The sequence below is a fragment of the Bidens hawaiensis genome, unplaced genomic scaffold (assembly GCF_021521415.1).
Source record: "Bidens hawaiensis isolate Kalapana, Puna unplaced genomic scaffold, B.hawaiensis_p1.1 tig00006076_1, whole genome shotgun sequence".
Lineage (NCBI taxonomy): Eukaryota > Viridiplantae > Streptophyta > Magnoliopsida > Asterales > Asteraceae > Bidens > Bidens hawaiensis.
The window spans coordinates 868,088-940,176 of NW_027491402.1; the positions used below are offsets into that span (position 1 = coordinate 868,088).

The following is a 72,089-nucleotide window of genomic DNA, read 5'->3' on the forward strand; positions in this document are numbered from 1 at the left end:
TTAGTTCACATCCTCTGACGGTAAAACTCCGTTTGTTGATTTTGAGGGTGTGACATTATGTTGGAGCAATGAATTCTTATACTGCACATCTACTACACAATAATATTAAAACACCATTGTTAGTATAAAAGTTATATATATATATATATATATATATATATATATATATATATATATAGCTGATAATTCTTAATATACACAAGATGATCAACTTACAATACCCCCATCTAAATATAAAAATAATAATAAGCTTAAGCTTAGTGACAACGGATATGTGTTGAAGTGAAGACAACTACGGTTGGTGGTGGTGGCCGACGGTCAAGACAGTTGGAGTTTGAAGCAAATCGAAGAGCCATATTCGAGATGCCGATAACGAAAACAGCCAAGAAATTGAAAGTTCGTTTGGTACTGTCAGTTTTCTCAAGTAAGCACTGTAACTGATTCAAGATGTCCATAACGACAACAGCCAATAAATTGAAAGTTTGTTTCGCAATGTCAGTTTTCCCAAATAAGCCCTGCAACTGAACGCCTTTTGCCAAATTTCGAATAATAATATATTATTCATAAATAAATAATATTAATAATAGTCATAAATAACATTAAAAAAAAAAGAAAAAAAAGAGGGACATAATAAGACAAACTGGTGAGGTTTTCTAGAAAACCCCTAATAGGCCGCGTATAGCTTGATACGCGACGTATTACTCGGTTTTTTTAGCAATTTAGGGTGTGGCTGTAGAAAACCCTTATTAAAATCTAAGATCCCTATATATATATATATATATATATATATATATATATATATATATATATATCAAAAGTTGCATGAGTAATGCTACTATTATGGGCGTCTACTTATTAATGTTTGGGTTTAGCGTTGGTACCTTAACGAGGCTAACCGACACCAACCAAATTCGTGTCATTTTAATTATAAGTTGTACGCATGCCGATATCGTTTTGAACGATTACAGATTTATTCGGTTGATTTAGTGGCAGTGTCGTAATAAAGTTAACCGATACGACTGGTTCGCGCCGTTACGCCTCTATGGTGTGGTGTGATGGGTTGTTACCTAGTTAATAAATGACATTAATTTTGCTTCACCTGATTGTAATCTTTTTTTTTTCTCTTTTTCCTTTTTTTTTTCTTTTCTTCCAAAGGCATCCATGCCCGGTCCGGTTTGCCTACTCTTATTCTTTCGTGAAAGAGCAACTAAGGCCGGTATCCCAATAAATTTAAACCGTACAAGAAACATTCATAGCAATGTTACGTTTCCAAGCACATTTATATAAACTTAAAAGTATATTAATTCTGACATAATAAATTATGTAACGTATCAATTTAGGTACATACAAGTCCCACACGCCAATATATACATCCACATCACTTTAACAACCAACTCTCAAATTCTATAAATTTGCTTCCACACCACCATCATAAATTCATACATCTCGTAATTTTCGTTCACCTGATAAAAAACATGTCTTTACGATCTAGACCACCCACTGCCACCGTGGCCACAGTTGCTAGAACTGCGGCCATGGATGACAGCGCCATCCTAGAACCACCACCATCGCGTCCACAATTGCCATCATCACTCTCACAAACCCTAACAACCACAGCCAACCTAGCCAAACTCCTCCCAACCGGCACCCTCTTGGTCTTCCAAGTCCTCACACCAATCTTCACCAACAATGGTTCATGCGACCCCACCACCCGGTCACTAACCGTGATCCTACTCGTCCTCTTAGTCGTCTCATGCTTTCTCGCTTGCTTTACCGACAGTTTTACATCAAACGACGGTCAAATTTACTACGGGTTCGCAACTTTTCAAGGCATGTGGCGCTTTGATTACACCAATCCTAAATCCGTGCCTGATTTGAGTAAGTATCGGTTGAGGTTCATTGATTTGGTGCATGCGATGCTTTCGGTTATGGTTTTTAGTGCGGTGGCGTTGAGGGGAATGTGGTGAGTTGCTTTTACCCAAGCCCCGGGCATGAGACTCAGGAGGTTCTGGATACTGTACCGATCGGTGTGGGTATCATTTCGAGTGCGTTGTTTGTTGCTCTTCCGACTAGAAGGCATGGGATTGGTTATCCTGTTACTACCGATAATAACCCTTCATGATGCCAAGTGAAATAAAATGCATGTATATCAGTATATGATAATATAAGTATTTTGGAAATCGATTTAATTTGTTTTCAGTATTGGGCATTCATGAAAAAAAAAAGAGTTTCACAAATTTAATTATTGATATGTGACTTTTGTGCAACACTTGCAAAACACAAATTTAATTTGCTGTTACCTAAACTCAAGTAGAGAAATGATACAAAATTTGTGGCAGTTTTATCTGGTTAAAGTAAAAAAATAAGAAATGATTTAAACGTAAAGAGAAGAAATATATCGAAAGAAGAAACCAACGCTTGGAAGCAAAGTAACCGTGAAAAGATTTTCCTTTTTAATACTGTCACGAAAAGAAACACAAGAACTACTGGTTGTGACTTCTGAGTTTGAGACGAGTCGTTTTTTCCACATCAAAAGTATCTAGTCATCGTTGGTGTTAAAAAAGTATTTGTAAAAGTAGGCGTATTTTAATTACAAAAGTTGAGCACGGTGTATTACACAAGTCACTCATGAAACTACATTATTTAATAAATAATCGATATATAATGAACCTATCAAACGCTATTAATACATGGTTGTTGCACTAGTAACATTAATTCTAGGCTTGGATCAAGGTTGCATGGTGGTGGTTATATGAGTGATGAAGATGAAAACAAGTTAACCCGGATGGGGTTTCATAGATAAAAGAAGAGGTAAAGGGCTATCAGATTTGAATTGTGGCAGATTAAACGGTGTTCATTTAGCGATTCAGGATCCAAGAAAGAATGGGCGATTGATGTAGGTGATGATGATGGTTGATGCATGAGAGGGGAGGTTGGCAATGGTGGCTGGTAATCGGAAGTTAACCAGTAACTAAAAGGATAGACCAACGATGGATAATATATAGAGGAGATAAATCAAATAAGGGTTTGATGATAAAAGGGTTTCACAAATAATGAGATGTTATAAGTCATTTAAGGTGTGACATTCGTCACTTTTCAATTCGTATTTGTATTTGTTTACCTGATCCGGATTGTAGTTCGAATCTTCAATCATTAATCAAAGTTTGCATTTTAAGTATTTGTTTGGTCAATATTTGATTTATATTGTGGTGTTGTTACACACCCCAGCCTAAGGCGGAAATACCATGGTGCGAATCGTGGTTCACAGCTCACAAGGTACTATCATACAATATGAAATATGACAATATCTAATTAATTAATTTATTTATTTCAAAATTCAAATAAAGTGCACAAGTCTCAAGATATGACAATAACAATTTCAAACTAATAAATAATCCCAAACTAAATGATAGAGCAAATATTTTTATTTTATTTTTCTAAGGTCTTTCTATGCGTTCTTCACTTAGCTTCAAATCAATCGGTAGCCTGCATATGCGTAGAAAAAATAAATAAAGATTTGTCAACAACACATTTTGAGTGAGATGATAACCAGTTTTCATGATATTATATATATATATATATAGGGGATGGTTCAGGAGAGAAATGAAATTACTGTGAGAAATGAATATGGACCACTAATTTTAATTTAGGATTTAAATGTTTAAAGATAAATAAGGAAAGTATTAATGCATGCTCTCTCTTCAATTAATATAACTAATAAATATAATAGTTATCTATTTAATTAATATAATTAATCAAATTATTATAATTGGAAAATATTAAGAATTCATTTATTTTTATAACTTATTTTTTCTCTCTTGAATTTTTATCCTACACAAGTACAATTTATTCATACATTAAAATTTCTTTTTATCCAAAACCAATTTCATCCAACTCAATATATTAATATCTATCAACACGTATTTACATTGTGATGAATAGTAGAAAAAACTATCTTACATGTGTTTACATTAAATATCAACAAAAAAAATACACAACCTACATAAAAACATATAACCTACACTTGTTCTAAGAATAAGAAAACATACAGCCTACATACGAAAAACATATAACCGACACACAAAATTCAGCATCAATAAACTACACACGTACACGAAAACGTATAACCTACACACGAAAAACATATAACCTACACTCGAAAATTTTATCCTACACATTCAAATACAACTTATTCATACATTAAAATATTTTTTCTCTATCCAAAACCAATTTCTTCCAACTCAATATATCAATATCCATCAACATGTAGGTACATTGTGATGAATAATACAAAAACTATCTTACATATGTTAACATTAAATGTCAATAAAAAAAATACAACCTACACAAAAACATGTAACATACACTTGTTCTAAGAATAAGAAAACATATTACCTACACATGAAAAACATATAACCTACACACGTAAAGGATGTGTGTATCTTTTTCTAGTTTATATAATTTTTGATGTCGAATTACATATGTAAGTTGTATACTTTTTTGTATGTTGTACGTTTTTATTACTCAAAACAAGTGTAGGTTATATAATTTTGTGTATGTTATATATTTATTGTTTATATTTAATGAACACATTTGTATGATATTTTTTTATTATTATTTATAACAATAATTTTTCTAAGTATTATGTTTTGATATTTATTAATCAGAGAGGATTTATTTTTGTTATATTAGTTGTATTAATTGAAAAGAGAGAGATTTATTATGGTTATATTAGTTGTATTAATTGAAAATAGAGAATGCATTTATTGTTGCATTTATATTTTTTTCATTTATTTTTAGACACTTAAAACATAAAATAAAACTAGTGGTCTATATTTATTTCTCACATTTCTCACAGTAATTTCATTTCTCTCCTGAACTTAAGCCTATATATATATATATAGAAGGAGTTCTCTCTTGATCCTCTTCCTATATATATATATAAAGGAAGATGATATATATAGGAAGAGGATCAAGGGAGAACTCCTTCTTAAGAGAGAACTAGAGAACTAATAAAGAAATATTTTTAATTTAATTAAAAAAATATTTTTAAATTTCCATTTTTGCCATTATTCTTATATTTTGTTACCATTCACTCGAAAATTATAAAAAAAATTAAAAAAATAATAAAAAAAACTCGTAGTGCACATATGCAATAAATCGACTTTTTTTATTGCATATGTGCACCAGTGTGTATTTTGATATATGCAATAATGTTGAATAACATATATGCAATTTTTTGTATTGTATTAGTGCAATAGTGTTATATTATACACAAAAATACCAAAAAAACAATATAGTGCATATATTGATACTAACTAGCATACAAATGTGAGTGTTGGTTGACCATCGCCTTTCGAAAGGGCTTTAGCTACTAACTAGCATATAAATGTGATTGTTGGTTGACGTTCACCATGCGACGGGCTTTGGCTACTAAGACGACGTATGATCATACTTTAATGTGATTATGATGGACCTCTCCGAACGCGATAAAGTAAACAGTTAAACAAGTAGCAGTTAGCATTTAATTGAAATACACACAATACTTGCGTTTGCGAGTTTGTGTATATATATGATATAAAAATATGAATTAGATAGGCATATGTCTCCAAAACGTTTGAAAACAGTAAAAAAGGGGGAATGATATCTCACTTTATTGCTTAGGCGAGCGCGCGAGAAATACGAATAAAAACACAATTAAACGAACGAATCGTCCTTTAACGTGCTGACTGAGATAAACTGAACAGACCTGGAACTTAGAGATAATAAAACCATGATTAAAATCGAGAAAAGAGCCGCTAGAATCGATCCAAACGGATGTCTAGAACTCCGGTTATGAGATAATTAATGTTTAAGGGAGCTAGTATTGACCAGAATCCGAACATTGAGTCGGAATTCAGGTTTTCGTCAGTAGCATTAAAATCTCGAAACAAAAATAAAAGTCTTCTAGACCGAAAGTCGGTTCCGATCAGAAGTATGAGATATTGATTAGTCAAAGTTGTTGACCCGTCAATACCCCTCAATCTCAAAAATTGATTGAGGGTTATCGACAAGTGAGTTATAATGAACAAATCATTAGTTGATAACTTACCTGGATAATGCTTGAGTTGACTGGAACTCGGAGTTAAAGGTCAGAACAACATTAAAGTCAAACTATGGTTTACAATCTTGGAGTAAATAAGTCAAAACGAGAGAGAATTTAAGGGTATAGGAAAGGTGACGGCTTGAATGTCTATGTTTCAGTAACCTCCAGGGTTTGGAGTTATGATACGCTTATATAGTTAGTATATCAACTTGTAGAACAAGAAACCGACTCGTTTTGGTAAACGAATAACTTATTAATGACGAAATCGAGCTTTATAATCTTCGATATATCGATATAAATTCAGAGAATGAACCTAGACATTATTCCCTAGTAGATTAATTAACTTGTTGCTCAATAATCGTGATTTAGGGTCGTTTAGGGAAAGATTTAGCATTAAACGAAGATCTAACTCAAATTTGGCTGGTCTGGCAGTTCTTCGAACCGAACGAAGGACTAGCCCTTCCTCCTTCGCGCCGCGTGAAGGAGGCTTCCACTAGATTTCCATTTTTGATAGTTTTAGTCCCTGTAGTTCTAAAAATGCATTTTTAAGCCATATTAAGCGATTTTAAGAGTTTCTAAGGGCTATTTTACACAAATGAAAGTTAGGGAACTATAAACTAAGATAACCAAAAATTAATTTACTAATAATTGCATAACTTTATTGATAAGAAAGATCCGAATACATTCCTGAATTGGGTAAACAAATACGAATACGAATACGAAAAATCCGAAATGTTACAGTCTCCCCTACTTTAGGGGATTTTGTACCGAAATTAAGGAAAAAGTAAAACATAATCGTGTTATAAATAATTAATCTTAAGGAAAATATTTTTAACTAAAATATAAAATTTTACCATATCATAGAACTTCTAATAGCCGGAGCAATGCTCCAAATGAAAATCTGATACGGACACTTATATACAGGATGTACCAACGGTGTATCAACCATGTCCTTATCATCTTTACATTTGTACCGTTACCGAAAGCTACTATTGGTTCTAGATTATGACACACAATTGTACGTATTATGATTTCCATGCGAGGACTTGGATAATTATGTTCCAGACATAATTACTTCTATCGTAGGATAGTCCGCATAATCCATCCCATCGTGTAACGTTGCAAAACAAAATTTTGAGAGGAAACAAAAAGTTTTGATAAATTTAGATACAAATCCAAAAGATAATCAATATAGGAAACATTTCTGAAAATGAATGTTCAAGTTGATTAATAAAACATTGAAATTTCTAAAACATCTTTTGTTTATAAAAGTAAAATCTTGAAAATTAAAAGAATATGGGTTTCTTGAAGCAGATGTTGAAATTGACATGATGAACGAGTATAAGAGAATAGGATAGGGTTGCAATAGCATAAGCAATTAACCTTGATAAATAAGACAAACTTTATTCATGTGATAAAACACGCAAAAAGTAAATAATCCAAATTGAAATGATCCAATACCACAATTAAGTAAAGATTCGATACAATGCATAACTAGACAAGATAACTTATGATAGAAATAACGAAAGTAACAATAGTCTTCAGAGTCTTTGAGAAGCTTTAGTTAACGTTGACTTGTTTCACTTAAGTTGGAGTACTTGAAGGAGTTGGATCCATAAGAACTTGAGCAGTCGAGGTAAACTGATTTGGAATAACTTGAATAGGTTGAGCTTGAACGGATGGCAAGAGTGGGGTTTGCTTGGAGTAAGTTTGGTAAACTTGAGCTTGCGGGTACGAGATTTGATAGGCTTGGGTTAAGTCAGAATGATCTTGATTGACTGGAGAAGCTTAAAGAGTATAGGGTTGATAGGTTTGGACTTGATGAGCATTGGTAGTGTAGTAGGGTGCAGGTATAGCTTGGTGAGCATGGATGAGTTGAGGACACACATTGCGGAGATGATTAGGGTCTCCAGAATTGTAGCAAGCACGGTTAGTAGCGGGTCTAGAAGCAGGCGGCACAGACTGTTGTTGGATGTCTTGCGCTCCAGGCGGCGCACGAAAAACATTAGCAAGGTGGCCGTAACAATTGCATTGGGTGCAAAGACGGCACAGGGATTGAGCCAGATGACGATAGTTGCAAGTGGAGCATAATACGTTTGGACCAGCATAAGGTTTCTTGTTCGGGACAGTTTGGTTTTGTTGAGGTGGATGGTTGGTTTAGTTAACGGCATAGTTTTGGTGATTCGACTTACGTTTGTGGTGAGAAGTGTTGCCATTGTGCGGAGTAGGTTTGGGTTCGGCCTTAGCATCTGTTGAGGATTCATCTTCGGTTATATTAGAGGTAGGTTTAGAGTCCTTTCGAGGGAGGGTTCCATCCCTAACATTGTCATCGGAAAGTGAGGTAGCAAGAGCAATAGCTTCCTCGATATAGAGAGGGTCTCGACTAACCATAGCATCACGGAAAATTGTTGGCAACGAGCCTTTGCAGTTCATGGTTAGGGAAAAATTCTTTCTTCATAGCTTCTTTGAGTTCATCCCAAGTCATAGTCATAGCAATCTCAGTTCTTGAAGGACTTTGAAAGTGTTCCACCAAGTGAGAGCTCGCTAGTCCTAGACGCTCGAGGCAAATTTAATCCGTTTCTCATCCAGACATTCGCAATGGATGAATATGTTTCCATTCTCTCGAACCATTGGAGAAGTTTTGTGGCGTTCTCTTCTCCAAGGTACGGGGGCGGTTTAGCACTAGTGAAGTTCTTGTACTGAAAGTTGCTCGGGGCAGCTGAAGTTGCAGAACCATTCGAGTTGAGGCTCTGGATCTGGGTCACAATAGTAGGCATAGTAGCAGCAAACTCCTTAGTGATTCTAGCAGCCAGACGGTGATCATGAGAAGTAGATGCACCACGTTGATTACGATGGTGATTTCATAGCGAAGATATTCTATGAGGACCAAAGATGAAATTTCATGAGATGATAGGTAAGTTGTGTAAATGAGTCAATGTGAGATAATAGCGAAGTGGATTTAAATAGAATTGTGCTAGTGATTTATCATGACTTGAGAGGATAAGTTGTGATTTAAAATAATGTGAATAATTTTGAGATATTTAATTAATTAGACAATGTTTATTCTAAAAGTAAAAATCCAAAAATGAAATGTCATTGGGTTGGGCTTTCCATGGACTTTCCATGGTAGCTTAAGAACCCAAATTAAATTACGAAGCATATCCAATGAGTCAGCCTCCCATGAGCTTTCCATGACAATCTGAATGGCCCAACTAAATAACGCAACATGAATTGTGAATTGGGCCTCCCATGAGCGTTCCATGGCATTTTTATGGCCCAATTAAAATAACGAGTTACAAAGCAATTGAGTTGGTAAGCCCATGAGCGTTACATGGCATTTTAACTGACCCAACTAAATAACGAATTATCAAATCAATGGAGTTGGTCGGCCCAAGAGCGTTACATGGAATTTTAACTGACCCAACTAAATATCGAATTAACGGATCCAAATATGAGCAGTTGGAGTATCTCGTGAACCACCACAGGTGATACGTTCCAACCAAAAATCAAATCGAAAATGAGTTGCGAAATGGATAGTTGGAGTGTCCATGGATTTTCACCCAACTACGCATTTTAAATAAATAAAAATAAAATATTGGAAAATTTCCCCAAATTTAGCCACGAACCACCGTGAATTCGGTTTTTATAAGAGGAATGTAAGCGACCGGTCACGTTAACCACCTAAAGTTTTAGTCGTTTGACATTTGTTCTGCTTTGGCCTATAGAATCGAGTACTGTGGTCATGTTATCCTCCAGGTAAGGAATAACGTCTTACCTTGGGTTCTCGGAACCGTTTTGCCAAGACCCGACTCACAGTTCTCTCCCCTTTACGGTTACTACAAGAACATGTCATACTCCCATGCTTTAAGGCGCTAGAGTAAAAACAAGAAACAAGGAATTCTTAAGGAGTTTCCCAAAATAAAAAAAATCTACTAGAAAATAAATTAAAGTAAGCTGTAAACACATAATAATAAGCACATAAGGCAATCAAGTAGGCACGTATAGGGTCCTAAGCATATTTCTAGGACATTTCTAACCACCTATCTTATAACCTTCGGCTCTGATACCAATCTGTCACACCCCAACATAAGGTGGAAATTCCGGGGTGCGAACCGTGGTTCACAGCTCACAAGGTACTATCATACAATATGAAATATGACAATATCTAATTAATTTATTTAATTCAAAATTAAAATAAAGTTCACAAGTTTCAAGATATGACAATAACAATTCCAAACTAATAAATAATTCCAAACTAAATGATAGAGCAAATATTCTTTGTTTTATTTTTCTAAGGTCTTTCTATGCGTTCTACACTTAGCTTCAAATAAATTGATAACCTGCATATGTGTAAAAGTAAACAGAGATTTGTCAACAAGACATATTGAGTGAGATATTTACCAGTTTTCATGATTATATATATATATAATAAATGATAAATGCACAAACAAAATAATGCGAATAATAATCAATAAAACCATGAGAAAATAATGTGTCAGTTGATAGTTGCCTAGTGAATCGGGCATTGGCTACTGTGAATAGCATACAAATGTGAGTGTCGGTTGACCATCGCCATGCGAACGGGCTTTGACTACTAAGACTAGCATATAAATGTGATTGTCGGTTGACCATCTCCATGCGAGCAGGCTCTAGCTACTACGACGGCGTATGATCATACTTTAATGTGATTATGATGGATCTCTCCTAATGCGATAAAGTAAACAGTTAAACAAGTAGTAGTTAGCATTTAATTGAAATACACACAATACTTACGTTTGCGAGTTTCTGAATATATATGATATAAAAAATATGAATTAGATATGCATATGTCCCCAAAACGTTTGAAAATAGTAAAATAAAAGGGAATGATATCTCACCTTATTGCTTAGGCGAGCGCGAGAGAAAAACGAATAAAAACACAATTAAACGAACGAATCGTCCTTTAACCTGTTGACTGAGATAAACCAAACAGACCTGAAACTAAGATATAATAAAACTATGATTAAAACCGAGAAAAGAGCCACTAGAATCGATCCAAACGGATGCCTAGAACTCTGTTTATGAGATAATTACGTTTAAGCGAGCTGATACTGACTAGAGTCTGAAAAACGAGTCAGAAGTTGGGTTTGGGTCAGTAGCCTTAAAACTTTGAAAGAAAAATATGAAATGACATTTAATGATGATGCATATGACACTCAGGATCTCTAGATGTTACAGCTTGAAAGTCAATGTGCGGAATCCATCGAGAATGAACACAACAAGTAAACGTTAATCATGTATTTCATTGATAACTTGAAAGATACAAGATATGACACTTTGACTACTTTCCCTCTCTACTCTCTCACTCTAACATCTGCCCAAAATCTGCATAATTACGCATAAGTCCACTATTTATAGGACTCAACATGAAAGACCACAAACCACGTATATGTTATACGGCGTATAAGATATACGCCGCATAACTTATGCGGTAATTGTGACTTATGCGCTATTCAACATTCACTTTACACATTTGACCCTTTTAGTCCTATACAATCGTATCTAATACATCTAAGACCCTAGCAATAGACATTATGCTCTAACAAACTCCCCCTTGGATGTTGCTAGGTCTTCGATCTTCAATCTTTCATTCCAAACACTTTTTCTCGATATTCCCTCCTCATATCCTCCCATGAACGCTTAGTTGAGGACTTTTGATTAGTAGGAATTGATATTCCAACACCCTTGTATTGAAATTTCTTCAACGATGCAATCCGAATATTCTCTTTAATTTCCTCCTCTCTTTCTTTCTCTTTCCGTGCTTCCTCTTCACCAAACTCAAACCACTTGCTCTTCCAAACTTCTCCAGAGTGAATTTTATACTTATAACAGATCTTGATCACTTTCTGGTATTGCATAGCCGACACATGATGTTTAGCACGAGAAACTTGAATCTTGCACTTATGCAGCGTCTCTATGTCCTTCTCTGAACAGTTAACCAACCACATAGGATCCATCACATCTATAACATCCCATACTCCGTCTCGGTTTAACACAATTTGAGCTTCTCCCCGGTTTTCATCATAGTACCACCAACGAAAATATACATGAAAGTCTTGCTCCATTGGGTACATAGGAATCACCTTTAGCTGTTCTGGTTATTTATACCTCCACATATTCACAAAGTCATCCGTTTTAGGATCTTTCTTCACTCTCGATACATGGACATATGGAGTTTGAGGAGTCCAGATTCGAAATCTGCATTTAGCTTGACGTTTAATAAAGTCCCAGATCTCCTTCATCGGTCTACGTTTAGGACAATTTAATAACTCCTTTTCAACTATATCCGTCACATCCATCCACAATACAGACTTCAATTCACATAAGATCTCAAAATATTGCACTCCAAAGATTCTTCTAACAACAATCTTTCTAATCTTTGGAAGATATGCAATACTGACAACCTTTCCAAGCTTAGCTTCTTTTCCCTTCTTGTAATACTTGATAGGGTTCAAGTATATACGTTTCGGTTCAATCCTTTTTCTTTCAAACCAGTCCTCCTGTTCTTTACTATTTACCTCAGCTTCTTCAGAAGATTTACCTTTATCAGACAGTACAGGATTTCCTTAATCATCAAATTCTTGACTAATCATATCAATTTCCTCATCGAATTCTTCATCAAACTCAAGAAACACATGATCAATAGCATTTACATACGTCACAGGCTCCCTGTCCAATTCCTCCTCTTCAATATGCTCATTAACAAGAAAATTCTCACTAATCGAACCCATATCCTTTTCAAAATCAAACATAAACTCATCTTCAGTAATGTTTAGCATCTAGCCAAATCAGCACATGTTACTTCAATTTCACCTTCCTCTAACTCCTCTCAAGTAGATGTAAATCTCACAGGAGGCTTGAAAGTTAAAGGATCAACATCAAGTATCTCGAGCTCTTCAACATTACCACCAGCTTGATTTTGTTCTTGAATAGGTTCTACTTCAATTACTGGTTCAACAATAGATTCAGCATCAGCACTTGTACCAGACCCAACCAACACACCTAACCCACCACCATTACTTGGATCATCATGATCATGATCATCATCATGAGATGGAGAATCTCTATAATCTAATAATTCTTCATCTTCTTTCTCATCCTCTGGCTCTATAGGCTCTGCAACAGCTGGTATAATATGTTCTGTTACTTGCTCCACCCTCGTCTCAACAACCGGCTCAATAATGACAGGCTCCAATATAGGCTCAACAATTTTTTCTGGTTCATGTGCAAATAAAGAAGATGATCCTCCAACTTCAGGTATATCAACATTTATTTTTGTCTCATCAACTTTCCCTTTGCCCTTTGAATCCACACGATCTTGATCGTATTGCATTTTAAATTCGATCTCATCCATCAACGCTTCACCACTATATACCTTTGTAAACACAGTGTCATCCGACTTTTCAACCTCACTTCTTAAATCAATACCCAGTTTTGCTTCCAACACAGCAAAATATTTCATATGAAGATTTAACAAATCAGCTTGTTGTTTCTGCCTTACTTCACCATCCTCAATAATTATCCTTTGTTCAGCATTCTCTTTTCTTAGTCTTTCATTCTCAATCACCATGCTATCAATATTAATCCCTTGTTCAGTAATAGTATCCTTTAAAGAATCATGATCTCTGAATGTGGGAAAATCTCCAAAATAACTTGCATCAAGAGATGGTAAACTAAAATCAGGAACTTTTTCAGCTGGTTTTGGTGAAACATGTGGAGCTTGAGCTTGTGGAGATGGTTCCACAACTGGTGTCTTCAAAACATTGTCATCTCTACTCAAATCAACAACTAGTTCGTCCACAACAAACTCTGGATTGATAGGAGTCACGATAACCTCTGGTTCTTCACTATCAGGTTCATCGATTAGTTTTAACTTTGGTGATGCCACTCTTTTTGATTTCTTCTTAATTTGAACTTTCTTCGGCTTAGTCTTTTCAACAGCAACTTTGGGAACATACGACTCATCTTATTCATCTGTAGACTTGCGTTTCTTCGAACTCTCAGCCCGTTTCTCAAACTTAGCCATGGGATTGGCTAATCTCATCCTTCGACCTTCCAAATCCGATTCAGTTGTATAAGTCTAACACAACGTGTTTTATGCATGTCCCAATCGATATAAACATGATCATATTCTGCCTCAGCCGCCTGATAGCAAGAAACCTATTCTAGGTTATGTGTGTGTGAAGAAACCAATGATTGCTCCGAAAAATGTTAAAATCTTAAAAAGAAATGAGTCAGTTAAAATTGATGTTGAAAAGGTTGTTACAACTGAAGTTCCAAAATCAAAATCAATTCAAACATTGTTTTATAACAAAAGACAAGCCACAGGTCAAAAGTGGGTGGTAAAAACTGTTGTTAAACCATCAGAGGTTGTTGAAAAAGTGACAATTGAATATTAGTCACAAGTGACTAGTGATGATTCAATAACTGGTGATTCAGATTATGATGATGTTAGGTTTTTATACAAGAACTTCATACAACGCAAGACCAAGAATGCTTGGGTTTTCTAGTTTCACTAAACTGTTAACTGTATATGTAGGGGCTTCTAAGATCTCATGATTCTTGTTGGATAATGGATAGTGGAGCCTCTAGGCACATGAAGGGTACTCTCTACCTACTGAATGATGTCAAATCCATTAGAGGAGGATATGCCGGTTTTGCTGGAAATCAAGGAGGCCAGATAGTTGGTGGGGGAACATTGACAAATGGTAAAGTAACATTCAAGAACGTCAACTACATTTCATAATTGGAGAACAATTTGCTGAGCATATCACAGATTTGTGATAAACACTTCTCTACACATTTTACTGATCGAGAGTGTTTGAATTTGAAATCGGGGTTCAAAATTCCAGAAGAATGGATTCTTATGCGTGCTCCAAGAGAGAATGATCTTTACGTCATGAATATGAGTACTGCATCAACATCTTCAGGCTCAGCTCAATGTTTCATTTCAAGAGCATCTGAACGGGAATCTGTTTTATGGCATTGGAGGATGGAACATATAAGTTTGAGGAAGATAAACTTGGTAGAGGGAGTGAATTTAAGAAAATTTCAATTAAGCGATGTTAGTGCACGGATTTGGTGTCCGCAGCTGTTCGAATAGGATAGGGGTTGTTTAGTCTTTATATTAATGTATATAGGCACATTCGCTAAAGATGTTTAGCGAATGGGCCTCATTCGTTAAAGACTAGACATATTCGTTAATGTAAGAGCTCATTCGTTACTATTGTGTAACGAATGGAGGCTCATTCGTTAATGTATACCCATTCGCTAAGGGTGTTTAGCGAATGGGGCTATGGAAAGACCTTATTCGTTAACCTTGTTAACGAATGAGAAGGCTCATTCGTTACTATAGTGTAACGAATGGGATATGCCTATAAATAGGCCTTCCATAGTAAACTGCATAAGAGAGATCTGTGCCATATTTATGTTTATGTACCGTTATGCTGCTGGATTCTCTCTAGACTCATAATGTATCTCCATCATGTAATGTAATCATCATTTAACGTATTGAATGAACACGACTTAACGTATCGATTTGCGACTAGATCTTGGCTCGTAAACGTTCGTATAACGTATTCACAATTGGTATCAGAGCCGGCGGTTGCTCGTGATACGGTGTTCGTGTTCATCGGTGTTGATGTATGGATTTGATCAATTTCAGATGATTTAATGGATGAATTATTAAATTGATGTTATATTCATGTTTCTGGATCAAATCCGAAGCTTCGTTATCAATTTGGTATTTAATTATGGTGAATTGATTGATTCGCCATTGATGACCTTGGTTGAAGCTTTCAATGGGAGATCTGAATTGACAACGATTTAATGTATTATTGATAAAATTGGAGATTGAATCAAGTTCCTTATACAAATCCGAGCATAATAGTATAATCTGGTGGTGATTTTATGAAGTTTGATCAATCTGCCATTGTTAGAGGTTGAAGATTTGAGTTTTCCGGCGAGAAACCCGTTTTTCCGATGAAGATAACGGAATTTTCCGGCGACCAACAACCCATTCGTTAATTTAAACTCATTCGTTACGGAGGTTTAACGAATGAGTACATTCGTTGGAATTTAACGAATGTGAACTTCATTCATACACTGTTCATACGAATGAGGTGTTTAACGAATGAAAACTCATTCGTGTACTGTTCATACGAATGAGGGTTTAACGTATGTGGTTATTCGTTAATAAGTTAACGAATGAGACCCGTTCGTTCAAATGTAACGAATGTGGTTTAATGTATAAGACATTCGTTATAGAGATTAACGAATGAGACCCATTCGTTCAAGAGTAACGAATGTGGATGGATGCTGGACGAATGTGCTACTGTTGTAGCGAATGAAGACCAGGATAACGTATGAGATTCTTAAAAAAAAATAAAATATGCGGGATACTCTTCTGGCAAATTTTGGTGACAGATTTTTCGGCCGACTTTTCACGCATATCGAGGGGCCGAGGGGGAGTAACCGACTAAGTTAACGAGAATTTTCTTGAAGATTTTCGAAGAATTGATCAAGACCTTGCCTAATTTGTCAAGAAATGGGGGAGATAAAACTTTCAAAGAGTTTAAACGATTGGTATCTTTCCTACATTTGCAAGGATTTCTTGAAAAATTACTGCAATTCGGGTGGTAATATGTGATTGCAAAGCTATGTTTGACCGAGTTGAAGACTGTGTTTGTTCTTCCATTTGTGATTGATTTGTTCAAGATTGAAACCTAACTATGTGGGATACGAGAGTCTGTCCGATTACTTCTTTCCGAGGGACTTTGATCCTGACAATGTTGGCTGCGAGCATTCGGCGGATTGCTTCTGTTGAAGGGGACAATTTTTGAATGGGTTGATCGTGTTGAAGAATATACGTGTCTTGTCATCTTATTGAAGAATGTGGATTGTACGTTATTTTATAAGAATATGGGTGATGATCTGCTCCTCGTCCAAATTTACGTGGACGATATTATTTTTGGTTCGACAAACGATAGTTTATGCAAAGAATTCGAGAAAACAATGCAGACAAAATTCGAGATGAGTTCGATGGGAGAAATGAGTTTCTTTCTGGGTTTGCAAGTTCACCAGTCTGACGCCGGGATCTTTATCCATCAGACAAAATATGTGAACGATGTCTTGAGACGATTCAAGATATCCGATGGCAAAATTCCCTCTACTCCTCTTCCCGTGGGTCACAATTTATCACCGGATGAATTGGAGGATACTGTAGATCTGACCCTATATCGAGCTATGATTGGATCACTCATGTATTTGACTGCTTCTCGACCGGACATTATGTTTGCTGTCTGTTTGTGTGCTAGGTATCAATCGAGTCCCCGAGTGACTCACCAGGCAGCAGTAAGGCGTATCTTACATTATCTGCGGGGAACTCCAGACATCTGGTTATGGTACCCCAAAGACGACAACTTTGATCTCACCGCCTTTACTGACTCGGACTATGGAGGTTGCAAGATCAATTTCAAATCGACAACGGCGGGATGTCAATTCTTAGGAAACCGGCTTGTTTCCTGGCAGTGTAAGAAGTAGACAATGGTCTCAACTTCAACAGCCGAAGCGGAGTATGTGGCGGCCTCGAGTTGCTGTTCACAGGTTCTCTGGATCCAGCAACATTTGCGGGATTACGGTTTGAAGTTTCTTACTACTCCTATTTTTATTGATAATTCTGCTGCAATTTCTATCACCAAAAATCGGGTTCAACATTCAAAAACAAAACATATTGAAATCCGTTATCACTTTATTCGTGATTGTTATGAAAAGAAATTAATATCAATTGATAAAATTCATACGGATTTTCAAAAGGCTGACCTTTATACTAAAGCTTTTGACAAAACGCGTTTTCAATACTTGCTTGGTATAAATGGTTTAAAATCTTTCACAGAAATTCAAAAGCTTGGTTAGATCATTTTTTTTGTTTTGTTTTGTTTGTTATTTCATTTTTTACTGTTTTTAGGGGGAGAAAATAGAAAAATACAAAAATAGTGTGGTTTCGTTTGTACAGAAAAATTCTATAAAATCCAAAAACATTCATATATTGAAAAATCCAAAAACATTGAAAAATGCTCCTCAAAAATGAGTTTTGAAGCAAAAAGGGAAAATGATAGTACATTGACTTAGCGGACCTAACACATGAATAAAGTAGACTAAAAAGTGCCGTAAGATCAATTGTATGATGTGTATGATAGGCTTAACAGATCGTATAAGTGCTGAAAAAATATAAACCTAAATGCTTGTCAAATCTAGTGGTGTTACATCTTGATGCATAGTTAATATCTGTATTAAGTATCAAAAGATTTTAAGATTGCTGTGTGTGCATGCGTTCATTTTTGAAGAAAATTCTGCTTTATTTTATTTTTAATTTTGCAAAGAAATTCAACTTTATTTTTTCTTTATTTTTATTCAAATCTTGAATTCTCTCCTGCGCGATAAGATTATCCGACCTGAGGGTTAAGATTTGGATATTCTGCTTTATTTTCTTGGTGTTTTGTATAAAATCTTTGACTTTCTCCGCGCCATAATATGGGATTATCCGAATTGAGAGTTAAGATTTTATGCAACTTCTGCTTATTTGTTATCTTTTTATTTTTGTTAAAATGGAACCTTATCTGCGTGTAGTAATACCGATCTTAAGGGAAAATTTTAACTTTCTGCTTTATTTTCTTTTTGTTATTTTTGTATGAGTCACAACTAATCAATTCAAAGAAGAAAAACGTACATGTGAAATTCAATGTATAAGAGATATGAAACTGTGTCTGACAGGTGGGTTCCACATAAGATTTGTGCTTAATTGAACCTTAAAATGTATCGTAAAGTTACGGACGGATCTGTCTAAAGTTTAAAGTGGACAATTATATCTGCAATCATCTTTGGGTTACGTGCATAATAATATCAAAATTGAAGTGTAGTCTAGGACATTATTAGTCAATATGATTCCCTGCTCAACTCACAAAAATATGTATTGCTTTTCATTTACTGTGTTTAGTTCTTTGCTACTTGAAAATTTTCAAAATATACAAAAAGATTTTATATTCTTTTTATTTTTCTGCTTTAGTTTCGATTTGCCAAGCTAGCGAATTAATCATTGAGAAAAGGAAAAAGAGTTAAACCCCGGAAAAAAAGTTTAAGTTAAATCATGCTTAACGTATTTTTAATTGGTAACAATTGATGATTTTAATGTAAAAATCCGTTTAAGTTAAGTATTACCGATCCACGTTGATCGGGTATTTTAATGTATGCAATTAAAACCTAACTTGGATTTAATTGATTATTTAATTCATTGATTAAAACCCTAATTGGTTTTAATGATTATTAAATTCCTTAAAATGAGAATTTTGTCTCATTCTCTAAGGAACATGGTGATTCGTTAAAAAGTTTAACGAATGTAATGCCATTCGTTATTTAAACATAACGAATGAATTTCTCATTCGTTATAAAGACATTCGCTTCCGTTGTGCATAACGGGGAAGACATTCGTTTAAACACTTAACGAATAAGAATGGTTAATGTATTATTCGTTAAAGTTTAACGAATGACTTAGTTATTCGTTAACAATTTAACGAATGAGAGAAGATTCGTTAAAAATTTTTAACGAATGAGATTCAACAGTTAACGAATGAGGCCATTCGTTAGTTCAAATTTTGAACGAATGACCTTGATTCGCGTGAAATTATTGGATATAATCCCAAGGTTAGACGAATGACGGTTCATTCGCCTATTTCCTATTTCATCGTCTTCTCTAAACGAAAATCTGCCAAAATTTCACCAGAATTCTTTGCTTGCACATTAGCCTTATTGATTGATATCTTTGGCTTCAGCAGGTAATGGCGATCCTAACCATATTATTTTTACGAAGATTCATCGGTGGTTTAAGTGTCAAACTGATTCATTAAATAATTGAATTAAAGAAATTGATGATATTCATATATGAGATTACTTTTGCATTGATAATTGATGGATGATTACATGCATTTAGTTTCCGAACACAAACTCAATGGTTAATCGTATAGTTTTTTTGGAATTTCAACAGGTTCTAACATGAACACGACGATTTTGACTAATATTAGTCAAAATTGTTTGTATTTTGACTCTCAGATTAGTCAAACAGACACTCTAAACTGATTCATTAGTTTTATAATGAATGAAGCATGATTCGTTATCTTTATAACGAATGTAGCTTGATTCGTTAAGACAGTTAACGAATGACTGTATGTTTCGTTAAAGTAACGAATGGATTGTTAAAGTCATAACGAATCAGATTGGATTTGCTAAGAGTGATTCGTTATATTTGATTCGTTACTTGTAACGAATAGGTTAACGATTAAGAACAATTCGTTAAAGATAACGAATAAACCTTTTCATGTTTAACGAATGTCCCATTCGTTTACAGTTTTTAACGAATGTGATTGTCATTTGTTAAACAGTTTGTTTATTTTGAAATATTTTACTAATGTATGTTTGTTCTAAACAGATATGGCACTGTCTTGGAATAAAAGTCACAACATATGTGCATTTGTAGAGCCAAACTTTGAATATACTCCTATCTATGGGGGTATGATTCGTTTTCTCATCCGCTCGAGAATCTACAAGGCCATCTCTACCTGAATAGTTGTATATCAGAAGATTATTAGGGAATTTTGGAATACTGCCAGCTTTAATGAAGCAGAAAATCAGATTGAAGCAGTTGTTCAGAATAAGCGGGTTGTGATAGATGTTGGAGTTATTCGAGACTCACTGGGTTTTCATGATATTATTGATGATAGGTGTGAGTTCGATCGAGTGTTGATAAGAGGATTATTCGGCCGAGTAAAGTATAATGGTGATTTGGGTAAATCAATGTACAACAAAGCGAACTTGTGTGAACAATACAAGTATCTGCTTCATGTTCTTATACATTGCCTGGGTGGTCGGAAAGGAGGTTTCGACGAGTGTAGGGTGATGTTACAATCTGCTTTCGTGGCCCTAGTGCTGAATAAACCATTCAATTTCTCTGAATTGGTTTACTATCATCTGAAGGAGAATTTCACCAGCAGACACAAATTCTTAATGTATCCTCGTTTTCTGCAAATGATGATCAACGACTTGGTGCCAGACTTGGAGAAAGATCAAGCTGATGTTATGAAGCTTGAACATATGAACGAAGAAACTATGAGACGGTTGAGATCTTATAGAGGGCAGAGTCTGGCAGATCGACCTAAGTTCAAACGTTTGATTGGTCATTTAGCAGATGTTGATTATGTCGCGCCATCTAATGATCGTTGGATTCATGACGATTCCGATTCGGAACGTGAAGATGGTGATGGTAATGACGGTGGAGATGATGGTGGTGATGGTGGTCCAGGACCACAAGCTGAGTTAAATTATGACCAGAAGCGTAAGCATAAAGGTAAAGAACCAATGACAGAAGAAGGGGAGAAAGTCAAGAAACAAAGAGTTAGAAGGGGTTCGGGTATTGAGATACCAAGCCAGCCTTTTGTACCTTCTACTGCTGTTTCTACTCCTATTATTTCTTCTACTCCATCTCTAGTTCCAGGTACACAGATTCCACGATCTCCTACTCCTAATTACCAAATTTTCCTCGTTCTCCAACACCTGTGCAACTGCCTATGTCTCCAATGCCTCCAACTCTTACTACTATGAGGCCTGATATTCAGTTTGGAGATATATTACATAATGTATTGGCACAGATGCCTACACCGCAGCCAACTACACCTGTTACTCTTGTTACACCTATACCGTTGCCGAGGCCTGAGCATTCCTTTATGACATTCAGTCGTCCTCAGGGTCCTATGCAACCAATACATCCTAATTTTTATCTTATGGCTCCTCACGCTCAATGGTTTCATATGATGAATCTGTTGCATTTACAACACACACAAATGCAAGCAGATCGAGCTGCAAATGAGCTAGTGCAACGAAACTTACTGAGACATCTTCTTACAGCTCAGCGTGATAATAAAGAACTTCGAGCCCTTGTTACTACTCCGGGGGAGAGGTTAGACAAACAAGAGGAGATTATTCTTCAACTGACATGCAAAGAAGATGAATTAAAGAAGTTGAAAAATAATGAAGATGACCAGGATGGTGCAGGGGGTGGGGTAGATCAGCAACCGGGCGGAAGTTCCACACCGTCGGCGGGTAATAAGACTAATGCGAGTGTTGGTGGTGGATCAGAAGCGAGTAATCTACAGATTGTTCCATATAAAGATTACACGAGAGCCAAGCTAATAGATGTTATTCCGGCTAATATGCTTCTGTTTGTAGGAATGGATGGGATTGTTTACAGTATGGTGAATGCTGATGAGATCGAAGAAGGTGAATTTGTTGATCATTCGTTAACAAAAGAACAAATTGCCTTTCTTCTGGATCTAAATGATGATGAGATTGAGGAATTGGGTAAAAATGTGGATGTGGAGATGGAAGATAGTACTGATACAGGTATTCCTCACGGGAATGTACCTGATTTTGAAGAAGTGGAAGTGGAAGATGTTACTGCTGAAGAATATCCAGAGTTTTACACAGATAATAACAATGACTCGGGTATTCCGTTCTTTACAACTGAGCATTTCAATGCAGTAGAGCATCGATTACAGGAAGAAAAAGTTAAGTTAAAAGCTGCTGAATCGAGCTATGTGTCCACTATAGAGAAGAAGAGGAAACGTGCTTTTGATGGTATGTTTGAGCATAACGTTGAAAAGATGAATAAGATGATCGAGACTTTCAGATATTATGATCGAGAAGATGTGAAAGTTGAGAAAGCTCGAGAATCTGCATACCAGATGAAGAAGTATAAGCCTGTTAAAGACGTTAAAGGTGATATGGTGGCATGGCTGTACGATTCAGATCTTAAGGTATATATCGTTAAGTGGGAGCATGGTATTTATTATTTCAAACGCCCACATGATATTTTATCTATGCCTCGATGGGATGTACGAACCTTAGCTAATCGTCCGTTTGTTAATCGTGGAGACGATAAATGGGCTAGCTGGTACTACAGGCAGTTATTGCATGAAACCCGCTTTGGTTTCAAATTCTTCCAGCCTCAGGTGCCGAAACATAAATATATTGACGAGATAGATGCATGCACAGGATGGAGGAAGTTAATTTAATAGTGAAACCGCAGAAGACGATGAAGAGGGTTCCGATGAAGATATTCCCTCAGAGTCTTTTCACCTCATTTAATTATTGGTATTATGATAATCATACAGGTGAAGCGGTTATTGTTTATGGCCAGGGTTTACGCACGAAGATGTTACGTGTAATTAATCCAATTTGGCTGGTCAATCTATCTGAGTCTGACAACGACGCGTTATTCACAAGTCAGATCAGATTCGCTAATGTAAAGGATTATGATCTTGCAATGCAGTTTCAGAGGGTTGTTCGTGTCTGCTACGCATACAAGATTCATAGCTGCGTTGATTGGAAGACAAATATGTTTCAACGCTAAAGTTTGATAAAGAGCTAGAGACGAGGGGGAGTTTGTTGATACACGTTTTGTACGTCTCAGTCTTTATCAGGGCATTAATGTATTTAGTATAAAGTATGGGGGTCTTAATGTAAATATGGCTAAATGAGCCATTCGCTCTAATGTAATGTTACATTCGTTACCCTGTAACGAATGTAACACATTCGTCTAATTGTAAGCTCATTGTTAACCCAGTTTAACGAATGAGATAACGAATGAGGGCTATTCGTTATATGTTAAATGTATTAACGAATGAAGAGTTCATTCGTATGGTTTAATGTAACGAATGACACATTCGTTAACTGTTAAGTTAACGAATGTGGTCATCCCCTATATATAGTCTGTAAATTATTCATTAATGTAAGTTTTCAGTTCAGTGATCATTCTCTCTCGTTACTCTGTCAAATTGTCATCTCCATAACGTATTACAGCTTAATCGTATATCAATCAACATGTGTATCGTTGTTATCAAGATCTAGATCCGTATTCCAGGTTCCTTCAAGCGAAGAGTGTTTGGACTGTAAAAAGGGAAAGCATACAAAGAAACACCATCTGAAGAAAATGCTCAACTCCATCAACTTACCGTTCGAACGTCTCCATATGGATCTATTTGGTCTAGTAAATGTCAAAAGTATCACAGTAGAGCTTTATTGTCTTGTGGTTACTGATGATTACTCGAGATTGTCGTGGGTGATGTTTTTGGAATCAAAGGATGAGACATATGATTCCCTTATGATCTTTTTCAAGAAGCTGGGAAATTTGTATAATCTACCAATCCGTCGAATAAGAAGTTACAACGGAACGGAATCCAAGAACAACAAAATGCTTGAGTATTGTAATGACCGAGGGATTCTTCATGAATTCAGTGCACCGTATACTCCGCAACAAAATGGGGTTACTGAATGAAAGAATCGAACATTGATTGAAACGGCTCCAACTATGCTATCTAATTCAAAGTTACCAATGAATTTTTGGTCAGAAGCAGTACCAGCAGCTTGTATACTCTAAACCGGGTACTTACAGTCAAGAAATTCGGCAAGACGTGTTTTGAGCTACTAAATCGTCGAAAACCCAATCTGAAGTGGCTTGAACCGTTTGGATCAACGTGTACTATTCTTGAACCAAATGGCAAATTCCCATATCTGTTGAAGGTTTCTTCGTAGGATATGCTTGTCCACTCAGACGTGTATACATTCCTAGTCTCCACAAGATTCTTCAAGTCCAAAACATTGATTGTCAAAGATAAACTCATACCATTCAATGACCAGGGGATTCTAGGCTATTTGATTATGAGAGTCTTTGGGAGAGCTTCAAACTCCCGAAGGAAGATTTTTCTGAAGAAACTTTGACAATGATTTACAATCAACGACTGTCGGAAAATCAAGGGACTATGCCTAAAGAATCTATGTCTATTCCTCAAGACGTACTTGACCATGTTCAATCTGATGACTTACCAGAGACTAATCCTGTTTTTGATGATGATGGTGAATCTGATGAGGAGATTATTGAAGCTATTTCTCCAACCACTGTTTCTACTGAAGTGTGTGAGAACAATCTCTTACCTAAGGTGTCAGTACCTATCGAGGTGGTGCCAAGAACTTTATCCTACCATCTCAAGGATAATATAATAGGAGATTTGAATGCTGGAGTGCAAACAAGATGTCAAATAGATCAGAATCTCTAGTGTTTCTACTCAAATGTTTCTTCTTTACAAAACCAATTCTCATTTAAATGTTTTATTTCTTAGGTTGAGCTGAAAACGTATAAAGAGGCCCTAACTAAAGAAAGTTGGGTTAATGCCATGCAAGAAGAGCTTATGCAGTTTGAGAAGATCGGGGTCTGGAAATTGGTTGAATTTCCTGAAGACAAGAGGCAGATTAACACCAAGTGGGTGTTCAAATACAAAAGGGATGAGAACGGAATCATTGTTAGAAACAAGGTAGACTTGTTGTATTGGGATTTAATCAGAGGGAAGGTATCGACTACAACGAGATTCATGCACCAGTTGCAAGGCTAGTGGCTATTCGGATATTTCTAGCACTTGCTTCATGGAAAGGCTTCAAAGTTTATAAATTAGATGTGAAGTCAGCGTTCCTTAACGAGAAGATTAGTGAAAAAGTCTATGTGGGACAACCACCGAGGTTTGTCGATCCGATCCACAAAGACAAAGTGTATCTCCATGATAAAGCCCTTTACGGTCTCCATCAAGCCCCGAGAGCTTGGTATGAGACATTGTCCCAACATCTTTTGGACAATGGATTTATCAGAGGATGTAACGCCCGTTAATTCCGGTTTCAAGAATTAAAGCTTGTAGAGTATGTATAATTCTCGGGATTTATCCGACGTTTCTCAGAAGCCTTTACGTCATCCCGGTACGTTAAAGAACCTAACTTTTCCTTCCATTTTTCCTTACACCTCAATTTGGAGGGACTTGGATGTAACTATTTTATTTATATCATAAAACAATTAACCTAACCCTAACCCCCCCTTGCAGCAGCGATCGGCCGAAGGCAGCCCCCTCCCCCCTTCCTTGCTTCGACTTTTTGATCAATTCCAAGCTCCTAGAGGTAGTTCAAGGTATGTACTACAATCCCCAACACTCTTTTCGTTCACCCCTAATCGTTTTGATGCTCAATTTTGCCGATACTTTTCGTTGGGCAGATTTCGGCCAAGGTGTAATTGACCCACTTCATTTGGATAAAAATTAGAGTTTCTGGTGTAGAAAGATTCCCAGGTATGGCATTTACATCATATTAAAATTTCGTGGCCATTGGAGGTGTTTAGGTCGGTCAATCGATTTTAGTTCGAAAACTAGGGTTTATCGGGTGTAGAATTGTCAATTGTTGAGTTTGATGCGTTAATTGATTGAATGACCAACCGAATCAGTTTGCACAGCCCTAGGGGAGTCTAAGGGCTATGGGAAAATTATTTTTTTTGATACTCTGGGCTGTTTTGGTTGGTGATTGGTCAATCGAGTCGGCGGTGCGCGAATTTTCGTTGAAATGTTAAATTGAGAGTTGTAAAATGGAACCGTCAACCCTATCAACTCGGGTGACATAATTATGATGTAAGAAAAGGATAAGATGGAAATTTGGTCCATTTGGGGCTGATTTGTTTGATAATTGGTTTTAAGATTTATTACGTGCGTATTCGACTCGATTTGATTACCGTCAGGTGAGTTGTGCATCATGGTTAGCCCCGACCATAATCGTAGGGTGGATTTGGTTAATTGAAAGGTTTTAGGGGCTGAGGTAAAGTAATTGGGTATGGGTTGGGCCTCGGGCCAAGTTGTTGGGCCTCGGGCCAAAGTGTTGGGCTTGAACGGCCCATTAGGCAAGTGTGCTCTTACGGTTCAGTTTAGTGACGTGTTGTGTGCAATTTACAGGCCCTACTTGTGAGTGAGCACTTAGGGAGTCCTTAGCTCGTTGCTGGTGTTTGGTTGACCTCAGGTGAGTTCTTGATGCCCCGTTTAACTCTTTTAAGTTTTGGGCTAGCATGCACACCTAAGCGATTTTGCTTGATGAAAGGTTTTAAACAATTTTACATAGGCTTGCTAGTATTGGTAGGCCTTGGAATGTTAAAGAATGTGTGTATGTATATATATATATATATATATATATATATATATATATATATATATATTATAGGATGGCCAATATTTGGCGAATGTTGTAGTCGTTTCGACTACTGAATGTTGCGTATGCCTACTTTGTGTTTGCATGCGTTGAATGTTACGTGTTTGGGTTGTACGTTTTCTCAGCCCTGAATGTTATTATGGAATGTGATATATATATATATATATTTATATATATTGGAATGCACGTATAGAGATGTTCATACGTAAGGATGATTATTTATTAAAGGTTATGACCTAACTGATGTATTTCCGTTTACAATTTTTAATACCGTTGGAATGATTATTAAGACTTTTATTACTTATTTAAAACTTGAACTCACTCAACTTAATCTGACTTTGTGTGCATGTTAGTGTGAATTTCAGGTTAGGAAGAGGATGCCTTATCGCTTGGACGTGCACGAAGCTACTTGGACGGTGAAGGGCATACGGGATTGAAGATTTTATTATTAAACATTTATTTTAAAAAAAATTTTATTAAAGATAATTTAGTTGGTTTTGGGCAAAATTCCCGGATTTTGGGAACTTATTATATTATTTATGTTTTCCGCCGAATTATACTCTGTGATGCTTATTTTAATGAAAAGAATTGTTTTTAAGTTAAATTGTTTTTACGAGTGTTCTGAATGATTACCAACCGTGGGGTTCCCGGGGTTCGGGGCCTTACAAGTTGGTATCAGAGCCATGATTCGAGGGATCCGAGCATCCTCGAATGCTTGGACTCGAACTGTAAGAAAAGAGACTAGTATGCCCACCGCGAGTAGATGCACGCCAAGAGGTAACTTTAACTTGTTTAGTCATTCCTTTAAATTTAAAAGTTTCCAGTATGTGGTTAACTGCCTAAGTGTTAGATAGAATGCTAATGTGGTTAGGGGCAGGGGGTGCTTAGGACGGGCCGATGAAGTAAACGACTAATAACACTTAATCAACGTTATTAGCAGTTTACCCTTACCTTCCATGTTCTAAATACTGCTTGTTCGGTTATTGTGTTCATCGACGATATTCTTGTGTATTCCAAAAGTGAATCCGATCACGCTGGTCATCTCACGGAAGTTTTGGAAGCTCTGCGAAAGAACAAGTTGTATGCGAAATGTTCTAAGTGTTCCTTTTGGTTACGCGAGGTTCAGTTCTTGGGTCATGTTATTAACCCGAGTGGTATTTTGGTTAACCCTGCAAAGGTGGAAGCCGTAAACGAATGGGGATCTCCTAAGTCTCCATCCGAAATTCGTAGTTTTCTGGGCTTGGAGGGGTATTACCGCCATTTCATTCCCGACTTTTCCAAAATTGCTTCGTCATTGACCAAGTTGACCAAGAAGAGCGTTAAGTTTGCTTGTTGTACTGAGCAGGAGGAGGCTTTTCTCGAGTTGAAGAATTGGTTGGCGCATGCCCCGATTCTAGCTTTACCCGATGGCACTGATGATTTGGTGGTTTATTCTGATGTCTCTTACCAGGGGCTTGGGTGTGTGTTGATGCAGCGAGGCCGAGTCATCTCTTATGCCTCACGACAGTTGAAGCCTCATGAGGCGAATTATCCTACACACCATTTAGAGCTGGCGGCGGTTGTGTTTGCTCTTAAGTTGTGGAGGCATTACTTGTACGGTGTTCCTTGCGTTATCTATACCGATCATAAGAGTTTAAAGTATTTCTTCGAACAAAAGGAATTGAATATGCGCCAGCGTCGATGGTTGGAGTTGATTAAGGATTATGATTTGGAGATTTTGTACCATCCAGGTAAGGCTAACGTGGTGGCTGACGCGTTGAGCCGGAAGGAGAGACCGAAGCCGATTCATGTAAAATCTTACCAGCTTATCCTTAAACCCGATATTTTGAAGCAAATAGCCAGCGTTCAGAATGAGGCTTTGCAGGTGGAATGGATTATGTCAGAGCGTGTTTGGGGTCAAGAGAAATTGTTGGAAGACGTCGGTGACGGGGTGAAGTATAAGGATGGTCGTTTATGGGTACCGAAGTATGGGGGATTCAGAGATAAAATTTTGGATGAGGCATACAAGTCGCGCTATTCTATTCACCCAGGCGCGACCAAGATGTACCAAGACCTGAAGAGGAATTATTGGTGGCCTGCGATGAAGTTTGAGGTGGCTCAGTATGTGAGTAAGTGTTTGATGTGTCTACAAGTTAAGGTCGAGCATCAAAAGCCGTTCGGGAAGCTTCAACCTTTAGAAATACATGAGTGGAAGTGGGAGCATCTTACTATGGATTTTGAGACTAAATTGCCTCGTACTCCTAAGGGTAGTTATGACACCATTTGGATAATTGTTGATAGATTGACCAAGAGCGCTCATTTCTTGCCGATCCGAGAGACTTTTAATTCCGAGCAGTTGGCCGATGTGTTTATTTGTGAGATCGTTTCTAGGCATGGGGTGCTGGTATCTATTGTTTCGGATAGAGATACGCGTTTTACCTCCAGATTTTGGAAAAAGTTTCACGAGGAGATGGGTACTAAACTCCTCATCAGTATTGCCTATCACCCGCAGACGGATGGTCAGTCCGAGAGGACCATACAAACTCTCGAGGATATGTTACGGGCTGGTGTTATCGATTTTGGCGGTAGTTGGGACCGTCACTTACCATTGGTAGAGTTCTCGTATAATAACAGTTATCACGCCACGATTGGGATGCCACCGTTTGAGATTTTGTATGGTAGGAGGTGTAGGACTCCGGTCTGTTGAGGTTCCATTGGTCAGAAGCAATTAGGTAGTTTGGAGGTGGTCGAGGCTACGACTGAGAAGCTCGATAAGATTAAGGCTTTTATGAAGGCCGCGCAGGATCGTCAGAAGTCTTATGCAGATAAAAGGTGAAGGCCTATTGTGTTTGAGGCTGGGGATCGGGTTATGTTAAAAGTTTCTCCCTGGAAGGGCATTATTCGTTTTCGTAAGAGGGGGAAGCTCAGTCCGAGGTTTATTGGCCCGTTCCGTATTTTGGCCCGAGTTGGTGAGGTAGCATATAGGCTGGAATTGCTCAAGGAGCTCGCGGGGATTCATCCTACTTTTCACGTGTCCCATCTGAGGAAATGCTTAGTGGATGTAGAGGCCCATGTGCCTCTCGATAATATTGAACTCGATAGTAAGCTGAACTACGTTGAACAACCTATTGCTATTCTTGACCGTCAGGAGAGGCGTTTGAGGAATAAGGTGGTTAGACAGGTGAAGGTGCAGTGGAGGCACCGTAGGGGTTCCGAGGCTACTTGGGAGTCCGAAGACGAGATGATGAAACTCTATCCGTGGTTGTTCTTGTCGCATCGGGATTCGGGGACGAATCCCATTGTAAGGGGGTGGACTTGTAACGCCCGTTAATTCCGGTTTCAAGAATTAAAGCTTGTAGAGTATGTATAATTCTCGGGATTTATCCGACGTTTCTTGGAAGCCTTTACGTCATCCCGGTACGTTAAAGAACCTAACTTTTCCTTCCATTTTGCCTTACACCTCAATTTAGAGGGACTTGAATGTAACTATTTTATTTATATCATAAAACAATTAACCTAACCCTAGCCCCCCTTGCAGCAGCGATCGGCCGAAGGCAGCCCCCTCCCCCCTTCCTTGCTTCGACTTTTTGATCAATTCCAAGCTCCTAGAGGTAGTTCAAGGTATGTACTACAATCCCCAACACTCTTTTCGTTCACCCCTAATCGTTTTGATGCTCAATTTTGCCGATACTTTACGTTGGGCAGATTTCGGCCAAGGTGTAATTGACCCATTTCCTGTGGATAAAAATTAGAGTTTCTGGTGTAGAAAGATTCCCAGGTATGGCATTTACATCATATTAAAATTTCGTGGCAATTGGAGGTGTTTAGGTCGGTCAATCGATTTTAGTTCGAAAACTAGGGTTTATCGGGTGTAGAATTGTCAATTGTTGAGTTTGATGCGTTAATCGATTGAATGACCAACCGAATCAGTTTGCACAGCCCTAGGGGAGTCTAAGGGCTATGGGAAAATTATTTTTTTGATACTCGGGGCTGTTTTGGTTGGTGATTGGTCAATCGAGTCGGCGGTGCGCGAATTTTCGTTGAAATGTTAATTTGAGAGTTGTAAAAAGGAACCGTCAACCCTATCAACTCGGGTGACATAATTATGATGTAAGAAAAGGCTAAGATGGGAATTTGGTCCATTTGAGGCTGATTTGTTTGACAATTGGTTTTATGATTTATTACGCGCGTATTCGACTCAATTTGATTACCGGCGGGTGAGTTGTGCATCATGGTTAGCCCCGACCATAATCGTAGGGTGGATATGTTTAATTGAAAGGTTTTAGGGGCTGAGGTAAAGTAATTGGGTATGGGTTGAGCCTCGGGCCAAGTTGTTGGGCCTCGGGCCAAAGTGTTGGGCTTGAACGGCCCATTAGGCAAGTGTGCTCTTACGGTTCAGTTTAGTGATGCGTTATGTGCAATTTACAGGCCCTTACTTGTGAGTGAGCACTTAGGGAGACCTTAGCTCGTTGCTGGTGTTTGGTTGACCTCAGGTGAGTTCTTGATGCCCCGTTTAACTCTTTTAAGTTTTGGGCTAGCATGCACACCTAAGCGATTTTGCTTGATGAAATGTTTTAAACGATTTTACATACGCTTGCTAGTATTGGTAGGCCTTGGAATGTTAAAGAATGTGTGTATGTATATATATATATATATTATAGAATGACCAATATTTGGCGAATGTTGTAGTCGTCTCGACTACTGAATGTTGCGTATGTCTACTTTGTGTTTGCATGTGTTGAATGTTACGTGTGTGGGTTGTACATTTTCTCGACCCTGAATGTTATTATGGAATGTTATATATATATATAGGAATGCACGTATAGAGATGTTCATACGTAAGTATGATTATTTATTAAAGGTGATGACCTAACTGATGTATTTCCGTTTATAGTTTTTAAAACCATTAGAATGATTATTAAGACTTTTGTCACTTATTTAAAACTTGAACTCACTCAGCTTAATCTGACTTTGTGTGCATGTTAGTGTGAGTTTCAGGTTAGGAAGAGGATGCCTTATCGCTTGGACGTGCACGAAGCTACTTAGACGGTGAAGGGCATACGGGATTAAAGATTTTATTATTAAACATTTATTTAAAAAAAAAAAATTTATTAAAGATAATTTAGTTGGTTTTGGGCAAAATTCTCGGGTTTTGGGAACTTATTATATTATTTACGTTTTCTGCCGAATTATACTCTGTGATGCTTATTTTAATGAAATTTTTTTTTAAGTTTAATTATTTCTACGAGTGTTCTGAATGATTACCAACCGTGGGGTTCCCGAGGTTCGGGGCCTTACAGGGGAACCGCCGATTGTAAATTTTTCACCAAATCTGTTGATGGACATCTACTGATCGTGCAGATATATTTTGATGATATAATTTTTGGGTTGACAAACAATGTTCTGTGCAAGCAGTTTGAAGAAGCCATGAAAAAGAAATTCCAGATGAGTGCAATGGGGGAGATGAAATTCTTTTTGGACTTCAAGTAGAACAGATGTTAGATGGTATCTTCATCCATCAGACCAAGTATGTTAATGACGTATTGACAAAGTTCAACATGACTGATGCATTGGCTATCAGTACTCCTCTACCATTGAATCATGGTATCGGTCCTGATCCCAACGGGGAGAAGGTTGTACAAACTTTATACCGATACAGGATAGGCTAATTGATGTATTTGACTGCTTCTCGGCCAGACATCATTTATGCTACCTGTTTGTGTGCCCGATATCAGTAAAATCCGAAGGTTTCACATCTCATGATCGTTAAAAGAATTTTACTCTATCTCAAGGGGTGTCCGGGGGTCGGTCTCTAGTATCCAAAAGACGATGAGTTTGTGTTAAGGGCTTATTCTGATTCAGATTATGGAAGCTGTAAGCTGAATGCTAAATCTACAACTGCATGGTGTCAGTTCTTCGGCAAGCGACTCGTCACCTGGCAATGCAAGAAACAAACCACGGTTTCGTTGTCTACATGTGAAGCCGAGTATGTGGCTACTTCCAGTTGCTGCTCTTAAGTTCTTTGGATACAACAACAGATGCGGGATTACAGTTTGAATTTTCTTACTACCCCTATCTTTGTAGATAATAATGCAACTATTTCCATAACTAAAAATTCGGTAAATCACTCTAAAACTAAACATATTGAGATACCGTATCACTTTATTCGTGATTGATACGAAAAGAAGTTGATTACCGTAGACAAAATTCACACGGATGTACAAAAGGCAGATCTTTTTACCAAAGCTTTTGATAAGTCACGATTTAATACTTATTAAAATTTAATGGTTTAAAAGTTTTGGGCAGTGGCGATAAGGGGGTTACCGAGATTACAGGTGTGTTGGATACCTTGTGATCCTGAACATCAGAGTCAAATTTTATTTTGTAAATAGTTTTTCATACATTTTTTTATTTTAGGGGGAGAAATTTCAAGAAAAACCAAAAGCATTAAAAAATTTGAAAAAGCCAAAAACATTATAAAATTAAAAATATCAAAAACATTAAAAAATTTGAAAAAGCCAAAAACATTATAAAATTAAAAATGTCAAAAATATTAAAAAATGTTGCTCCTTAGAAAATGAGTTTTTGAAGCAAAAAGAGAAGATGATAGTACATTGATCATCTGGTCCCAAATCCAGTAAAAAGTAGGCATAAAATGCTGTGTGCTTAATTGTATTAGTGCATTGGTTGGCCTTTGAAACAAATAAGTAGGGAAAATTAAGTGATATAAACTTGAAATTGCCAAATTGATGGGGAGTTAGTTTCTAACAAAAGTCTTGATAATGATGTCAGAAATGTAATAGATGGTCATACTCATGCCTTTTAATCAGAATGATTGTTTAAAATTGTTAAAACATAGCTATCAGTAAGTGGTTAACGCTTCAATGATGTATGGTTTTATGGCCTTAAATCGTGTATTGATGGGATGCTTTAAGGTTCCTGGATCCATCGGGTTTTTATGCGGTTTATCATTTGGTTATTCATTTTGATGAATATTTAAACAAGCTTTAAAAAGCACAAGTACTTTTGTACTAAATTCATTACTGACTTGATCAAAATCCGCTGATAGACACACGTTGTCCCCTTTCTCGCGTCTTATTACCTTTAAGAAACGGACCACAAGGGACACAATGTTTGCAAGCCGACAGATGAAATAGTGCATACTCATCCATGGTAAAGGACCTTAGGGTATTGCTTGATAACGGGGGTATGTCTTGTAGTGGGGATTATTTGCTGATAAGCTTAAAATAAAAATGTTTTTATCTTCTGATTATAAGGTTTAAGTCAAGTTGGGGTGACTAAGTAAAAATAAAATTACGCCAGAATCAAGATTAGAACTGATTATTCCTGATATTTTGTGCCTAATTGAATCATTTAAATATATCACAGAAATTCCTGAATCATTTGTTTAAAAGGTTTAGGAGGACAACAACACCAATGACCGACTTAACACCAGTCATAATAAACGCTGAAAATAAAACTATGATGGAAGGGCAAATTGGTCAATATGATTCCCTTCTCAAACTCACAAAAATATGTGTTTTTTGTATTGATTTGTTCATTGTCATTTGATATTTGTTTCTATTGAAAAACCAAAAAGATTTCCTTTTTGATTTAGTTTTCGACCCTTGATTTGCGGGTGAACTATCTCTCTGGAGTTTTTCAGGAGACAACAAATCTTGTTTTTACCAAATCAAAATCAAAAGATCAAAACGTTTATCTGTTTTATTCAAGGTCATTAATTTGGACTTGGTAAAAGAGTGATTTTTCAACTGAGCTTATTTAAGTTATTATTTATAATGTACAAAGACATTGAGTTGTACTTGGGACATTACATTGGTGTGAACAGGACATAAAATAGGGTCTATTGAAAATAATTATTCAATGTATAAGTATTGAGACTTATACGCCGCATAAGTTATGCGCCATATAATCTCACACTTATACGCCGCATAAGTTCAAAAGATTCAGAAGTATACACCGTATATGTTCTTTAGTATAAATAGAGTTTATACGGGGCATAACAACTTATACGTTTGACTGTTTGTGTGCAATTTCTCTTGAATCTGTGTTGCTAATCCTCTTGATATTGTGATTGATATTGATTACTTTGGTGATTTACACACCAATTTAGATCACAAAGGTGAGATTTTGACTCAAATCTGGAAATGAACAGTACTATGGTCACGTATATGTCAAATTTGATCTAAATAATCCATGGTTTGATGCAAATTTATGTTAAGTTCATCCTAGATTGATATTACGAGTGTTATGTTAACACTTAATTTGATTCATATGAACTGATAGGGTTAGATCTGAGATATGAAACATATCCATTCATAGTTTCTGTGTATTGAAATACTTAAAACTTCGCAATCATTCAAATTGAACTCAAATGTATGATTAAGGGACTTAGACGATACTGGTATAACAAGTATTAAATCACTACATGGTGTAGATTTGCAGATTTTGATTTTGGGTCAAAACAGGACATATACGCCGTATATGTTCATACAAATACGGAGTATATGTTTTTGCGTTTACCAAAGTCAAAATAGTTAAACATATATGCCGATGGACTTATCCATCGTATATGTTCCTTACATATATGGAGTATAAGTTATACATCATATTGGACTTATACGCTGTGCTAGACTTATACGTTGAATATACTTATACGCTAAATAATTGATCTATACATATACGCTGTATTGGACTTATACGATGGACTAAACATATACGCTAGATATTAACATGATTATATGTTTGTGTTTTCAGATGGGTAAGAAAACAAAGATTACTGATCCAAGCACAACATCTGTGCTTATTTGAATGAAGAGGATCCCAAAGCTGAAAAGTTTAAAGTAATTATGCCTTTCTTGAAGAGATCCAGAATTTACAAGGCTATTACACATTCAGTAGATCCGTATGAAAGTATTGTGACTGAGTTTTGGAGTACTGCCAAGGTTTTTGGTATAGATATTCATTCCACTGTTCAAGGTCAGAAGATTGTAGTGGATGAGGCACTGATTAGAAAGGTCTTGGAGTTTGGAGATGAAGCGTCAGATCCTGTTGATCTAGATGAAAGAATGGTGAAAGGATGTATGCTCCGGATGGGATATAGAGACTCTTTGAACAGATTGGCTTTAAGGAAGACTGCACTGTCAAGGCCGTTTAAGTATCTTGTTCATATTATGGTACATTGCCTTGGACATCGGAAAGGTGGTTACGAGGAAATCTTGGATTATCAGATGAGTATGATGGCTGCTTTGTGCTTAAATCTTAAGTAAAACTTTTCATGAATGATTTTAGACAACATGAAAATGAACTTTGGTGACGAACAATGGTTGTAGTATCCGAGGTTTGTGCAAATGTTTGTAGAAGAAGTATTTCCAAAAGTCAAGAAGGAGGGACCAAAGATATTTTTGGATCATGCCACAGGGAATAATTTGTCAAAGCTTGCTACTTATAAAAAGATCAAAGAAGCTGATATTCCAAAATTCAGAGGTTTATTTGGACATTTGAAGAATCCTGATTATGTGGCTCCTACTGATAACAAATGGAGGAATGATGGAAGTGACTCTGACAGAGCTAAAGAAGAAAGATTAATCTTAGAGTTTAAACCATTGGGTAAAAGGTCTATCAAGATTGAGCCAGATTCTGAAGGAGAATCTGTTACTCCTAAGAAGAAAAAGAGGAAAGTTATGAAGAAGGAAGTTATCACTCCAGTAACTGAGGAAGAAGTATACTTAGCTACCTCTGAAAGAGATCCGGAGGAAACTGAATGGGATTCGGAAGGTCGGAGGATGAGATTAGCCAGGCTAAGTTTGAGAAGCGGGCTGAGAGTTCGAAGAATTGCAAGTCTATCGATGAACAAGATGAGTGGTATGTTCCAAAAGTTGTTGTTGAAAAGACTAAGCCGAAGAAAGTTCTAATTAAGAAGAAATCAAAAAGAGTGGCATCACAAAGTTAAAACTGATCGATGAACCTGATAGTGAAGAACCAGAGGTTATCGTGACTCCTATCAATCCAGAGTTTGTTGTGGATGAACCAGTTGTTGATTTGAGTAGAGATGACAATGATTTGAAGACACTGGTGGTGGAACCATCTCCACAAGCTCAAGCTCCACATGTTTCACCAAAACCAGCTGAAAAACTTACTGATTTTAGTTTACCATCTCTTGATGCAAGTTGTTTTGGAGATTTTCCCACATTTAGATATCATGATTCCTTAAAGGCTACTATTACTAAACAAGGGATTAAGATTGATAGTCTAGTGGTTGAGAATGAAAGACTAAGAAAAGAGAATGCTGAACAAAGGATAATGATTGAGGATGGTGAAGTAAGGCGGAAACAACAAGCTGATTTGTTAAATCTTCATATGAAATATTTTGCTGTGTTGGAAGCAAAACTGGGTATTGATTTAAGAAGTGAGGTTGAAAAGTCGGATGACACTGTGTTTACAAAGGTATATAGTGGTGAAGCGTTGATGGATGAGATCGAATTTAAAATGCAATACGATCAAGATCGTGTGGATTCAAAGGGCAAAGGGAAAGTTGATGAGCCAAAAATACATGTTGATATATGTAATACCCGCAAATAAAAGTTTTTACAAATTATGATATACTACATAAATTATGATATACTACCTCTACATGCTTATATAACAATATAACACTTGATAATATAAATTAATTATTTATTTTGATGATAACATCAATGATCTCTATAGTTTAAATAAATAAATAAAATTTCAAAACTTTCACATGCTACTAACAAATTTCCAGAAAAAAATGGGATTTCAATCCCTTATCGGCTACGACAATCTCGATCGAGTATGATGCCTGCAACCACTTATAAGATGTTATGAAGCCCAAATAGAGTATCTATATAATCCCTTTTTGGTTTCCATTCGACCTCCCATTCCGATTTCACTGGTGAATCGCCATCACACGTATGTAACTAATTAGTCGCTGCACCATCTCAACACCACATATTGTTTTGTTATACGAATCATTTGAGCCGAAGTTTCGACCCGTTCCGAATCGTTACAGGAGCATTCATCACGCATCCGTATACACTACCGCTCTCGGTCTCGCTCTTTCAGACATCCGTTTCCGCTCCACTAATGAGGTATTCGACGGATTCCGGGCTACCGGTTGTTCTTGATAACTTGTTTGGAATATGCAATAGTTGATTTTTCCGGCGATGAATTAGAAAGGTTATTTTGGAGAAAAAATTGAAGCCTTTATAAACCAATTTAATATGTTAGTTCCTTTGTCTTTTCGTCACAGTGTGCATGGATGCACAGCAGATAATATTTATAATGGATAATCGAGGAAACTTTTTCAATTTTATAAATAAATGAGTTTTTATTATTAATGGTTGGTATTCAATGTTTTACTTAATTCAAATTCTTCATAGGGTCACTACAATGATGAATCTGGTACACATTCGTATTGCTTATATGAAAGGAAATATTATGATTTTACTAAAAACAAACTCAATGGTTATATCTCAGGAGGCTAAATCTATTTTGATTTTATGTGTTTTAACACACTAACTTTCAGGGCATACTTTTTCTTGGAAATACATACATGTATATATATATATATATATATATATGCATGTAGTAACTATGTAGTAACACTAAAGCTTACTCTTAGAAAAGTCACTAAGTTAAAAAATGAATGATGTTGGGTGATTTGTTAACTATGTAGTAACACTAAAGCTTACTCTTAGATAATCTGCAAATAATATAACTACATAAAATTTACTAAATAATTATTTACGAATTTTAAGCATGTAGTCGTCAGAAAAGTCACTAAGTTAAAAAATCACCCAACATCATTCATTTTTTTTATACAATTAATCCTAATGTAATTGAACCATAGGTTCTCGTACAATTTGCGGACGACTGATGTTATTTTTGCTTTCTCTTTTAATTAAGGTACGGATTCTGTTTTTGTTTCCTTTTAGTATTAATTATATTCCGTTACTTCGTAGTACGGATTTTGTTTTCGCTTACTCACTCTATTCATTCCGTTACTTTGTAGTACGGATTTTCGTTATGCGTCAGTTACGCTTTGAGTTAAGTTATTTTATAATATATATTTTTGTAGCATGCAATAGATCATCTATTTTGTACTCTTTGTTGCATGTTCCCGTTTGAATATATTTAATTATATGCTTTTAGCTTTAGTACTCTGTTACCCGAGCATTTTCTGACTTGTCTTTGGGGCGTCAACGGCATGGCACTTGTCGTGACAGTGGGTAATTAAAGTTCACGGTGTCTCTAACTAGTACTTGAGTATTAGGGCCACTTAAGAGCGTATAGATCGATCCTAGTTCAGTTATATGTTACACGTTATATGTCACACGTTATATGCTACAAGTTATATGTTATATGTTTTGGCTCTGGGTACTCCTTTAATTTCACGACTTATTTTCGTAACATGACTTGTCGTGTAAGTCAGTCACCGTCATATGTTTAGTATCGGTTTTTGTCCTGGTATATTGTCATATGTTCTCATGGTATCAAATTGCAGTATCATACTTATTTCGGTTAACGTATATTTTGTTAGTATTTTGCTTCTTTTTATTCTTCTTATCGTCATTACTATTGTTCTTTCCGTTACTGGGCAATTTTTGGCTCAGCCGTGTTTTCTTTGTCTGTGTTTTTCCTATTTGTTTACGGGTAATCCGGGACTCGGGGGAGTTAGTGATGAGAGAGACTAAAGAAAGTTCAAGATTTTAAAAAGTTAATTCTTTTTGGTTTAATAATGTGACTTAGGTTGCTTTAATTTATTGTAATTTGGATTGTGGCTTTGATTTGATATCTGTAATAGTGACACGTCAGTCTGTTCCGGGTTAGGGTGTTACAATATACGTAAAGTTGGAGGATCATCTTCTGCATTTGAACATGAACCAGAACAAATTGTTGAGCTGTGACATTCGCGACAAAATCGAATATGCCTTAGTATTCGTTTATCGAATAAGCGATTAACCGCTTATTACGTAGTGACCAAACGATTAACCAAATGGGTTTGGTTATGACCTAGATATCCTGAGGGGCCATCTATAAGTAATATATGTCTATTATAAGCCAACATATTAATATTAAGGCCTTGGTATGATAGCAAACTAGTTAAATGAAAACATGCTCGTTTAACTACCCGCCATGGATTTAAACACGAAAGTTAGTTCCGAAACAAGCATTGTATCATCCGTTAAGCCGAAAAAGATTTACCAAACAATTTTGGGGATGTTTTAAGCGTTCCGTAAAAATAATTTTGATTTTTACAAACAAATATTACGTTTTTCTAAATTTACAATAAAATGGCCGAAAAACACTCGTTTTCGCGCTGTTTGTCGTATCCGATATATTTTTCGCACCAAAAACCGAACCTGAAATAAATTTGGCTCAAGATTTTCACGTTCCGGAACACAAATCGAGGAGATTGGGCTAAGATGGGTCCAAGGGGGCCCAACCCAATTTCCGGCCGCAAGAATTGAAAAATACACTACATATATATTTGTTTTATCTTAGCAAACTTAACACTCAATACATTACAAAAATCTGGTTCTAGGCAGAAACTTGCCTGCTTCTTCAAATATCTCAACAAAACCCTAAGGTAATATCACTATTTTGATCAAATTTAACTTGTTTAATCATGTTTAATTGCATATATAAACATAGTTTGATTACCAAAAATCACTTCTAATCATGCACAAACCCTAAAAATTGATTGCAAACATGTTTTGATCCTACACATGGTTAGGAACATGTTTTGACAAGTTTTTGGCCATAAATACGGATTAAAGGGTTTAAACGATGTTTTTACGGTTCAAAAGTTCGGTTTAAAGCCCTAACCGAAACCCTAAGTTACAAGGCTGCTATTTTGATGATACATGCTTGGTTTTTGGTATAGGACATGTACCTATCTTAATTAGAAGCACAAGAACCCAGAAACTTTATTAAGAGAGCGAAAACAAACGAAAACCGCAAAGTTAATGTCAAAACACTCGATTATGGGCTGTTTAGGATTCACTTGTTATGTGCATGTTTTTAGGTCATGAAATTTTTTATAGACATCAGGGGCCATATCATTAAGTCCATGTCTAAATTTGGTAATTTTTAGACCATCCGAGAATATTTGGCCAATTTATTACCGAATAGGGACGTTTATTTGGGAAAAATAGTTAAAATACTTGAAAAATTATGAATGTTTTTGGAGAACTCATATTTGGTATATTATGATCATATATGAAATTTGGAGTCATTTGGAAAAGTCTAAAAATGTTTTGTGCATTCACGCTTATTTGAATATTCATGGTTGTTTTTTGCTCGAAAATGATATTTGGCAAGATTGTTAGCTTCTAGAATTGCTACAGGTTTTTTTGGAAATTATGTTGGTCACTCGGGAATTTTGGCGGATTTTTCAGAAATCATTTTGTATAAACAGATGATTTTCGAGCTAAATATAGCATATAAAATAATTTTTTATAAATTTATTAACTAATAAATAATTCCAGAAATATTATTATAAAAATCTAAATATTTTATGTGATAATTTTCTAAATTTTCATGATCTAATGATTAACTGATAATTAATTATGCTAATTTGAAGATTAAACAAATTCAATTCTAACGAAAACCGGCAAGTTCGTGATTAACGAACCTGTTGGAATATCAGAACATCAAAAAATGATCAAGAAGCATATTTTTGGATTAATTATATAAAAATGAACATTTTGTGAGAAATTCGGACAATTTGGACCGATTGTGCGCGTTTTTCTCCAAATCAAACAGAATAAACGGAAACGAGCCTCGTAGCGAATCCAGACCCCTAAATTGTGATATTTCTTTATAACTTTATCATTGTATCAACCAACATGTTTCCCCAAATTTACATCCCCATAACTGTTTCCAAACGCGTAAACGAGCAACTTGGACCAGCTGGTAAAACAGGGAACCTGAGCCAAGTTCGATTTTAAACATTAGACATTAAACAACATCACAATTTAAGCCTATAGACACTTTCTGGGAGTTACAGCCACACCCAGACTAGCTATATAGCCCAACTTATTATAAAGAATATAATAATATTAAAATATTAATGTTATTATAATATTGACTATATGGACCAAGTAATAACAAGGGAAATGAACCCCGAGCTGATCTCACACTGAGTACCTACAAAACGGTGAGTTTTGTAGGAACATGAAATGTCTAGTACTTTGTGTCTTGTGTTTGTTAGATCTTGATAACATGTTAGGGATTATGCTTATGCACTTAAATGTCAAATTCACAAAGAAGCATCTTATGCGGCGCATAAGATATGTGGCGCATAAGTTATGCGCCGCGTAACATATGCACTGCATAAGTCTTTCTTTGTGTCTATAAATAGGTTGTTGGATCACTTGTGATACTTGATGCTCCTGACCAGTTGGTGGAGTGATCCAGTTTGTATGTTGGGCTTACACTGTCATATATCTTGTACTACCTTTGCTTTCAATGTTATAGATGAGAGATTAAAGAGACGTTTTCGAGTATTTTCACTTCGTTATGATTTCCGCTCATAGCGTCGTAGGGTAGATCTGGTCATGGATGTTCTTACACGTCACTCTGAGGACCCTCCTGGACTTTTAATTGGTATCAGAGCCTAGTGGCTCTTAATCTACCTAGAAAAGCTTAAAAATATTCTTTTTATACACATTTTTATCATTCCAGACGATGTAGCCGTTCAAATTTCACCAAAACTTCAAGGATTGTTATATTCATGGTGATGAATGATATACTCAAGATTCAGATCATTTCTACATCATTTTCCCAAAAAATTGTGGAAAAAACCATCAATGACATAACTTATGCGTCGCATAAGTTATACGGTGCATAACATATGCGCCGCATAAGTGACTTTTCAACATATACGGTATAATTTTCAAGTTAACTCTTCATGCCGTATCCTCTCCGTATCGCTTACCCATTGAAATGTCAACGTTGAAGTATTTACCTGCTTATAAAATCAGTTGGTTCATACAAGATTATGCAATGCATACTAGACGTACACGTTGAAATATGAGCATATCCGTTATTGTCGGTTATAAGCTATAAATACTTGTACATTGAGTATTCAAGATCTTTTACTTGGAGAGAAGACATGGGATTAGAGAATTGTTGGTTTTCCCATGTGATTGGGTTGATGGATTAAATACAATAAGCTTAAAAGTATAATCAAGATGCATTTGGTGATTCATCATGATTGGATATGGGAAATGCAATGAGATAGCAGTGGTTTGAGTATTGTGGGACTCATGAAAGTTAGAAGACTTAAAAGTATCAAGCCGATGGAAGTAGACTTTGATTTTTGACATTTTCAAAAGTGAACTTAAATGTAAATTCGTTCAAAGAAGGTCGAGAAAGCTTAAATGTGAAGAGAAGTGTTTTACCTTGATGATTGAGTAAGTATGATGACCTAAATCTAAGCAATATCAAAGGGGGAGTTTGTTGAAGCTCGAAAAGTTTATTTGCTTGGATGCCACAAGACAAGTACTATCCAAGGGGGAGTCTGTAGGAACATGAAATGTTTAGTACTTTGTGTCTTGTGTTTGTTAGGTCTTGATAGCATGATAGGGATTATGCACTTAAATGTCAAATTCACAAAGAAGCATCTTATGCGCCGCATAACATATGAGCCGCATAAGTCTTGCTTTGTGTCTATAAATAGGTTGTTGGATCACTTGTGATACTTGATGCTCCTGACCAGTTGGTGGAGTGATCCAAATTGTATGTTGGGCTTACACTGTCACATATCTTGTACTACATTTGCTATCAATGTTATAGATGAGAGATTAAAGAGACGTTTTCGAGTATTTTCACTTCGTTATGATTTCTGCTCATAGTGTCGTAGGGTAGATCTAGTCGTGGATGTTCATACACGTCACTCTGAGGACCCGTCCTGGACTTTTAAGTTTCATGACCCTTCTTTTCAAACTGTTTACGAACATTTTGGGGTAAAAAGCATATTTATATACGTTATCTATTTGGAAACTGTTCAAGATATAAATTATTTGAACGTTTACATACAAAAAGTCCTTACAAGCATAATGATTGATTACGTACAAATTAATGATGAATAGTATTCTTGAATGACAAATTAAGTGGATATGGTACGAATACCAAAACATAACGAAATTATACGGGACAACACGTTTATACAAATACGCTTTGCGCTGTTAAACATAGCAAGCTGGGTGAATAACGTGGTCTGTGATGGCCATGGGTGAATAACGTGGTCTGTAATGGCCATGGGTAAATAACGTGATATGTGACGTCCATGGGGAATAACGTGGTCTGTAACGACCATTAGGAATAACGTGGTTTGAAACGACCATGGGTGAATAATGTGGTCTGTGACGACCATGAGAATAACGTGGGTAGTGGAGGCCACGAGGATATTGTGGGCGGAAGGGGGGCCACAGTGTTTGGTGATACATGATAAATACTATATATGTTCATATATATATATATATATATATATATATATATATATATATATATATCTGTGTGTGTGTCTATATACATGCTATGTGAATAGGCGTAGGAAATAATGTGGTGTAGGAAATACTAATTATTTGTGTATGCACTGTGTAATGTTAGATTTCAAGTGGAACCGTTGTGGGCAGAAGGGGGCCACAGTGGTTGATGTTACGCGGAACTGTTGTGGGTTGAAGGGGGGCCACATTGGTTGATTTTTATGTCGAACCATTGTGGGCGGAAGGGGGCCACAGTGGCTGATTAAACATGGAAAATGGAAACACACAATATAAACAAACAGTCATGAAATTGTCGTAAGTTCGAATTTATATTATGAACTACGAATTTATCATTTTTAAAACGCTCAAAATTTTCAAGATGTATCAAAAATCAAAGTAGGGAGTTGAAATATTTACGAACCAACGCTTAGTTTCAACTAATTAACGAACTTAATCAATAAATAAAGTGAGTGATGGGTTTTAATGGAGATTTATCAAAAAGTCAATTTTAATGGTACAAATTTAATTAATGGAAGATTTAATTTAATAATGAGAATTAAATTTGGATGATGAAAAAATTAGTTTAATATCAATAAAATTTACAGTATTTGTATTTTAATAATATAGACTTATAAAATGGGAAGTAAGTGTGGAAAGTAACATGAAGAAAAACAAGATATAACAAAATAATTATAGTTTAAAGTGGAGGGTAAGGATTTATATACACTTAGTAATTTATAGTTGAGAATATAGAAATAAATAAGGAAAGATTATTACAATAATATTTTAACGGATATGAGTTAGTATAAGATTTCTTGTTCGAGGTATTTTAGTTTTTTCGAGATTGGCAGTCGTTTAGTTAACGGAATACAGCAACAAACTCCTTGTCGATTCTAGTAGTCGAATAGCAATCACGAGAAGCAGGTGAACGACGTTGATTACGATGATTGATTCCTAGGAAAGACATTCTATGAGGACCAAAGATGAAGCTTTATAATATGATGGGTAAGTTGTGGGAATTAGTTGATGTGGAATAATAGAGAAGTGTAATAGATTTGTGCAACTTATGACTCGAGGACGAGTCGGAATTTAAAATAATATGTGTAATTTTGAAGCAACTAAGTAAATAATGTTTATGAAATTTCCACGAATAAAATAACCAACATATCAAACGAGTTGACCTCCAATGAGCTTTCCATCTCAATTTGAATGGCCTAACTAAATAAGCAACATAAAGTTTGTGAATTGGCCTCCCATGAGCGTTCAATGGCAATTTGTTGGCCCAATTCAAATAACGTGTAATAGATAATTGAGTTGTTCAGCCCATGAGTGTGTACATGGCATTTAACTGACTTAACTAATTAACGAATTATCGAATCAATGGAGTTGTTCGGACCATGAGCGTTACATGGCATTTAACTGACCCAACTAAGTATCGAATCAACGAATCAGATAAATTTAAAATAACTTAAAATGCACTTAGGAAGTATAACCATTTAGCCGGTTATGTTTACCACGCAACCGTTTAGCCGGTTATGGGTACCACTTAAAGTTACGGTTGTATGACATTTGTCATACCCCCATGTTTCAAGGTGAAGGAACAAAACAAAAAACAGGAATTCTTAAGGCATTTCCCACAATAAAAGATAATCTACCAAAATAAAATATTTAGAAAAAGATTTTGAATGTGAGGCATAGCCTCGGAATTTGTGTGTGTGCTCAATAAATAGATAAGATACAAGACAATAAATAATTAATGTAATTAAGCTGTAAACAATTAAATAGCACATAAGGCAGTTTAGATAAGCACGTATAGGGTCCTAACATATGACTAGCACAATTTCTATTGACCTATCTTATAACCTTCGGCTCTTATACCAATCTGTCACACCCCAACCAAAAACGGAAATGCCGAGGTGTGATCCGATTGATCACAGCTCGAGGATACTATCATAATATAAAAGTGACAATATTTAATTAATTATTTTATTCAAAGTATACACACATTATTCAATTACATCAAGCAATTTAAATACATGAATATAAGCTCAAATAATGATTATCTTGATTATATCCTAAGGTCTTGTCTACGTGTCCAAACTTCAATCTTAAATACAAGAAACCTGCATATGCGTAGAAAATGGAGTTTGTCAACATAAAGTTGAGTGAGAATATCACCAGTTTTGACACAACAATATAAATAAGCATAACGTGATAAGTGCGGTAAATATAATCAAACGATAAACAAGTATGTAGACCATTGCCAAGCGAATCGGGCATTGGTCAATAGCAGGAGCACCCACTATACGAATGAATGAATAGTAACACAATTAAGCAAGTAGCACGTATGTTTGATTAAGTCACTCACAATTACACATATGCATTTGTTTGAATATACATAGTATGAAATACGGATAGGTACACATATGTCCCCAAAAAGATTTGAAAAGTTATAAAATAGGGGAATGATAAACTCACCTTAGATTAATGACAAACGATTAATAAATGCGATTAACAAGCTACGAATAAGCGAGTCATCCACTACACGTCAAATGTTATGAACAATTCAGAATCTAATATTTTTGGATATGATAATATAAGTAAAAACGAACTTTTTTCTGCTGGAATCAATCCAAACGGACGCTTAGAATTCAAGTTATGTTTGTTTTAATATTTAAGCGAGCTGGTACTGACCAGAATCTGAACAGCGAGTCGAAAGTCAGGTTTTGGAAAGTAGCCTTAGAATTACTTTACAAGAATAAAAGTCTTCTGGAACGAACGTTGAATCTGACCAGAAGTATGCGAAAACGTTAAGTCAAACTTGTTGATTGTTTTGCCCTATAACGAGTTTTAACCGAATTGACCAGTCAAAACCCTTCAATCACCGAAATTGATTGAAGGTTATTGACTAGGGAATGTATATGAATGAAATCTTAGTTTACAACTTACCCGGAAAGTGAAAGGATCAAGAGATATAACGAGTCAAAGATCCGCTTGCATGCAAAGTCAAACGAACATGCTTGAATCTTCAACCAATAAGCAAAAACCGAAGAATATAATGAAGGTTGGAGGTAGGTGACGGCTGGAGACTCTCTCTAGGTTTAGGATCAAGTTTGTGGCAGAGATTATGAGGCTTGTTTATATAAGAATAGCAAAAACGAACCATATTTGGAAGATTTACTCGTTTAGGTAACCGAATAAGAGTTTAATGACCAAATCGACGAAATAAACCAAAAGATTTCGTGTTTGATCAGTAATATAAGAGTATGAACTTGTATTTTAGTTAATATCATTTTCTTGGACCTTAATTCACTCGATTTATGTCTAAAATAAGAGATTTGGTTGCTAAAAACAAATTAGGAAACAAAATAAGCTATTTAATGAGAAAATCTGGTGCAATAACTAACAAAATTTGGGTTGGACACCAAGAAACGAAATTAGACCTACTATAACATTTCTTGGAGTTTAAGTTTCGTTAATTTAATCGAAAATCAGAAAGAATTAGCAAAATTAGTCCCTGTAGTTCCCGAAAATACGATTTCTAGCCGTTTTAAGCGATTTTAAAGGTTTCTAAGGGCTATTTGGCATAATTGAAAGTTATGAAATTATAAAATAAGTTAAACCAATTTAAAACCAATAAAGTTTTTAAATAGTTTGAAATATCCAAATTACGTTCCCGAATCGGTTTAAATTTAAACGAATACAAATACAAAAAATCGGACATGTTACAGTCTCCCCTGCTTTAGGGAATTTCGTCCCGAAATTAAGGAAAACTAAAACATAATTGTTTTTGAAGATAATCAAACTTTTAAGGAAAATATCATAATATAGAACTTCTAATAATAAAAGCAACGCTCCAAATGACAATCCGATAAGGGCACTTATATATAGGATGTACCAGCGGTGTATCCACCATGTCTTTATCATCTCAACGTTCGTACCGTTACTCAAACTACTTTTGGTTCTAGATCATGACACACAATTGTACGTATTATGATTTCCATGCGAGGACTCGGATAATTATGTATGCATCCATAATTACTCTTATCGTCGGATGGTCCGCATAATCCATCCCGTCATGTAGGTTATAAAACATTGAATACTAACAATTTTGAGAGAAAGCAAACGTTTTGATTATTTAAGTATAAATTCAGAAGATAATCAATAAATACTTGATTTTGATAAATAAAATAATGTAAGTTCTAAAATATCTTTTGCTAATGAAAGAAAAGTTTTTGAAGATAGAAAGGAAATAAATTTCGTGAAATAGATGTTATTTATAAATCGTGATAATCGAGACTAAGGAATTGAGGTATAGGTACAAGATTCTAATAAGTATACCTTGATGAAGGGAATTTTATTCAGGAGATGAAATACGCAAAAGTTTAATTTATAACAAATATTAATATAGTTAATAACATGTGTAATCTTTAAAGATCGTATTCATTAGAAACGAAATTCTTAAGATCGAGAGTATAAGTTTAAACGAGGATTTTGATGAGTCGAGTTTAGTTAGTTTGAGAACTTATGAGATTAAAGAGAATTTAATATAAAGTTTAATCCTTTCAAATTGTGAAATTGAGATGAGATTAATTCGATTAAGATATTCTAAAATATTATAATAGTTAGTAATTATAATTTAAATATTAATGAAAATGCAAAAATATACGTATTTGAATAAATCGTTGATGGATTAAATTGAGAAGTGGATATTCCCGAATCACCGAAATAGTCTTATTCCAATTAAACCTTTAAAATTGTATAAACTATAAAGTAGGCAATTGAAGATATTAAATTAGATTAAATTAAGAATTCATGAAATTTTTTTTCACAAAATCGTTTTAAATATTATGAAATACGTAAATTGAATTATTGATAATGAAAATTCAAGTAAATAACAAATTTAAAGTTAATTATGATACCAAAAATAAGATGTGAAGCAAATAATAAAATAAGATAAATGCGAGACTATAAATGTATGAAACACCATGACTATTCTAACAACTACGAATTTATCATTTTTAAAACGCTCAAAATTTTCAAGATGTATCAAAAATCAAGGTAGGGAGTTGAAATATTTACGAACCAACGCTTAGTTTCAACTAATTAACGAACTTAATCAATAAATAAAGTGAGTGATGGGTTTTAATGGAGATTTATCAAAAAGTCAATTTTAATGGTACAAATTTAATTAATGGAAGATTTAATTTAATAATGAAAATTAAATTTGGATGATGAAAAAATTAGTTTAATATCAATAAAATTTACAGTATTTGTATTTTAATAATATAGACTTATAAAATGGGAAGTAAGTGTGGAAAGTAACATGAAGAAAAACAAGATATAACAAAATAATTATAGTTTAAAGTAGAGGGTAAGGATTTATATACACATAGTAATTTATAGTTGAGAATATAGAAATAAATAAGGAAAGATTATTTCAATAATATTTTAACGGATATGAGTTAGTATAAGATTTCTTGTTCGAGGTATTTTAGTTTTGTCGAGATTAGCAGTCGTTTAGTTAACGGAATACAGCAACAAAATCCTTGTCGATTCTAGTAGTCGAATATGTAAGGCCCCGAACCCGGTAGCCCTACTTTAACGTCGGATTTACTCATAAACACAGTCCTTCAAATCAGAGTTTATTAAAACTTTTCGCGGAATATAAAACATCAATCATTTGTTACAAAACATTAAATCTTTTCTTTGATACCATAACACAAAACTTTATATTTAAAACATCTTTACTTCTTTCTTCAGATGCCAGCCGTTCAATCCATGCCGTGTGTCATCCTCATGCTAACTCTATAATCAGCTCACCTGCGTGCATACTAAAAGTCAGCTACGCTGAGTGAGTTCTAGTTAATCAGGCAACATACAATCCATTCCCATAAATTACTTCCCGTATCCGAAGACACATATTACTACCTTAACCTTGTATAAATATCCATAGGAGGATCGTCACGTAATATCTATTAAAAGAACCATTACCATTACCCTACCATATATAATTTCCATAGGAGGAACACTATACTTTCCATAGAAGGAACACTATACCTTCCATAAAAGGAACACTATACTTTCCATAAAAGGAACACTATACTTTCCATAAAAGGAACACTATACCTTCCATAAAAGGAACTCTATACTTTATTATTTAATATCCATGTAAGGAGCTAGTCACTTCCCTCGACGATACGTGCAATATCCGAAGATCGTTCACGTACCGGCAAGCAATCATTCATCTATTTCACATTATCCATATAAGGCATACACATAAAATTTATATCCTTTCGTTCATACTTTCTTACTTTCTTTAGTATTATCTTACTTTCATATCTTACGTTATAAAGAGCATTACGCCCTACATTCCTCGAGTATTACTAGGGCTCGGTACCCTCTTCGTAACCACACAACCATACGTTATCATTTCTTTCTTCTATTATCTCTATCATGTTCATACACATAAACATACATAACATACTTACCTTATACATAGCGTTACAACCTGACAGTACGTGCAATATCCGAAGATCGTTCACGTACCATCAAACAATCATTCATACATTTCACATTATCCACATAAGGCATACACTTATCTCTTAGGATAAGTGTATTAACAAACATATTGAGTATGCACACAGCCCCGAAAACGTAACACATAAATGGGGCTAGAAACTCACCTGAATTCTGCTTCTTTTTCTGATTGCTGTAAATCCCTTCTCTATCTGAGCTCGGCTGACTGTACAAGTTACACGTATCAATACTCGTCTGATCTAATCTGGTGGCCTAGTATTAGCTTACTTTAACTTATCGCTTTATAATTTATTTTCTAATCAAACTTGGCTTTAGGCGAAGTTAAACCTCAGGCGAACTTAGCTTTAGGCGAAGTTAAACCTCAGGCGAACTTAGCTTTAGGCGAAGTTAAACCTCAGGCGAACTTAGCTTTAGGCGAAGTTAAACCTCAGGCGAACTTATCATCAGGCGAACTTAGCTTGCAGGCGAAGTTCATCAGGCGAACTTAGCTTGCAGGCGAAGTTCATCGCTTGAAGGCGAAGTTGCCCAGATGAAGGCGAAGTTGCCCCGATGAAGGCGAAGTTGCCCAGATGTCCGCTGTTTCGGTTTCTGATCAACATTTCGGGCGATTTTAACACCCTCGTTAAGGTTCAATACCACCCACTACACTTCCCGACCATTTTCGGTCGTTTATACACTAAAAGCTCGGATCTTTAAACTTCCAAGATCAAGAATCATACCTTTTGAGCTTGTTTGGATCTCGTTTATCTTGGTATCACCACTAATCTTTCTCTCTTACCCGGACCTCGCTCGATCCTTCCTTCTTTCTCGGCCCGGCCGGCGGCGGTTTTGGGTGTGCTTGGTGTGTGTGTATGTGTGTGTTTAGGAGAGTGGGGGAAAATGAAGATATTTTGGGATTTTGGGGGTATTTATATCCCTGAAATCCCATTCTCATTTAACCCATCTCAATTAATCCAAATCCATAACCAACGTCCATTACCCGACACTAGCCCGACCCATACCAACTCCTATTCTTTTATTTATTTCCTGCTAACCCGAGTAAACTTTCCCTCTATTATTAAATAATATAATTAATATTATCTTCAAATTTCGGGATGTTACAGAATAGCAATCACGAGAAGCAGGTGAACGACGTTGATTACGATGATTGATTCCTAGGAAAGACATTCTATGAGGACCAAAGATGAAGCTTTATAAGATGATGGGTAAGTTGTGGGAATTAGTTGATGTGGAATAATAGAGAAGTGTAATAGATTTGTGCAACTTATGACTCGAGGACGAGTCGGAATTTAAAATAATATGTGTAATTTTGAAGCAACTAAGTAAATAGTGTTTATAAAATTTCCACGAATAAAATAACCAAGATATCAAACGAGATGACCTCCCATGAGCATTCCATCTCAATTTGAATGGCCCAACTAAATAAGCAACATAAAGTTTGTGAATTGGCCTCCCATGAGCGTTCAATGGCAATTTGTTGGCCCAATTCAAATAACGTGTAATAGACAATTTAGTTGTTCAGCCCATGAGCGTGTACATGCATTTAATTGACCCAACTAATTAACGAATTATCGAATCAATGGAGTTGTTCGGACCACTAGCGTTACATGGCATTTAACCGACCCTACTAAGTATCGAATCAACGAATCCGATAAATTTAAAATAACTAAAAACGCAATTTGGAAGTATAACCGTTTAGCCGGTTATGTTTACCACGCAACCGTTTAGCCGGTTACGGATACCACTTAAAGTTACGGTTGTACGATATTTGTCATACCCCCACGCTTCAAGGTGAAGGAACATAACATAAAACGGGAATTCTTAAGGAATTTCCCACAATAAAAGATAATCTACCCAAATAAAATATTTAGAAAAATATTTTGAATGTGAGGCATAGCCTTGGAATTTGTATGTGTGCGCAATAAATAGATAATCTAATTAAGCTGCAAACAATTAATTAGCACATAAGGCAGTTTAGATAAACACGTATAGGGTCCTAACATATGACTAGCACAATTTCTAACGACCTATCTTATAACATTCGGCTCTGATACCAATCTGTCACACCCCAACCTAAGGCGGAAATGCCGAGGCGTGATCCGATTGCTCACAGCTCGAGGATACTATCTTAATATAAAAGTGACAATATCTAATTAATTATTTTATTCAAAGTATACACACATTATTCAATTACAACAAGCAATTTAAATACATGAATATAAGCTCAAATAATGATTATCTTGATTATATCCTTAGGTCTTGTCTATGTGTCCAAACTTCAATCTTAAATACAAGAAACCTGCATATGTGTAGAAAATGGAGTTTGTCAACATAAAGTTGAGTGAGAATATCACCAGTTTTGACACAACAATATAAATAAGCATAACGTGATAAGTGCGGTAAATATAATCAAACGATAAACAAGTATGTAGACCGTTGCCAAGCGAATCGGGCGTTGGTCAATAGCAGGAGCACCCATTATACGAATGAATGAATAGTTGTAAAAACGTTATACTAACGTTTACGAGCCTAGGAACTAGTCGCAAATCGATACGTTAACTCGTGTTCATTCAATACGGTAAGGATTGATACATTATGATGAAGATACATTACAGAGAAAATCCGGCATGGTAACGTTACATTAGATAAATATGGCACCGATCTCTTTGCACATTCACTAAGGAAGGCCTATTTATAGGCAGTCCTCCTCATTCGTTAACATCACTAACGAATGAGGCTTCCCATAGCGAATGACCTCCCATTCGCTAAACATCCTTAGCGAATGGGCATTACTTTAACGAATGAGCCTCCATTCGTTACATAGTAGTAACGAATGGGCTCTTACATTAACGAATAGCCTAGTCTTATACGAATGATGCCTCATTCGCTAAACATTCTTAGCGAATGAGCCTTTATACATTATGTGTAAAGACTATACTACCCCTAGCCTATTCGAGCAGCTGCGGACACCAAATCCGTGCACTTACAGATTTCCCCTTTTCCGTAGCTGTCGAATGCTTTCCAATACTTTAGCATCTAATACTTTAGTCTTCAATACTTTAGCCTCCAATACATTAACGTTGAATACTTTAACCGTTAATACGTTAACTGCATATCATCAACCGTTCATCCAACCTCCCCCTTGGCTGATAATTCTCGGGCTTGTGCAATCAGACAAAATATAACTCTTTGTAAGCAAACCAACAACTTGTAGCTACTCGTATCAGATCTCCCACTCAAATCAGCATCTCCAGGTGATCATTCCGATCATCCAACTGGCATATGATATGGTTCGATCAAATGAGTCAATCAGCAACAAATCCTCGGCTATCTGTCACACTGGTAATGTAAAAATGTCTTTACGTTTAACCTCGTCACACATCTTCATGAACAACCCGATCATTCCACATCTTTCACATCGGTCTTCACTCTCTCGATAACATCTATCCCAAAATATAACTCTTTGAAGCTCTTCGGCAACCAATACACTTGGATGCACTAATACTATGGGCATATGATTCAGAGTTCCAACCTTCGTTAATCAATCCCGAATGACCAGATTCTTTAATCCAGTAACAAGACCCGTATATTCCTCAACCACATCAATCCATTTAAGAATGTCCCCTTCAACAGAAGCAATCCGCCGAATACTTGTAGCCAACATAGTCAGGATCAAAGTCCCTCAGAAAGAAGTAAACGGACAGACACTCGTATCCCACATAGTCAGGTTTCAATCTTGAACAATTCAATCACCAATCAATGAACAAACACAATCTTGAACTCGGTCAAACATAGCTTTGCAATCACATATTACCATCCGAATTGCGGTAATTTTTCAAGAAATCCTTGCAAACGTAGGAATATACCAATCGAATAACCTCTTTGAAATTTTTATCTCCCCCATTTCTTGACAAATTAGGCAAGGTCTTGAACAATTCTTAGAAAATTTTAAATAAAAGTCTCGTTAACTTAACCGGTTACTCCCCCTCGGCCCCTCGATATACGTGAAAAGTCGGCCGAAAAATATGTCACCAAAATTTGCCAGAAGAGTATCCCACATATTTAAAATATCCCCGAAAAATTTCGTTTAAGAAAATTTTCCAAAAATACTCTTTTTTTTTTAAGAATCTCATACGTTATCCTGGTCTTCATTCGCTACAACAGTAGCACATTCGTCCAACATCCATCCACATTCGTTACTCTTGAACGAATGGGTCTCATTCGTTAATCTCCATAACGAATGTCTTATACGTTAAACCACATTTGTTACATTTGAATGAATGGGTCTCATTCGTTAACTTATTAACGAATAACCACATACGTTAACTTATGAACGAATGACTCACATTCGTTATAAATAACGAAACTTCCACATTCGTTACAAGTTGACGAATAGAACCACATTCGTTAATACACATTCGTTATGGAACTGACGGATGTCAGAGAAAAAATAACGAATGAGCGTTGATAGCGAATGAGTCCTCCGTAGCGAATAAGCACATAACGAATGAAGCTCACATTTGTTAAACCTCTTTAACGAATGAGCTCATTCATTAAAACTCTGTTAACGAATGAGTTTAAGTTAACGAATGAGCCGTTATCGCGGTTACTGTAGCCGGAAAACCGTATTTCACCGGAAAAAATAGTTACAGTCGCTGGAATCTTCAAATCTTCAAGCTCATGTAAGCACCCGAACCCCGGGAACCCCACAGTTGGTAATCATTGAAAACACTTGTAAAAATATTTAAACTTAAAAATGATTCATTTCATTAAAATAAGCAATTCAGAGTATAATTCAGCGGAAAACATAAATAATAAAATAAGTTCCCAAAACCCGGGAATTTTGCCCAAAATCAACATAGTTATCTTTAAATAAAAACTTTTAAAAATAAATGTTTAATAGTAAAACTTCAATTCCCGTATGCCCTTCACCGTCCAAGTAGCTTTGTGCACGTCCAAGCGATAAGGTATCCTCTTCCTAACCTGAAACTCACACTAACATGCACACAAAGTCAGCTTGAGCTGAGTGAGTTCAAGTTTTAAGTAAAATAATATCAGTAGTAATAGTTATGATAGTCATACCAAAAGTTTTAAAAAGTAAAAGGGTGCATCCATCAAATCATCATTACCGAAAACTAAACATCCTCATACATACATATACAAAATGTATATGTAAACATCCTTTCAATTACATCTCTATATATATAACATCCACGTATAACATCAGGGTCGAGCAAACGTATAACCCAAACACGTAACATCAGTGCATACAAACATAAAGTAGGCATACACAACATCAGTAGTCGAAAAGACTACAACATCGCCAAATATAGGTCAAGCAATAATGTATATACATATATATATATATATATATATATATATTTAACATCCCAAGGCCTAGCATATGCTAGCAAGCCTATATAAATTCGTTTAAAAACATTTCATCATGTAAGAAAACACTTAGGTGTGCATGCTAGCCCAAAAGTAAAAAGAGTAAAAAGGGCATCATGAACTCACCTGAAATCAATCGAACACCTGCAACGAGCTAGGAAATCCCTAAGTGCACAATCACAAGCAAGGGCCTGTAAATTATACACAACACGTTACTAAACTAGACCGTAAGAACACTCTTGCCTAATGGGCCGTTCAAGCCCAACACTTTGGCCCAAGGCCCAACAACTTGGCCCAAGGCCCAACAACTTGGCCCAAGGCCTAACACTTGGCCCAAGGCCCAACAACTTGGCCCAAGTCCCAAGGGTAATCAAATCGGGTCGAATGCGCGTGTAATAAACCTTAAAACCATTTGTTAAACGAATCATCCCCAAATAGACCAAATTCCATTTTAAATCTTTTCATTTATCAAGATTATGACACCCGAGTTGATAGGGATGACGGTTCCTTTTTACAACTCTTACTTTAACATTTAAACGAAAATTCGCGCGCCGCCGACTCGATTGACGAAGCACTAACCACAACAGCCCCGAGCATCAAAAAAATAATTTTCCACAGCCCTTAAACCCCCCTAGGGCTGTACAAACCGATTCGGTCGGTCACCCGATCAATTAACGCATCAAACTCAACAATTTGCAAATCTACACCCGATAAACCCTAGTTTTCGAACTAAAATCGATTGACTGACCTAAACACCTCCAATGACCACGAAATTTTAATATGATGTAAATGCCATACCTCGGGATCTTTCTACACCGTAAACTCTAATTTTTATCCACGGGAAGTGGGTCAATTACACCTTGGCCGAAAATCTGTCCAACAAAAAGTTTCGGCAAAATTGAGCATCAAAACGATTAGGGGTGAACAAAAAGAGTGTTGGGGATTGTAGTACATACCTTGAACTACTTCTAGAAGCTTGGAATCGATCAAAAAGTCGAAGCAAGGAAGGGAGGGGGTGGCTGGACTTGGCCGATCGCAGCAGCTGGAATGGGATTAGGGTTTTTTTTTGTTTAATGTTATAATATAAAACATTTTCATTCTAGCCCCCGGAATTTAATAATAATGCAACTTGGGAGAAATGTTAAGCGATTAGACGTACCGGGATGACGTAAAGGCTTCCGAGAAATGTCGGATAAATCCCGAGAATTATACATACTCTACAATCTTTTATTCTTAAAACCGAAATTAACGGACGTTACAAGTCCACCCCCCTTACAATGGGATTCGTCCCCGAATCCCGATGCGACAGGAACAACTGCGGATAATGCTTCATCATCTCGACTTCGGAATCCCAAGTGGCCTCGGAACCCCTACGGTGTTTCCACTGCACCTTCACCTGTCTAACCACCTTATTCCTCAAACGCCTCTCCTGACGGTCAAGAATAGCAATCGGTTGTTCAACGTAGGTCAGCTTACTATCGAGTTCAATATCATCGAGAGGCACACGGGGCTCTTCATCCGCTAGGCATTTCCTCAGATGGGACACATGAAAAGTAGGATGAATCCCCGCGAGCTCCTCGGGCAATTCCAGCCTATATGCTACCTCACCGACTCGGGCCAATATACGGAACGGGCCAATAAACCTCAGACTGAGCTTCCCCCTCTTACGAAAATAAATAATGCCCTTCCAGGGAGAAACTTTCAACATAACCCGGTCCCCAGCCTCAAACACAATAGGCCTTCGCCTTTTATCTGCATAAGACTTCTAACGATCCTGCGCGGCCTTCATAAATGCTTTAATCTTGTCGAGTTTCTCAGTCGTAGCCTCGACCACCTCCAAACTAGCCAACTGCTTTTGACCAATGGAACCCCAACAGACTGGATTCCTACACCTCCTACCATACAACATCTCAAACGGTGGCATCCCAATCGTGGCGTGATAACTGTTATTATACGAGAACTCTACTAACGGTAAGTGACGGTCCCAGCTACCACCAAAGTCGATAACACAAGCCCGCAACATATCCTCGAGAGTCTGAATGGTCCTCTCGGACTGACCATCCGTCTGCGGGTGATAAGCAGTACTGATGAGGAGTTTGGTGCCCATCTCCTCGTGAAACCTTTTCCAAAACCTGGAGGTGAAACGCGTATCCCTATCCGAAACAATAGATACCGGCACCCCGTGCCTAGAGACGATCTCACGAATAAACACATCGGCCAGCTGCTCAGAATTAAAAGTCTCTCAAATCGGCAAGAAGTGAGCGCTCTTGGTCAGTCTATCCACGATTACCCAAATGGTGTCATAAATACCCCTAGGAGTACGAGGCAGTTTAGTCACGAAATCCATAGTAAGATGCTCCCATTTCCACTCAGGTATTTCCAACGGCTGAAGTTTCCCAAATGGCTTCTGATGCTCGGCCTTAACTTGTAGACACGTCAAACACTTACTCACATACTGAGCCACCTCAAATTTCATCGCAGGCCACCAATAATTTTTCTTCAAGTCTTGGTACATCTTGGTCGCGCCCGGGTGAATAGAATAGCGCGACTTGTGTGCCTCATCCAAAATTTTATCTCTGAATCCCCCATACCTCGGTACCCATAAACGACCATCCTTATACTTCACCCCATCACCAACGTCTTCCAACAATTTCTCCTGACCCCAAACACGTTCTGACATAATCCATTCCACCTGCAACGCTTCATTCTGGACATTGGCTATTTGTTTCAAAATGTCGGGTTTAAGAATAAGCTGGTAGGATTTCACACGAATCGGCTTCGGTCTCTCTTTCCGGCTCAACGCGTCAGCCACCACGTTAGCCTTACCGGGGTGGTACATAATATCCAAATCATAATCCTTAATCAACTCCAACCATCGACGTTGGCGCATATTCAGTTCCTTTTGTTCAAAGAAGTATTTTAAACTCTTATGGTCGGTATAAATAACGCAAGGAACACCGTAAAAATAATGTCTCCACAACTTAAGCGCAAATACCACCGCCGTCAGCTCCAAATCGTGGGTAGGATAATTCGCCTCATGATGCTTCAACGGCCATGAGGCATAGGCGATGACCCGACCCCGCTGCATCAAAACACACCCAAGCCCATAGTAAGAGGCATTAGAATACACCACTAAATCATCGGTGCCATCAGGTAAAGCTAAGATCGGGGCATGCGTCAATCTGTTCTTCAACTCGAGAAAAGCCACCTCCTATTCCGTACCCCAAACGAACTTAACACTCTTCTTAGTCAACTTGGTCAGTGAAGAAGCAATTTTTGAAAAATCGGGAATAAAGCGGCGGTAATACCCCGCCAAACCCAGAAAACTACGGATTTAAGTTGGAGACTTAGGAGACTCCCATTCATTCACGGCTTCCACCTTTGTAGGGTCAACCAGAATACCACTCGGGTTAATAACATGGCCCAAGAATTGAACCTCACGTAACCAGAAGGAACACTTAGAAAATTTCGCATACAATTTGTTCTTTCGCAGAGCCTCCAACACTTCCCAGAGATGACCGGCGTGATCAGGTTCACTTTTAGAGTACACAAGAATGTCGTCGATGAACACAATAACTGAATGATCAAGCATCGGTCTACACACCCGGTTCATAAGATCCATGAACGCAGCCGGTGCGTTGGTCAAACCGAAAGACATCACCAGAAATTCGTAATGTCCATAACGAGTGCAGAAGGCAGTCTTAGGAATATCTTCCTCCCGAATCTTCAGCTGATGATACCCCGACCTAAGGCCGATCTTTGAGAACCAATTAGCCCCTTGGAGTTGATCAAACAAGTCGTCGATCCTCGGGAGTGGGTACCGATTTTTAACAGTGAGCTTGTTTAATTCGCGATAGTCAATGCACATCCGCATGCTACCGTCCTTCTTTTTAACAAACAGGACCGGGGCACCCCAAGGTGAGATGCTTGGTCGAATAAAGCCCTTATCGAGCAAGTCTTCCAACCAAGCCATAAGCTCCTTCATTTCATTCGGCGCTTGACGGTAGGGAGCTCAGGCAACGGGTTTGGCGCCCGGTACAAGGTCTATCTGGAACTCGACCTCGCGATCCGGCGGCACATCTGACAAATCATCTGGAAATACATCCGGAAAATCCCAAACAATAGGAACATCACCGACGGTAGCCACCTCGGTATTCACATTCATAGCATACGCCAGATACGCCCCGCACCCCCGCTGCATCAACTTTACCGCCTTAAGCATGGATATAATATGTGGCGTCGCAACATTCCGATCGCCGAACACCGTAATTCGAGTCCCAACTGGGTCCCTTAGACGAACGAGTTTCTGACCACAAATGATCTGAGCATCAACATTCGCGAGCCAATCCATCCCGAGCACCACATCGAAACAACCAAGCGGCATCAAATACAATCGCACCGGAAATCTATAACAAGACAACTCGATGGAACAACCCTGAATAGCCCTAGACACGTACACGGATTTTTCTACGGCGACCTCAACCTCAAACACATCGACTACGCGCTCGGGTGATTTATTCAACGAGGAACAGAAAGCGGTAGACACAAAACTCCTACTGGCGCCCGAATCAAATAAAATGAAGCCTGTAACTCATCAAGTAGGAAAGTACCTGGGACGATATTATACTACTGCTTAGCTACACGGTCAACACATACGATTTCAAAGGAACAAGAAATTATAACGGTGGAATGAAAGCTAAATAAGGAAAAAGTACCTGAGACGAAATCCGCATCCTCTTTCGCTTCCTTCTTGGAGATGTTGAAGGCCCTCGCCCTGGCCTTCGGCTTCTCATCCATCTTCCCCCTCGAGGAAGTCCCCTGCCCGGACCTCCTGCCTTACTGGAAGGACAGTTTGATGCCAAGTGATCCGAACCTTTACAACGGAAACAGGTCAATGTAGGACACTCGAAATGGGGGTGTCCTACCTTATCACAACGAAAACAAGTGCCAGACCCAATCCTACATTCCCCCTTGTGCGGCTTCCCGTACTTCTTACAATTACCGAACGCCGCACCCCTTTTAAACTCAGAAGTCTCAGTCTTTACCCTTTTCTCAGACGGATTAAAATTGCTTCCCCCGGGCCGCTTACCGTACGAATTTGAGTTCCATGCCTTCCTATTCTCGGTCAGCGGTAACTTTTCCCTCTGATCATATAGCGTACTTGCTAGAGTGACCACCGAGTGAAAAGAGTTCATGTCGGTAGTCAACACACCCCTACGAATATCCACCGGAAGCCCCTTCACGTACTTCTTAATCCTCTTGGTTTCGGGAGTAACCAAATCGGGACATAAACGAGCCATCATGTTAAACTTGGTGGTATACTCCCGATGCGACATAGTACCAGCCTCCAAGGTCAAGAATTCCTGTGCTAGCTTATCCAATTTATGCGGAGGATAAAACTGATCGAGAACCAATTTCTTCAACTCATCCCATGTCATCCTCCTAATCAAACGATCACCCATAGCTTGCGCCAAGTTATCCCACCAACATAATGCCTAGGAAAGAAACGAGGCGGTAGCATAAGTGACCATGTCATCCCCCTTGCACTTACTAACCCTCAGGACGGCCTCCATCTCTCTCACCCACTGATGCGCTGCCAAAGCATCTTTAGTACCATCGAAGGAAGGGGGGTCGCACTTCTTAAAGTCACCATATGAGCAACCCCGGGTCGGTACACTAACTGTCCGCACCTCATCTTCATCCCCACTCGGCACATACACTTCCTCTTCCTCTTCGACCTGTACCTCCGTACTCTTCCTTCCCCTATCCGAACCCTTACCAACCAGTGACTCTTCCATGGCCCTGACGGCCACAGCAACGATCTCAGGAATGGCGCTATGGAGCACATGGTAAACCTCATCCGCGATAGCCGCACGCATAGCAGGATCTAAGGCGGTGTTATCCTCCTCCTCATGAATCGGGGTGTCCTGCTGGGAAGTAGGAATCTCACTCTCGGCTTCGGCACGTGGCTTAGGACCACGACCACGACCACGAACACTAGAGCCACCTCTCTTAGCTGCTCGAGTATTAACCATGACTTATCCCTACAAAGACAGAATTTTAACACGGTCAAGTACAAGTGGTAATTAGAACATGTAAGGTAAGGGTAAACTGCTAATGATTTTTGATCAAGTGTAATTAGTTGTTCACTTTACCCACCCGTCCTAACCACCCCCTGCCCCTAACCTCGTTAGCCTTCCATCTAACACTTAAACAGTTAATCACATACCGGGAACTTTTAAATTTAAAGGAATGACTAATTAATTAAAAGTTACCTCTTGGCGTGCAGCTACTCGCGGTGGGCATACTGGTCTCTTTTCATACAATTCGAGTCCAAGCATTCGGGGATGCTCGGATCCCTCAAACCAAGGCTCTGATACCAACTTGTAAGGCCCCGAACCCCGGGAACCCTACAGTTGGTAATCATTGAAAACACTTGTAAAAATATTTAAACTTAAAAATGATTCATTTCATTAAAATAAGCAATTCAGAGTATAATTCAGCGGAAAACATAAATAATAAAATAAGTTCCCAAAACCCGGGAATTTTGCCCAAAATCAACATAGTTATCTTTAAAAATAAATGTTTAATAGTAAAACTTCAATTCCCGTATGCCCTTCACCGTTCAAACAGCTTTGTGCACGTCCAAGCGATAAGGCATCCTCTTCCTAACCTGAAACTCACACTAACATGCACACAAAGTCAGCTTGAGCTGAATGAGTTCAAGTTTTAAGTAAAATAATATCAGTAGTAATAGTTATGATAGTCATACCAAAAGTTTTAAAAAGTAAAATGATGCATCCATCAAATCATCATTACCGAAAACTAAACATCCTCATACATACATATACAAAATGTATATGTAAACATCCTTTCAATTACATCTCTCTATATATAACATCCACGTATAACATCAGGGTCGAGCAAACGTATAACCCACACACGTAACATTAGTGCATGCAAACATAAAGTAGGCATACACAACATCAGTAGTCGAAACGACTACAACATCGTCAAATATAGGCCAAGCAATAATGTATATACATATATATATATTTAACATCCCAAGACCTACCATATGCTAGCAAGCCTATATAAATTCGTTTAAAAACGTTTCATCATGTAAAAAAACACTTAGGTGTGCATGCTAGCCCAAAAGTAAAAAGAGTAAAAAGGGCATCATGAACTCACCTGAAATCAATCGAACACCTGCAACGAGCTAGGAAATCCCTAAGTGCACAATCACAAGCAAGGGCCTGTAAATTATATACAACACGTTACTAAACTAGACCGTAAGAACACTCTTGCCTAATGGGCCGTTCAAGCCCAACACTTTGGCCCAAGGCCCAACAACTTGGCCCAAGGCCCAACACTTGGCCCAAGGTCCAACAACTTGGCCCAAGTCCCAAGGGTAATCAAATCGGGTCGAATGCGCGTGTAATAAACCTTAAAACCATTTGTTAAACGAATCAGCCCCAAATGGACCAAATTCCATTTTAAATCTTTTCATTCATCAAGATTATGTCACCCGAGTTGATAGAGTTGACGGTTCCTTTTTACAACTCTTACTTTAACATTTAAACGAAAATTCGCGCGCCGCCGACTCGATTGACGAAGCACTAACCACAACTGCCCCGAGCGTCAAAATTTTTTTTTTCCACAGCCCTTAAACCCCCTTAGGGCTGTACAAATTGATTCGGTCAGTCACCCGATCAATTAACGCATCAAACTCAACAATTTGCAAATCTACACCCGATAAACCCTAGTTTTCGAACTAAAATCGATTGACCAACCTAAACACCTCCAATGACCACGAAATTTTAATATGATGTAAATGTCATACCTGGAGATCTTTCTACACCGAAAACTCTAATTTTTATCCACGGGAAGTGGGTCAATTACACCTTGGCCGAAAATCTGTCCAACGAAAAGTTTCGGCAAAATTGAGCATCAAAACGATTAGGGGTGAACAAAAAGAGTGTTGGGGATTGTAGTACATAACTTGGACTACTTCTAGGAGCTTGGAATCTATCAAAAAGTCGAAGCAAGGAAGGGAGGGGGTGGCTGGACTCGGCCGATCGCAGCAGCTGGAATAGGATTAGGGTTTTTTTTCTGTTTAATGTTATAATATAAAACATTTTCATTCTAGCCCTCGGAATTTAATAATAATGCAACTTGGGAGAATTTTTAAGCGATTAGATGTACCAGGATGACGTAAAGGCTTCCGAGAAACGTCGGATAAATCCCGAGAATTATACATACTCTACAATCTTTAATTCTTGAAACCGGAATTAACGGACGTTACCGCTCATCCATGGCAGAATCATCAAATCTTCATAATTAACCACCGAAATACATACGAAGGTTCGGATTTGATCCAGAAACATGAATATAACATCAATTCCATGAATCATCCAAGAGATCATCCGAAATCAGATCATACATTAACCGAAACACGAAGAACACAAAACAAATCGTATCACGAGCAACCTCCTGCTCTGATACCAATTGTAAAAACTTTATACTAACGTTTACGAGCCTAGGAACTAGTCGCAAATCGATAGGTTAACTCGTGTTCATTCAATACGTTAAGGATTGATACATTATGATGAAGATGCATTACAGACAAAATCCGGCATGGTAACGTTACATTAGATAAATATGGCACCGATCTCTTTGCACATTCACTAGGGAAGGCCTATTTATAGGCAGTCCTCATCATTCGTTAACATCACTAACGAATGAGGCTTCCCATAGCGAATGACCTCCCATTCGCTAAACATCCTTAGCGAATGGGCATTACTTTAACGAATGAGCCTCCATTCGTTACACAGTAGTAAAGAATGGGCTCTTACATTAACGAATAGCCCAGTCTTATACGAATGATGCCTCATTCGCTAAACATTCTTAGCGAATGAGCCTTTATACATTATGTGTAAAGACTAAACTACCCCTAGCCTATTCGAACAGCTGCGGACACCAAATCCGTGCACTTACCATAGTAATCCCAACATACGAATGAATGAATAGTAACACAAGTAAGCAAGTAGCACGTATGTTTGATTAAATCACTCACAATTACACGTATGCACTTGTTTGAATATACATAGTATGAAATATGGATAGTTACGCATATGTCCCCAAAACAATTTGAAAAGTTATAAAATAGGGGAATGATAAACTCACCTTAGATTAATGATAAGCGATTAATAAATGCGATTAACGAGCTACGAATAAGCGAGTCGTCCACTACACCTCAAATGTTATGAATAATTCAGAATCTGATATTTTAGGATATGACAATATAAGTAAAAGCGAACTTTTTGCCACTGGAACCAATCCAAACAGACGTTTAGAATTCAAGTTATGTTTATTTTAAGACTTAAGCGAGCTGGTACTGACCAGAATCCGAACAGCTAGTCGGAAGTCGGGTTTTGGGAATTTTCCTTAGAATTACATTACGAGAATAAAAGTCATCTGGACCGAACGTTGAATCCGACCAGAAGTATGAGAAAACGTTAAGTCAAACTTATTGACTATTTTGCCCTTTAACGAGTTTTAAACGAATTGACCAGTCAAAACCCTTCAATCCTCCGAATTGATTGAAGGTTATTGACTAGGGAATGTATATGAATGAAATCTCAGTTTACAACTTACCGGGAAAGTGAAAGGATCAAGAGATATAACGAGTCAAAGATCCGCATACATGCAAAGTCAAACGAACATGCTTGAATCTTCAACCAATAAGCAAAACCGAAGAAGATGATGAAGTTTGGAGGTAGGTGACGGCTGGAGACTCTCTCTAGGGTTAGGATCAATTTTTTGGCAGAGATTATGAGGATTGTTTATATAGGAATAACTAAAACGAACCATATTTGGAAGATTTACTCGTTTAGGTAACCGAATTAGAGTTTAATGACAAATCGATGAAATAAACCAAACGATTTCATGTTTGATCAGTAATCTAAGAGTATGAACTTGTATTTTAGTTAATATTCTTTTCTTGGACCTTAATTCACTCGATTTATACCTAAAATAAGCGATTTGGTTGCTAAAAACAAATTAGGAAACAAAATAAGTTATTTAATGAGAAAATCTGGTACAATAACTAACAAAATTTGGCTTGGACACCAAGAAAACAAAATTGGACTTGCTATAACATTTTTTGGAGTTTAAGTTTCATTAATTTAATCTAAAATCAGAAAGAATTGGCAAAATTAGTCCCTGTAGTTCCCGAAAATGCTATTTCTAGCCGTTTTAAACGATTTTAAAGGTTTCTAAGGGCTATTTGGCATATTTGAAAGTTATGAAATTAGAAAATAAGTTAAACCAATTTAAATACCAATAAAGTTTTTAAATAGTTCGAAAGATCCAAATTACGTTCCCGAATCGGTTTAAACTTAAATGAATACAAATACAAAAAATCGGACATGTTACATTGAATCTTATCGTAACAAATACTATATTCGGTTATAATCAATATTAATTCTTTTTATTATAAATATTTTAATTTATTGAAACTACTACTATATTTTACCATAATTATATTATACCTGGCCGTAGCAAATAAAATATATTATTTTACCTTAATTAAAAGTATCCTTTACGCTGATCTAAGCTATCGGAAAATGTTATTTAATGACTAACTGTTGCACCGAAAGATATCGAGATCTGGTAGCCTTATGTCGGACGAAGAACTGGTGTTGCCTATAAATGAGAATTCTAATGATGATATATCGAGAACTGAATCCTAATGCATGATAGAATCACAGATCGGGCGGGGAAGGTGAACTGCTTATCGATCGTACTTCCCAGTTCGGACCTAATCTTTATTTCACAAACTTGTTTTATAACGGTAAACTAAACTGCTTTTCGATCATCTTGCCATTTCCATTATTCAGGAACAGACGCCATTCCTAGGAAAAAACCTAGTGACAAACCCGATTTGGGTGGAAGGGGGGCCATAGTGGTTGATGTTACGCGGAACCATTGTGGATGGAAGGGGGGCCAGAGTGGTTGATTTTTATGTGTAACCGTTGTGGGCGGAAGGGGGGCCACAGTGGCTGATTAAACATGGAAAATGGAAACACGCAATATAAACAAACAGTCACGATTTTGTCGTAAGTTCGAATTTATATTATGAACTACAAATTTATCATTTTTAAAACGCTCAAAATTTTCAAGATGTATCAAAAATCTAAGTAGGGAGTTGAAATATTTACGAACCAACGCTTAGTTTAAACTAATTAACGAACTTAATCAATAAATAAAGTGAGTGATGGGTTTTAATGGAGATTTATCAAAGAGTCAACTTTAATGGTACAAATTTATTTAATGGAAGATTTAATTTAATAATGAGAATTAAATTTGGATGATGAAAAATTTAGTTTAATATCAATAAAATTTGCAGTATTTGTATTTTAATAATAAAGACTTATAAAATGGGAAGTAAGTGTGGAAAGTAACATGAAGAAAAACAAGATTTAACAAAATAATTATAGTTTAAAGTTGAGGGTAAGGATTTATATACACTTAGTAATTTATTGTTAAGAATATAGAAATAAATAAGGAAAGATTTTTTAAATAATATTTTAACGAATATGAGTTAGTATAAGATTTCTTGTTCGAGGTATTTTAGTTTTATCGAGATTGGCAGTCTTTTAGTTAACGGAATACAGCAACAAAATCCTTGTCGATTCTAGTAGTCGAACAGCAATCACGAGAAGCAAGTGAACGACGTTGATTACGATGATTGATTCCTAGGAAAGACATTCTATGAGGACCAAAGATGAAGCTTTATAAGATGATTGGTAAGTTATGGGAATTAGTTGATGTGGAATAATAGAGAAGTGTAATAGATTTCTGCAAGTTATGACTCGAGGACGAGTCGGAATTTAAAATAATATGTGTAAGTTTGAAGCAATTAAGTAAATAATGTTTATAAAATTTCCACGAATAAAATAACCAACATATCAAACGAGTTGACCTCCCATGAGCTTTCCATGGCAATTTGAATGGCCCAACTAAATAAGAAACATAAAGTTTGTGAATTGGCCTCCCATAAGCGTTCAATGGCAATTTGTTGGCCCAATTCAAATAACGTGTAATAGACAATTGAGTTGTTCAGCCCATGAGCGTGTACATGGCATTTAACTAACCTAACTAATTAACGAATTATCGAATCAATGGAGTTGTTCGGACCATGAGCTTTACATGGCATTTAACCGACCCAACTAAGTATCGAATCAACGAATCAGATAAATTTAAAATAACTAAAAACGCAATTAGGAAGTATAACCATTTAGCCGGTTATGTTTACCACGCAACCGTTTCGCCGGTTATGGGTACCACTTAAAGTTACAGTTGTACGACATTTTTCATACCCCCTGTAAGGCCCCGAACCTCGGGAACCCCACAGTTGGTAATCATTCAAAACACTCATAAAAATAATTAAACTTAAAAACAATTCTTTTCATTAAAATAAGCATCACAGAGTATAATTCGGCGGAAAACGTAAATAAGTAAATGAGTTCCCAAAACCCGGGAATTTTGCCCAAAACCTACATAATTATCTTTAAATAAAAAAAATTTAAAAAATAAATGTTTAATAATAAAATCTTCAATTCCCGTATGCCCTTCACCGTCCAAGTAGCTTCGTGCACGTCCAAGCGATAAGGCATCCTCTTCCTAACCTGAAACTCAAACTAACATGCACACAAAGTCAGCTTAAGCAGCGTGAGTTCAAGTTTTAAATAAGTAACAAAAGTCTTAATAATCATTCCAACGGTTTTAAAATGGTAAACGGAAGTACATCGGGTAGGTCACCACATTCAAATAAATAATCATCCTTACGTATGAGCATCTCTATACGTGCATTCCTATATATATATATATATATATAACATTCAATAATAACATTCAGGGCCGAGAAAACGTACAACCCAAACACGTAACATTCAGCGCATGCAAACACAAAGTAGGCATACACAACATTCAGTAGTCGAGACGACTACAAGATTCGCCAAAATATTGGCCATTATAATATATATATATATATATATATATATATATACACATACATACATTCTTTAACATTCCAAGGCCTACCAATACTAGCAAGCCTATGCAAAATCGTTTAAAACATTTCATCAAGCAAAATCGCTTAGGTGTGCATGCTAGCCCAAAACTTAAAAAGAGTTAAACGGGGCATCAAGAACTCACCTGAAATCAATCGAACACCTGCAACGAGCTAGGAAATCCTTAAGTGCACAATCACAAGCAAGGGCCTGTAAATTATACACAACGCGTTACTAAACTAGACCGTAAGAACACTCTTGCCTAAAGGGCCGTTCAAGCCTAACACTTTGGCCCAAGGCCCAACAACTTGGCCCAAGGCCCAACAACTTGGGCCGACGCCCAACCCAAACCCAATTACTTTACCTCAGCCCCTAAAACCTTTCAACTAACCAAATCCACCCTACGATTATGGCCGGGGCTAACTATGATGCACAACTCACCCGCCGGTAATCAAATCGAGTCGAATACGCGCGTAATAAATCTTAAAACCAATTGTCAAATGAATCAGCCCCAAATGGACCAAATTCCCATCTTAACCCTTTCTTACATCACAATTATGTCACCCGAGTTGATAGGGTTGACGGTTCTTTTTTACAACTTTCAATTTAACATTTAAACGAAAATTCGCGCACCGCCGACTCGATTGACCAATCACCAACCAAAACAGCCCCGAGTATCAAAAATTTAATTTTCCCACAGCCCTTAAACCCCCCTAGGGCTGTACAAACTGATTCGGTCGGTCATTCGATCGATTAACGCATCAAACTCAACAATTGCCAATCCTACACCCGGTAAACCCTAGTTTTCGAACTAAAATCGATTGACCGACCAAAACACCTCAATTGGCCATGAAATTATAATATGATGTACATACCATACCAAGTGGGATTTTGATGCGAAAACCTCACTCAAAACAGCCCCGGAAAAGCTCAATTGGACAGCCACCCGGCTAGCCTCGAATTGAAGTTCTAAGGCTTAGAATTGGCTGCAAAAAAGAAAAATTGTGGGTCTTGGGTCTCTTCTTACTGCCGATCGCAACAAAAGGGGGGGGGGATAGGGTTAGTTTATGTTATAACATAATATATTACACTCTAGTCCCTCCAGATTGAAGTGCAAGGCAAAATGGAAGAAAAATTTAGGTTCTTTAACGTACCGGGATGACGTAAAGGCTTTCGAGAAATGTCGGTTAAGTCCCGAGAGTTATACATACTTTACACGCGCTAAATCATTAAACCGGAAGTTTGACGGGTGTTACACCCCCATGCTTCAAGGTGAAGGAACAAAACAAAAAACGGGAATTCTTAAGGCATTTCCCACAATAAAAGATAATATAAAAAAATAAAATATTTAGAAAAATATTTTGAATGTGAGGCATAGCCTCGGAATTTGTGTGTGTGCTCAATAAATAGATAAGATACAGACAATAAATAATTAATGTAATTAAGCTGTAAACAATTAAATAGCACATAAGGCAGTTTAGATAAGCACGTATAGGGTCCTAACATATGACTAGCACAATTTATAATGACCTATCTTATAACCTTCGGCTCTGATACCAATCTGTCACACCCCAACCTAAGAAGGAAATGCCAAGGCGTGATCTGATTGCTCACAACTCGAGGATACTATCATAATATAAAAGTGACAATATCTAATTAATTATTCTATTCAAAGCACACACACATTATTCAATTACAACAAGCAATTTAAATACATGAATATAAGCTCAAATAATGATTATCTTGATTATATCCTAAGGTCTTATCTACGTGTCCAAACTTCAATCTTAAATACAAGAAACCTGCATATGCATAGAAAATGGAGTTTGTCAACATAAATTTGAGTGAGAATATCACCAGTTTTGACACAACAATATAAATAAGCATAACGTTATAAGTGCGGTAAATATAATCAAACGATAAACAAGTATGTAGACCGTTGCCAAGCGAATCGGGCGTTGGTCAATAGCAAGAGCACCCATTATATGAATGAATGAATAGTAATCCCAACATACGAATGAATGAATAGTAACACAAGTAAGCAAGTAGCACGTATGTTTGATTAAGTCACTCACAATTACACGTATGCATTTGTTTGAATATACATAGTATGAAATACGGATAGGTACGCATATGTCCCCAAAACTATTTGAAAAGTTATAAAATAAGGGAATGATAAACTCACCTTAGATTAATGACAAGCGATTAATAAATGCGATTAACGAGCTACGAATAAGCGAGTCATCCACTACACGTCAAATGTTATGAATAATTCAGAATCTGATATTTTAGGATATGATAATATAAGTAAAAGCGAACTTGTTGCCGCTGGAA

The 72,089-nt window shown here is 36.8% G+C and overlaps 1 pseudogene; it reads left to right on the forward strand.

The window, feature by feature from the left end:
• Positions 1–1,475: 1,475 nt before the first annotated feature.
• LOC143631450 (protein DMP3 pseudogene) lies at positions 1,476–2,144 on the forward strand (annotated as a pseudogene).
• The last annotated feature ends 69,945 nt before the right edge of the window (positions 2,145–72,089 follow it).